This window comes from Ornithorhynchus anatinus, chromosome X1 (assembly GCF_004115215.2).
Source record: "Ornithorhynchus anatinus isolate Pmale09 chromosome X1, mOrnAna1.pri.v4, whole genome shotgun sequence".
NCBI classification, from domain to species: domain Eukaryota; kingdom Metazoa; phylum Chordata; class Mammalia; order Monotremata; family Ornithorhynchidae; genus Ornithorhynchus; species Ornithorhynchus anatinus.
Genome location: NC_041749.1, coordinates 11,820,845 through 11,892,933, shown reverse-complemented (window position 1 = coordinate 11,892,933; position 72,089 = coordinate 11,820,845). Strand labels below are relative to the sequence as shown.

Genomic DNA, 72,089 nt, shown 5'->3' with positions numbered 1-72,089 from the left:
TCACTCCATTAACCTCCAACAAAATAGTAATTATCTGAGAAGTCTTAATTAGATAAAATGAATAGGCAAAACTGAAGCACAAGATTCATACCGTATTTTTTTAATGGTATTCGTTAAGCACTTACTAGATGCCAGGCACTGTTCTAAGCACTGGAGTAGATACATGGTAATCAGATTGAACACAGTCCCCATCCCACATGGAGCACACTGTCTCAGTCCTGTATTACAGATGAGATAACTGAGGCACAGAGATGTTAAGTGATTCACCCAAGGTTACCCAGCAGACAGATAGCAGAGCTGAGACTAGAACCCAGGTCCTTCTGACTCCCAGGCCTATCTACTGGCTGAGAAGCAGCGTGGCTCACTGGAAAGAGCACGGGCTTTGGAGTCAGAGGTCATGGGTTCGTACCCCGGCTCTGCCACTTGCCAGCTGTGTGACTTTGGGCAAGTCACTTAACTTCTCGGTGCCTCAGTTCCCTCATCTGTAAAATGGGGATTAAGACTGTGAGCCCCACGTGGGACAACCTGATTCCCCTATGTCTACCCCAGCGCTTAGAACAGTGCTCGGCACATAGTAAGCGCTTAACAAATACCAACATTATTACTAGGCTACGTTCTCTCAACCTAAACATTAATAGTACGTAATTCTGAGAACAACCTAGAGATCAAAAGAAGCAAGGATAAGACCGGAACTATGTCTCCAGGAGAGACCTTTCCTGCTTAGAACATACCTATTAGGTAACACAGTTATTAGTACGGATCAAATCATTAAGCAACCAAGGAATAATCAGACTAATCAGCTCCAAATTCACATAAACTAAGGTGATAATAAAAGCAGAGAAACAAGAGCCCACAGGCATAATTAGACTTTAGAATGCAAAATGTAACTAAGGAATAAACAGATTGTCATGGTAAAGGAACAAAAGACTTCCAGAAGGTTTTGAAAATGGTCATCGCATATTAGAAAAAGAAAGCAGTGTTCTTGCTGGAGTATTTTAATTTGGGGTGGGGCGGCAATTGTATTCAAAAGTGGGTAGATCTTTTACTGTCTCTTGTACTTATTGTAGCTGCCATCAGTTGAAGATCTATTATAAGATAACATTTGCTAATTTCATAGCCTGAGAATCTCAAAATGTTAGGAAATCAATTCATTCACTCAAATGTCCCTAGGGTAGAAGGGATGGGCAGGACAATGGAGAGCTGGAAGAAGCTGGTATGTCTGCTAGATAAACTCTTACTTCCTTGATGTCTGGGCACAAAGTACAACCCCTTACTCTCCCCTCCTTGCCTGGGGTTGGGGTTATCTCAATAATAAGCTCACAGTGGGCAGGGAATATATATGTTTATTGTTATATTGTACTCTCTCAAGTGCAAGTGCTTAGTACAGTACTTTGCACATAGTAAATGCTCAATAAATACGAATGAATGAATGGATGGATGAAAATATTGATTTATAGGGGAGGGAAAGACAGTGGAGGAAGGAACTGAGTTTGAGTTATAAAGGAGGAGAAAAACCCTAGGAAGAAGGAAAAGGGGGAATAAAATGAGGTCATGAGGGAAGCATCAGGAAAGAATTTACAGTCTACCTGTAGGGTCCAGTCATTATGCCCAGGTTGTTTCTGGAACGGAATCCTACAAATCCCATGCAAATATAAGGGAAAGCATACCCTGGGAAAGCATGCAGTCATTCATGATACAATCACATTTCCAGAAGACCCTGTTGTATCGTGAGTTTTGCCTCTACGGTTACTTTGTCCTGGGTTGCTTCTCAGTGCTGGGCAGATAGGATTCTTGAACAATAGCAAGAGAAAAATGTCTTTACCAGAAACTCTGCTTGAACACAAAACTGAGCCCTGAGCCCGTCTGACCATTTGTGTTCCCAGGCATGGGGAAAACATGAGAAAACCAGAGTATAGGAGTAAGACATTTGGCAAAATTAAATGCTTACATCAGCCTACTACACTATGTTTGGAAATCTTCAATCTTCTAACTAAATTATGGTCTCTAGCCAAGCTAAGAAGGAAAGGATATCTGCATTTCCTTTGAAATCCTTCCATCTTCAGCTAACCAGGTTCAAGATTTTCTAATCTCTGAGCGAGGAAACAAAATTGGCTCTGAATTTAGGATGTGCGGCTAAAGAAGCTCTGTGCAGAATATCTTTCACTTCTTACAAAGATCTATTAAATGTTCTATGGTGTATTGATTCCTACCCCCAAGCACTGCTATTGTAGAAAATGTGAGAATGACATCAACCTGGTAATGCAATATATTTCTAAAAATGTTGTGCGGGTCTGGCCGTTTGTAGTTTGATTTAATAACAGTGTAGTGATGGCAATAGCGGATTGATCTGTGGCTTTACTCTTCTAAGCCAAGTCGTAGTCATTCTCCCCAATGAAATGAGAAACATTTTCAAAAGAAACAGTCTGACTAGTTTCCTGTCCAGTTTTTACAAAGATACGAAGGATACCAGCTCACCTCCTCTTCCTCTTCCTCCTCCTCCTCTTCCTTCTTCTCCTTCTCCTCCTCCTCCCAGTTTCACCTCTCCTCCCCCACTCCTTCATTCTTCCACCCCTACCCTCTCCTCCTCATCCTCCTCATCCTCCACTTCCTCCTCCCCTTCCTTCTCCCCCTCATCACCCTCCAGTTCCTCCTCCTCCTCTTCTTTCTTTTTCCTCCTCCCCCTACTCTCACATCCCCTTCCCTTCACCTCCTTCCTCCCTTCCCTCTCTCCATCCTCCTCCTTATTGTCCTCCACTTCCTCCTCCTCCTCTTTCTTCTTCTCTTCCCTCTCCCATCTTCCCTCTCTGCTCTCTCCTCCCCCTCTCTGCACTCTAGCCCTTCCCTCTCCTCCTCTTCATCCCTTCTTCCTCCTCCCTTCTCTTACTCCTTCACTCCTCTTTACTTCTCCTTCCTCTCTTTCTCCTCTTGTCCCTTAGGAGTAACACCTTTGTTTTTCCTAGGATTTTATTCCCAAAGTGTTCTACTTTGGACTCATAAGGCCACTGCTGTAAGCTTAGAGCCTTGGGTTTATGGTTGGGCATCCTAGGTCAGAACCTAGGGGCCATGGGGAAGAGGAGTTAGCAAGGAAAAGGAAGGGAAATAGGAAGAAGAGAAAGAGGATGCAGAGGTAAATTGAGAAAAGGATATAAACAGAGAAGCAAAAGCAGGCGTAAATGAAAGAAAAGAGGGATGAAAATGATTTCAAGAGAGGCTGGTTTGGGCGTCTTCTAGATTGTTACCAACTCTGTTATATCGTACTCTCCGAAGTGCTTAGTACAGTGCCCTGCACACAATAAGCACTAAATAAATATGATTGATTGATCACGAGTCCTGGTACCCACATGATGTAGGAGCCAGAGAAACACCCCTACTATGGGAGACTGAGTTTTCCTTGGGTTCTACTTGCTCGTTAGGATCGGGCAGGTATCCCCTCTTAATAATAATAATAATGTTGGTATTTGTTAAGCGCTTACTATGTGCCGAGCACTGTTCTAAGCACTGGGGTAGACATAGGGGAATCAGGTTGTCCCACGTGGGGCTCACAGTTTTCATCCCCATTTTACAGATGAGGGAACTGAGGCACAGAGAAGTTAAGTGACTTGCCCACAGTCACACAGCCGACAAGTGGCAGAGCTGGGATTCGAACTCATGAGCCCTGACTCCAAAGCCCGTGCTCTTTCCACTGAGCCACGCTGCTTCTCCAAGAGCAGCCTGGGTAGAGACCGACCCCCTTTATATTGATCAGGAAGGTTACTTTGTACTTTGAACAGTGGGCAAGGCAAACCTTTTGTCCTCCTTTCCTGAACTTTGAAATGAACCGAACAGCCATTTCTGTGTTGTTTATTATTTCAAGTGGACTTGGCCACGTTGTGACTGAAATGAAATATGTGATCCTACTGCACAATGGGTGGCCCCCATACAAAGGTTACAGAGACCTCTAAGAGTTAATGGGCTTTGGCTGACTGACTTTGACCAGGCATTCACTGAATCATACCAGCCCAAGGCAGGGCCTATCTTTCAAATAGCAACTGTAGATAATCACGGGGACCTGGTAAAAAAGACCCACAATGGCTATTTTTAAGACATGGCTGTATTTTATAAAACTTCCATTACGTTAGATGATCTGGAGATCATCCTCAGGCAGAAATTTATTGAAGTTACATGATAAATCAGTTGCTCTGACCTCAAATAGTAATACCACCTCTGACAGACACATCACTCTTTTGCCTTCCTAATTCCTTATATCTTCTGTACTAAACCAAGGCTCTTGCTTTCTATCCTTTAATTACTTGGGCTCAATTCTATTTCCCTTCACTGTGCCTAGAAGGAGAAGCGGCATGACCCAGTGGATAGAGCACGGGCCTGGGAGTTAGAATGACCTGAGTTCTAATTCTGGCTTCGCCACTTGTCTGCTGTGTGGCCTTGGGCAAATCGTTTCACTTTTCCATGCCTCAGTTCCCTCATCTGAACAATGAGGGTTTAGAAACTGAGCCCTGTGTGGGACACGGACTGTGTACAACCTGATTTGCTTGTAGCTACCAAATGCTTAGAACAGTGCCTGGCACATAGTAAGTGCTTAACAAATTCTACAATTTAATCTGTATTTTTCAGATGAGGAAATGAAATCCCAAGAAGTTAAAGTGTTTCGCCCAAGGTCACACAACCGGGAAGTGGGAGAACGAGGATTAGAACCCCTATTACCCTGTCAGCCAATTTTAGCGTTTTTGAATTTATTTATACTCTCCTTAGAGTATATGTATATTTGTGTACTCAATCAATGATTTTTGACCAGTTGTAAATGTTCGTCTCTACCGTTGTTGTTTAGGCTCTGTGGGCAGGGAACATGTCTCTTCTTTATTCTGAATTTCCCAAGAGCCCAGTACATTGAACTGCACCAAGTGATCACTCAAAATATTTTACTTTTTCTCCTAACATTATCACCACTATTGCTACTATTAACAATAATAAAAATAATTTTAAAAATACTAATAATTGTGATATTTGTCAAGTGCTTACTAAGTGCAAAGCACTGTACTAAGTGCTGGGGTGGTTACAGGCAAATCAGGTTGGACATAGTCCTTGTCCCAGATGGGACTCACTGTCTTACTTGGAGAAGCAGCGTGGCTCGATGGAAAGAGCCCGGGCTTGGGAGTCATGGGTTCTAATCCTGGCTCCGTGTCTATCAGCCGTGGGACTTTGGGCAAGTCACTTCACTTCTCTGGGCCTCAGTTCCCTCATCTGTACAATGAGGATTAAGACAGTGAGCCCATCATTTGGCAGGGATTTTCTCAATCTGTTGCCGAATTGTACGTTCCAAGCACTTAATACAGTGCTCTGCACATAGCAAGTGCTCATTAAATACTACTGAATGACTGTGAGCCCCATGTGGGACAACCTGATCACCTTCTATCCCCCCCACAGCTCTTAGAACAGTGCTTTGCACATAATAAGCGCTTAACAAATACCATTATTATTATTAGTAGTAGTAATAATCCCTATTTTATAGATGAGGTAACTGCTATTACTACTTCTAGTATTATTCTTGTTGCCCTATGCTGTCGAGTCATCTCCGACCCACAGCAACGCCATGGACACATCTCTCCCAGAATGCCCAGCTCTCCATCTGCAATCGTTCTGGTAATGGATCCGTAGAGTTTTCTTGGTAAAAATACAGAAGCCATTTACCACTGCCTCCTTCCGCGCAGTAAACCTGAGTCTCCGCACTCGACTCTCCCCCGTGCCGCTGCTGCCCAGCAAAGGGGAGTTCTGACCTGTAGGAGATGGCCTGCCACTCACTAGCCACTGCCCAAGCTAGGAATGGAATGGATTTGTCTCTGCTTGACTCTCCCTTCCATAGTCAAGACTGGTAGAGGACTGGAAACTCTCCAGGTGCGACCCTGAGAGGTGAACTTCTACTATTATTTTTACTAATATTGTTACTTTGCTCACACAAAGAGTGTCCCTAGCTTTGTTCTCGTATTTGTTGTTTGCAATGTTCGGAACCTCACTTATGACACTTTTTATGGTTTTTGTTAAACTATGTACCAGCCATTCTACTTAGTGTGGGGTAGATACAAGCTAATCAGGTTGGAGACAGTCTATGTACCGCATGAGGCATACAGGCTTAATTCCCATTTTACAGATGAGGTACCTGAGGCACAGAGAAGTTAAATGACTTGCCCAAGGTCACGCAGCAAACTAGTGGAGCTGGGATTAGAGGCCAGGTTTTTCTGACTCGCAAGCCTGGGCTCTATCCATTAAGCCAGGCTGCTTCTCTTGAGTGATGATGTCCATTATGCTTTTTATGATCTAATCCAATCAAACCTGAAGGAAATATCACTGATTCATAACATTATCAACCTTTTAAAATCATAAGTTGATTTCCAAACAGGAGTTATAGCTGAACCAACTAGACTAAGGATCTTGGATATGATCCGTTAAGGCAATTTTGCATTTTTCATTTCTGCTCACTTTGATCTCTCCCACAGCTCCTTTTGGGGCCAGGGACTAATTCTCCCCCATATCTATTTCTAATTTTCTCCCTTGTATTTTTTCCCAGGGCTTTGTATAGTGTTTGGCAAACCGTAGATGTTTAAGGAATACTGTAGCTTCTGCCAGTCACAGAACCATCATTCAGAGGCTCAAGGTCAGGATATGCCCAATTCATCTTGGCTGTGCTCTTTTAAGCCATCCTGAAACATGGCCAATGGCTTCAAATGTTGTCTCTTCATTTTCCCATTATATAGGGTCATATTGTTTTTCTCAGCTGTTTTTAGAATTTTTGTAATTTAAAGTGAAAGTTGACATTTGGTGTTCGGTATTTTTATCCAAGTAATTCGAGTCCAGTTCCTTCATTTTTCCCAAATGATAAAAATCTGACATTTGGCCCACTGAAAAGCACCATTCTTGCTTTGAGCAGAACAAAGCTTTAAATTGGAAACATTTCTACATGTTTACATCCGAGATTTCCACTAGCAGGAAATGGCCAATTGTTTTCCCTTTAGAATTTTTCAAATTGAACAGCTGGACACGGTTTTTCATTGGGCAGCTTATTCCATGATCCAACAGGCATCTCACCCTCCTCAGGCTGTAGATTTGGTCTTCCCATATGTCTCCCAGTAAGATCAGTGACTCATTAGTCATGTTTTGTGGCCTGTTTGCTTCCCATCCATCCAATGTTTTATGCTTGAACATTTTCATTAACATTTCATTCATTCATTCATTCAATCATATTTATTGAGCGCTTACTGTGTGCAGAGCACTGTACTAAACGCTTGGAAAGTACAATTCAACATTTTTGACGAAACATTTTAATTAGGTTTTGTTAACACATTTTTCAAAATACTAAATATCTAAGCACTTCATTTTCACCTACTTTGGTGATTTCCTAAGAATTAATTATTATTATGGCATTTATTAAGCGCTGGCTATATACTAAGCGTGGGTTAGATTCAAGATAATCAGACTACAAACAAGAGGTTCACAGTGAAAGAGAGAGAGAGAGAGAAAGCAGGTATTTTCTACACATTTTGCAAATGATTCAACTGAAACCCAGAGATTGTGACTTGCCCAAGATCACACAGCAAACCAGTGACAAAATTGGCCTCGAACCTAGGTCTCCTTATGCCCAGCCCCATGTTCTTTCCCCTTGGCTTCACTGCCTTTGACCTAGTAGAATTGTCACTTTGGCACAACGATCAATCCATCAACTGGATGTATTTATTAAGCACTTAACGTGTGAAGAGAACTGTACTGAGCTTTTCGGAGAATTCAATACATCAGAGTTGGTGGGTACTTTCCATGCCCGGAAGGAGCTTACAATATAAATGTTAACTGCAAGCACAATGGGACCTAACTTGTAAACCAACCCAAACTGAAATTTATAAATTAGCTAGATAATGCCAGGCCATTCTTTTCAGGTAAGAGGAATTTAGTCTTTGAAGATATGGATGTACAATTTAACCTCCCTACCTCTTCCCTACATTATTTCAATGTGGACCTCTCCTTCATGAATTCATCGAAGGTTTCATAACTACTTATATTTTCTGTCTGCCTAACCGGTGCCATATAGTTACCTCAAACTGTGTGAAGACAATTCCATTTGTTTATTTTAAACCCACCCCTTTCAAGTTTCAGTGCCATCTTGGAGTTGTAGGCAGGGAACATGCCTACCAATTCTGCTATATTGTACTCTCCCCAGCACTTAGTCTAGAGTGCTCTGTAAACAGTAACCACTCAATAAATCCAGTTGATTGATTGATTGATGGGTTCACCTAACCTTATCCCCCATTCTGTACATACTGCTGGCAGTCTCCACCTATATCTCCCAGGGTTTTCTGTGCTTTTTTAAATGGTTATTTGTTAAGTCCTTACTATATCCCAGCTCTGCCACTTGTCAGCTGTGTGACTGTGGGCAAGTCACTTAACTTCTCTGTGCCTCAGTTCCCTCATCTATAAAATGGGGATTAAGACTGTGAGCCCCACGTGGGACAACCTGATTCCCTTGTGTCTACCCCAGCGCTTAGAACAGTGCTCTGCACATAGTAAGCGCTTAACAAATACCAACATTATTATTATTATTATTATTGTTATGTTCCAGGATCTGTACTAAGTGCTGGGGTAGATACTCAGATTGGACGCAGTCCAAGTCCATCGTGAGGTTCACAGTCTTAATTCCCATTTGATAGATGAGGTCAATGATACCCAGAGAACTTAAATGACTTGCCCAAGGTCACACAGCAGACAAGCGGAGGAGTAGGGATTAGAACATAGGTCCTTCGGTGCTTTATCCATCAGACCACACAGCTTTGCTGCTTCTCAAAGCTTCTGTTTTGTACGAGGCTGGAAAAAGACTGTTCTAAATTGATCAGTAAATGTTATTCCCTGAAATGCAGCTCCAAACATTTACATTTCAAAAGCATCTTTAAAATGGCAGCTGTTAAATACATTTACACATTCTTGTGGTGTAAAGACTATTTGTTTTCATAAAACCCCTTCAATTTGCTTTCAACTGAATACTGTTAAACACACTTTAAGATGATTGTCAGATTAGTTTGATAAGTAAAAGTAAGCTTCCATGCTTCATTACAGTTTGGATGTGTTTTTATCATTATGTGGGTAATTCTATACATACACTCATTTCATTATTTGTTATAAAAGTATAGTGACTTCAATGGACATTTTTCTTGCCAGCAGCATTCTGTTTTACGTTTTAGGCTATTCATATTTTTAAGTGATTTTCAGGAAAATGTCTTTGTTATTTAAATTCTTCTAGCCTAGTAACCACTTCCCCGGTCTGTCAGCCATTTTATGTTAGTTTCTCTATGAGAGGCTGTCTTGCCTGTAGATCCAAGGCAAAACAAACTAGAAAGAGAAATGCATTTATCTTGTGGAGACCTGTTCTGTTAGAGGACTCAGGGACCTCCTATACAGGTCACCCTCGATTTTCCCATCCTCAGGTGAAAAAGAGGGTTTGAGGATGCTACAGAAGGAATTCCTCCTTGGCTTTCCAAGGACAAAGACTATCCACTCACCCTCACGTCGGAGATTCGGTTCAGTCTTCAGTGCTCTGCCTTCAGCAGCTACTTCTACGTTTTTAGCCATCTAGAGAAGTTATTTACTTGAAAGACCTAAGTTGAAATTTGACAATTTTTCAATTGTCAATTCATTCTGCTTATTAAAGTGATTTCCAAATAGTAAGTGCTTAACAATAATAATAATAGTAGCATTTGTTAAGCGCTTACTATGTGCCAGGCACTTTTCTAAACACTGACTTAGATACAAGCTAATCAGTTTGGATACATTCCGTGTGCCACCTGGATCTCACCATCTTATTCCCCATTTTACAGATGTGGTCACTGAGGCACAGGGAAGTTAAAAGACTGGCCTAAGGTCATACAGCAAAGTGGTAGAGCTGAGACTAGAACCCAGAACTTTCTGTCTTCCAGGTCCGTGATCTATCCACTAGGCCATGCTGCTTCTCCACTAGATCTGTAATTTATTTTACCTCCCGTCTTCCCCATTTGTTTGCTCCTTAAGAGCAGGAATTGTATTGCAAAACTCTATTGTGTTCTACCAAACGCTTAGCACAGTGATATGCCCACAGTAAGCCGCAAAGTATGCCCCATCGATGAGACATTCTTTCAGGTTGGGCTTCTGTATATTACTGAAACAGTTCCTCCTAACTCACATGTGGCTATCTTCCTTTAGCTCCCTAATAATAACTGCGCCATCTTTTAAGTGCTTACTATGTGTCAAACACTCTCCTAAGCATTGGGTAGACACAAGATCATCAGGTCAGAAATAACCCTTGTCCCTCACAAGCCTCACAAATCTAAATAGGAGGGAGAACAAGTATTGAATCCTCATTTTCTAGCTGAAGAAACTGAAGCAAAGAGAAGTTAAGTAACTTGACCACAATCTCCCTATGGGCAAGTGGTAAAGCTAGGATTAGAATCCAGGTCTCCTTATTCATGTGCTTTTTCCTTGAGGCCATGTTCTTCTGAGGAAAAATTTAGATGTTCTACAGTCATTCGTTATCCACAAATGACCTGCTCCGTGGAAATGATTTTCAATGAAGATGGTGTCAAGATCTGAAGATTGACTTTAGGTAAGGACCTTGTAGTGGGAAAAGTTTTGCCATTTATCCTGACACGCTGGATGTAAGTGGTGCTGATAGACATAATCCAGTCAGGTACAGATTCAGGTCTCTTATCCATTAAGAAGATTGGATGGCCCCATTGTTTGATAATCTGTCATCTTGGTCTAGAGCTTAATGGGTCACCGATTACTAAAGAATGCATCAGGCTGCTAATATGGTTTATCTCCTTGTCAGGCTTTCATTATTAGGAAGCATGCTACTGAAATGGAAAACTCAGATGGGGTTCTTGGCTTTGTAGGGTTTGAATTGCAAATATTACTGGGACAGGTTGGGTCGCAACGCTTGCATGATTCGGGCTTGTTGGTGCAAAGCTCTACGCCAGATTAGTAAATCGATTCCTACCTAGTTTCTTGTTCTTCACAAATGTACCTCCGAGGCATGTAAAATCTGGGCGATTATTTTTTAAGACCTCTGTAGAGATTTCAAGTCTTCAAAAGCCCAGGAACTTTCCAGAAGAGCAGGAGTGAAAGCTGACACCAGTCTGGAAGAGCAGGGAATAAGTTAAACAAGACAGGTACCGTTAAAACCTCTGGTTTATCCACATTTGTGGTCCCAGTACAACTCTGTGAGAGTGAATAATTACTGTGGAATTTGTTGAGTGCTTATTACGTGCCAGGTACTGTTCTAAGCAGCAGGGCACGGATGGACACGGTCCCTCTCCCACATGGGACTCACAGTCTTATTCCCCATTTTATAGATGAGGTACCAGAAGCCCAGAATAGTAAAGTGTCTTGCCCAAGGTCACACAGCAGACATGTGGTAGAGCTGGGATTAAAACCCATGTCCTCTGACTCCCAGTGCTCTTTCCGCTAAGCCATGCTGCTTCTCACTAACAACCTAGCCTGCAGTTGGCACTTGATGTCTCTAAAGTGAGGGCCATAAACGTGCAAAGTGTCGGAGGCATTAGATAGTGGTCAAGGCCTGTTCAATATAGTTTGTAATGACTTGCTTGAGGAAAACCTGAAGCTAATGTCAGAATAACCTTCTGATCTACTGGGAAATTCTTCTCATTCGTTCATTCATTCAATTGTATTCACTGAGCATTTCACCGTAAAGTGCTGTGTAAAGCACACAGTAAAGTGGAGAGCACAGACCTTCTCATTCTTAGATTGTCAGCTACCCATTGGGGGCTACCCATTACCTCCACATCTCATCAATCAATGAACGTGTTTACTGAGCACATAGTGTGTGCAGTGCAGTGTACTAAGAACTTGGGAGAGTACAATATAATACAGTTGGTAGGCATGTTCCCTGCCCACAAAGAATAACATCTAGAAGGTGAGGTGGGCATTAAAGTAAATTGTCGATATGTACATAGTACTGCGAGGCTGAGGGTGAAGTAAATAAAGGATACAAATTCAAGTATGACGGTGAAATAATAATAATAATAATGTTGGTATTTGTTAAGCACTATTCTAAGCTCTGGGGTAGACACAGGGTAATCAGTTTGTCCCACGTGAGGCTCACAGTCTTCATCCCCATTTTACAGATGAGGTAACTGAGGCACAGAGAAGTTAAGTGACTTGCCCACAGTCACACAGCTGACAAGTGGCAGAGCCGGGAATCGAACCCATGACCTCTGACTCCCAAGCCCGGGTTCTTTCCACTGAGCCAAGCTGCTGCCCCAATAGAGAGGGGGTAAGGGAAATGATGATGTAGTTGGGAAAGAATTCCACATAGTAAGGGCTAATAGATCTGTAATTGGTGTTAATGTCTGTCTTCCCAATTTGACCGTAAGCTCCTTGAGGCAGGGATCATATCTCACAACTCTACTGTGCCCTCCCAAACAGTTAGTTCAGTGACCTATCCACAATAAGTGCGCTGATAAATATGACCGATTGATTTTAAATACTATAACTGTGACTACAGAATCCAGTTACCGCTCCTTGCTGTTGAGTGGGCTCCAGAAATATATATGGTAGAAGATCCTACTGCAAAATTGTAGTAATATGAGTCTGGGCACTTCTCCCTCACTCCAGCAGGAAGGGTCTCTGTTTTACCGTCTTAGCCACCAATTCCCCACAACGGGGCCAAATAATTTTCTTTTTTTTAATGATATTTGTTAAGTGCTTACTACGTGTCAGACACTGTAATATACACTGGGGTAGCCTGTAAGATGGTTATGGGCAGGAATGTGTCTGCTAATTCTGTTGTATTATAATATCCCAAATCTTAGTACAGCGCTCTGCACAGAATAATTGCTCAATAAATAAGATTGATTGTTATAAGCTAATCAGACTGGACACGATTCCTGACCCGCATGAGGCTCACAGTTCTTAATCCCCATTTTACAGATGAGGGAACGGAGGCTCAGAGAAGATAAGTGATTTGCCCAAGGTCACACATAAGTGACTGAGTCAGCATGAGAACCCAGGTTCTCTTACTCCAAGACATACATGCTCTTTCCACTAGGCCATGCTGCTTCTCTTCTATTTGGTGTTTTTACTGCCAAAGCACATTTCATTAGCCATTTGAATTTTCTCCCTGCTACACCTCTGTGAGGTAGGCTTTAGGTATTCTTGTCCTCATTTTATAGATGGGGAACCTGAGCTATGGGTAGCCTAAGTGATTTGTCCGAGGCCATACAGTAGAGATGTGGAAGAGCAGAGACTAGAACCCAGGACATCTGACTTCCAGGACCACAGCTCTCTAGCTGTGTCACACTGCCTTAGCAGAAATGAGTCCAAAGACACTTCTTTTCCCAGCCCAGAATTCAGTCATTTGTTCATTCAGTCATATTTATTCAGTGCTTACTGTGTGCAGAGCACTGTATGTATTAAGCTTTAATTGAGTGCTTAATCTATGCAGAGCACTGTACTCATGGGAAAGTACAATATAGCAATAGAGACAATCCCTGCCCACAACAAGCTCACAGACTAGAGCAGGGGAGACAGACATCAGTACAAATAGACATCAATATAACTAAATAAAATTCCAGATATATACATGAGTGCTGCTGGAGGGGAAGGGGAGGGAAGACTCAAACTAGAACAATTCTGCCCAGCTTCAGGGCAGAAAGTGAGGTCGGTCCCAGCTCAAGACAACTTGTGAATGGTGGTGGCTTTCAAAACAGCATGGCAGAGTGGATAGAGCCCAGGCCTGGGAGTCAGAAGGTCGTGGCTACTAATCCCAGCTCCGCCACTTGTCTGCTGTGCAGTCTTGGGCAAGTCACTTCATTTCTCTAGGCTTCAGTTCTCTCATCTGTAAAATGGGGATTGAGACTGTGAGCCCCATGTGGGAGAGGGACGGAGTGCAAACCAATTTGCTTGTATCTACCCCGGGGCTTATTACAGTGCCTGACACATACTAAGCAACTAACAAAATCCACAAGTATTATTATTATTACTAATTGAGTTTTTTGTTGTATTTTGATTCATTCAACTGCAAAACGACATAGGCCCCTTGCCTTTCTATACTGCTAGTTTTCTTCTACAGTTCTACTCTACACAAATGTCCCATTATCCTTCTGAAACTTTGTTTTGATTTCTGGTCTAAACAATGGGAGAAATAAAACAGGCTTCTTGAATTAATGAGAAGTTTGGGAAGCTGTGAGATTGAAGAAGAAGAGGAAGATTATGTTCTTAAAATTAGGGTTCTTGATTTGCCTAAAGAGAACTTGACCATCTGCATACCAAGAACAGCTTTCTCTTTGGGAAACTTAAGAAGATGGACAGAAGAGAATGTGTTACCATCCTAATAAAGAATGAGGACAAATTCTCATCCTTATTCTTCACTGCTTTCTCTAATCAAAGATAATCTTCCTCTTCTTACCAGTTGTTTCATTTCCAGAGAAGAAAATTTTATCAAAAGCCCTGAAAATCAGAAAAGGTTGAGGTTTCTTCCTACCACTGCCCCTGACAAGCCTACTGCTAAAACTAGATTTTCAAAATTGGGTGGAACTTGTTATTATTGAATTAACCTAAAGCTATTTTGGAGTAAGGCCAACAAGACAGTGTTGAGTTCTGAACAAATCGATAAATGTTCCACTGGTCTCATGACAAAAACTTCAACAATGAACTTTTAAGTAATCAGGCACGTCTTTGAAAGCTGTGCACCTATTAAATTATATGCTTGGAAGGATGTTCTACAATTGTGATCCAACTATTGCTTCCAGCTCACCATATTTAAAATCCTGAATGGAACTAGAAATTAGCTGAAAATACCTTCCTTTATCATTATTTCCCACTACATGAAAAACAGAGTTGCGTTTAGGGGATGATCTGAAGCCAATTTAAGCCCCACTGAATCAGGCTTCAAACCTTCAGATGAAATCCACAGTTATTTTGGTTCAGTCATATTGCCAGATTTGCCAGTATGATGATTAAACCTGAAAGCCCAATTTAATTCAGTGTTCTATCAGAGAAACAGTGTGGCAGAGTGGATAGAACTCAGTTTTCAGAGTCAGAAGGACTTGGGTTCTACTCCCTGTTCCTCCACCTGTCTGCTGGGTGATCTTGGGCAAGCCACTTCACTTTTCTGGGCCTCAGTTACCTCATCTGTAAAATGGGGATTAAGAGTACGTGGCCCATGTGGGACAGAAACTGTCTAACCTGACTGACTTGTTTCTAACCCAGCACTTAGAACAGCAGATGTTTGCATCCCTTCCAGGGCCAAAGAGAAGAAAAGCCAGACAGATTTTGGAAGTGAGAAATTCAGCATCTGGGTGGAATCGGAACAGCGATGAGGAGATGGCAGAGTTGGAGAATAATAATAATAATCATGGCATTTGTTAAGTACTTACTATATGCAAAGCACTGTTCTAAGCACTGAGGAGGATACAATGTGATCAGGTTGTCACACATGGGGCTCACAGTCTTAATCCCCATTTTACAGATGAGGTAACTGAGGCCCAGAGAAATTAAGTGACTTTCCCAAAGTTACACAGCTGACAAGCGGCAGAGCCGGGGTTTGAACCCATGAATCTCTGATTCCTCAGCCCGGGCTCTTTCCACTGAACCACGCTGCTTCTCTTGAGAAAGTGTCATAAGCCTGAAAACTTACCCCCAGTGGTATTTATTGAGTGCTTACTGTTCACAGAGCATCGAACTAAGTGCTTGGGAGAGTACAATTGAACAGAGTTGGTAAAAAAAACAATACCCTGCCTGCAAAGAGCTTACAGACTACAGGGAGAGCCAGAACTGAAAATAAATTACATTAAGTGCTGTGGGACTGAGGAAGAGGTGAATGTCAAGTGCTTAAAGGATACAGATCCTAGTCAATGCAGAAGGAAAAAGGAATAGGGGAAAAGAGGGATTAATTGGTGAAGGCCTCTTGCATTCACTCTTTTGTCCACTTAAGGAAGGAGAAGAGGTCCCAAGAAATCCTGGGAATCACATGTAGGTAGCAAAACGACCCAGAAAAGTGCAGCAAAAACTGCAGAGCCAATCAGAAATCACTTTTTTATGGTATTTGTTCAGCACTTACTATGTGCCAAGTACTGTACTGAGTGCTGGAGTAGATACAAGCTAATTAGGTTGGACACAGTCCATGTCCCACTTGGGGCTGATGGTCTTAATCCCCATTTCACAGAAGAGGGAAATGAGGCACAAAGGCATACAGCAGACAAATGGCAGAATCAGGATTAAAATCTAAGTCCTGCTGACTTCCAGGCCTGGATTTTAGCCACTGGGCCAAACTGCTTCTCAGAGAATCCAAGGTCTGTACATCCTCCAGATCCTCATTCATCCTAATCCCTGTTATCCTTGCTCTACTCAGACTGTAGAAATAGTTTATACCCACAAACTGCCGGTACGCTCCACACCACAAATTGAGAGGCCAGGTGGAAGGGCTATTGTCCCCTGAATGCATGGATCAATTTAGGCTTTTCCCAAGCCCGGGTTTCCCACCCCAATCCCATCCCCAGCTTCCCCTTTGAATTGGAGAAATAGTCTCAATGATTATGAATAATTATAAGTCAAGAACTCTTTAGGTGATTACGAGATGACAGCTTCACTCTCCAAAATGCTTGCTTCACTCTCCAAAATGCTTCCACAAACACTTCCCTTTTTTGGTTCTGCTGTTTAATGTCAAAATCAGTTATTAATACTATACAAAATGTAATGTGACCTACCACTAATATCTAGCCCAAATCCTTTTGATTGCTTTCTTCAAAAACACTCTGAAGTGCAGTAATACTTCCATTAAATATGTCAGATCAACATTTAGTGATATAATGAGCCACATCCTATACGTTCATTCAATTTCAATCAGTTCTCAAATGCCACTTTCATTAATTGAGTGGAAGCGGGCCATGTGGTAAATGTTTGAAATGTCAATTTGGTAGTACCTGGCAGACTTAGCATCATACCACATCCTTTTCAGGCAGCAAACGGTAGGACCCTGCCTTCCAGGGAAAAAAATTCCTCAGCGAATATTTCCAAAAGTCCATCTTCAGGCAGTGGGAGTCAGAAGTTCGTGGGTTCTATTCCCAGCTCTGCCACTTCTCTGCTTGCTTGACCTTGGGTAAGTCACTTAACTTCTCTGTACCTCAGTTCTTTCATCTGTAAAATGGGGATTAAGTCTGTGAGCCCTATGTGGTACAGGGACTGTGTCCAACCCTATTAGCTTGTATCTACCCCAGCACTTAGAACACTGCCTGAAACACCGTTAGCACTTAATAAATACCATCATTATCACTATTAATCCGCCTGTGGGACAGAGATTCTATCTGATCTGATTGTTTTGTTCTACCCCAGTATTTAGCACAGTGCTTGTCACATGGTAAGTGGTTAACAAACCCCATATTACTACTACTCTACTACTAATAATATCATTATAAGATGGGCTGGAGAGCTGGGCGTTCTGGGAGAGATGTGTCCGTGGTGTCGCTCTGGGTCGGAAACGACTCGACAGCATAAGACAAGACAAGACAAGATGGGCTGGGCCAAACTAATGTTGGTATTTGTTAAGCGCTTACTATGTGCAGAGCACTGTTCTAAGCACTGGGGTAGATACAGGGTAATCAGGTTGTCCCATGTGAGGCTCACAGTCTTAATCCCCATTTTACAGTTGAGGGAACTGAGGCCCAGAGAAGTTAAGTGACTTGCCCACAGTCATATAGCTGACAAGTGGCAGAGCCAGGATTCGAACCCATGACCTCTGACTCCCAAGTCCGGGCTCTTTCCACTGAACCACGCTGCTTCCCTTAAAAGGGCCTAAAGGGATGAAAGAACAAGCAGAAAGTGAAGGAATAATGACAACAATAGGGAAAAAGAGGAAAGAAAAAAATAGAAAAGGGGAAAGCAAAGAGGGAGGTAGTCACTGCTGCAATCTTCTGTTGCCTGCCCTCTGTCAATAACCTCAATGCAGTGTTTCAGGGAACGAAGACTCCCCCATCACAATCCAGTCCTCCAGCTCCGTAGTGGACGACAACAACTCCCCCTCTATCTACACTGTAAGCTTCCCCCTCTAGACCGTTAAGCTCATTGGGCATAGGAAAAGTATCCACTAATTCTGTTGTATTATACTCTCCCAAGTTCTTAGTACACATAGTGAAAACACAATGAATACCATTGATTAATTGATTGAAACTCTGTCATTATAGCATGTGAATATTTTTGTGTTGAGTCCAGTGCCGAAGGCTGCTGCCCAATTACCAGGACTTAGTCAGGGAAGGACCATCATGAAAGCCAAGCCTACAGGATCCAGGGATCAAGTAGTCATCTTTCTCCCCTCTCCTGTCTCATGTTTCTTAGGCTCACTTTGCTCCCTGAAAGATCATTGTGAGCAGGGAACGTGTCTATTTACTGTTCTATTGTACTCTCCCAAGTGCTTCATACAATGTTCTGCATACAGAAAGCACTCAGTAAGTACAAATGACTGACTCAACCGATTAACTGAAATGTGCTCACTTCTCAGTTGAACATTTTGTATTTCAGGCCACCAACAAAGTAGAACACTATTCTCTGCACAACAACTTTTCACATAATGGCAGATCGCTACTAAATCTCCCCCCGAACTTTTCTTTTTCAGGGTAAATAATCTGACTCCATTTCTCTCGAGTTTTATTTTCCAGTGTCCTTTTGACTCTCCTTTGCATTCCCTCACATTTATCTTGTGGCAGAGTCTGTAACCAGACCTGTCATATTTGTAAGAGTTTGATCAGTGCTAAGTAACATCCAAGTTGTCTTCATGCAGAATAAATGGGCTCTGCTAGCATCCACCATAGTGATAACACCTTAAATTAAAGATTTCTTTCCTCAGTTTTGTCAGATACGAAGAGAGAGAAAGAGAGTTCCAGGCAGGAGGTGGGGCGTGACCATGGAATCAACAGAGAGAGAAGAAAGGGCATAGCAGAGCAAGTAGCCTGGCACTAGAGGAGCAAAAGTCTGTGAGGTGTTTTGTAGTGGCCTGCCCTGACTAAGCTCTCTTTTCTTCTCCCACTCCCTTCTTCATCACCCTGACTTGCTCCCTTTATTCATCCCCCCTCCCAACCCCACAGCACTTATATACATATCTGCAATTTATTTGTTTGTATTAATGTTTGTCTCCCCCTCTAGACTCTAAGCCCATTGTGGTCGGGAATAATAATAATAATGATAATGATGGCGTTTGTTAAGCACTTACTATGTGCCAAGAACTGTTCTACGCGCTGGGGTGGATGTAACATAATCAGATTATCCCATATGGGACTACCAGTCTTACCCCCCATTTTACAGATGAGGTAACTGAGGGACAGAGAAGTTAAGCGACTTGCCTGAAGTCACACAGCTGATAAGTGGCGGGGCTGGGATTAGAACACACAACCTCTGACTCCCAAGCCCGAGCTCTTGCCGCTAAGCCACGCTGCTTCTCCATGCGTCTGGTTATTGTTATATTGTACCCTCCAAGTGATTAATACATTGCTTTGCGCACAGTAAGCGCTCATTAAATACGATTGAATGAATGAATAGTGGGAGAGTAGAGAGGCTGGATAGGAAGAGGGGAACTGATTGACTCTTCTTAAATCCAATCATGATGCTGTTCAGTTTGATGAGAAGGTGGGTGGGCGCCATTGGAGGTTTTTGAATAGTAAGGAGTTGTGAGCAGTATGAAGTTTTAGAAAAATGATCTGGGTAGTGGAGTGAAATGTGGATCGGAGAGAGGGAAAGGCTGGAGGCAAGTCGATCAGCAAGGAGGCTGTTGCAGTCACTGAGACAGAGTATGACAAGTCCTTGGATCTGAATCCAGTGGATCTGAAAAGAGAAGAAATGGGTCAGCCAGATTGCCCCATATATAAAAAAGCCATCAGCTCCCCCTACAGCTAGCTGTCTCTCTACTGCCGTTTCCAGTCACCAATCCAGTTCCATGTATATTATCCAAATCTGCTCTGCCCCCTAATGCACATCAGAGTAATAATAATTATAGTGTTGCAAGGTTATGTGATTAATATGAGCGGGGAGCCTAATGGAAAGAGCATGGGTCTCGGAGTCGGAGGTTCTGGGTTCTAATCTCCTTTCCATCACTCGTCTGCTGGGTGATCATGGGCTTAACTCCTCTATGCTTCAGTCTACTCACCTTTAAAATGGATATTAAATCCTACTCCCTCCTATTTAGACTGTGAGCCCCTTGTAGAACAGGGAATGTGTCCAACCTGATAATCCTGTATCTACTTCAGTGCTTAGTAGAAGCAGCGTGGCTCAGTGGAAAGAGCCTGGGCTTTGGAGTCAGAGGTCATGGGTTCGAATCCCAGCTCTGCCACTTGTCAGCTGTGTGACCGTGGGAAAGTCACTTAACTTCTCTGTGCCTCAGTTCCCTCATCTGTAAAATGGGGATTAGCTGTGAGCCTCACGTGGGACAACCTGATTACCCTGTATCTACCCCAGCGCTTAGAACAGTGCTCTGCACATAGTAAGCGCTTAACAAATACCAACATTATTATTATTATCACTGTGGCTCAGTGGAAAGAGCCCGGGCTTGGGAGTCAGAGGTCATGGGTTTGAATCCCCGCTCTGCCACTTGTCAGCTGTGTGACTGTGGGCAATCACTTCACTTCTCTGGGCCTCAGTTCCCTCATCTGTAAAATGGGGATTAACTGTGAGTCTCATTGATTACCCTTGTATCTCCCCCAGCGCTTAGAACAGTGCTCTGCACATAGTAAGTGCTTAACAATACGAACATTATTATTATCATTATTATAACGATCAGCACTAGTAAGCGCTTAATAAATACTGTAATTATTATCATTATCATTGGAGCAAGTAGTCATGTCTTCTACCTCTACTATTTTATTCCTAACATTTACTAAGGGCTCTGTATGTGGACTGTGCTCAGTAAGGGCTATTGATTGATTTCGTCTTCAAATGCCGTAGAGTCGATTCCGACCCATAGCATCTCCACAGACATACCTCTTCAGAACACCCCATACTGATTGATTAGAAAATGTTTAAGAGGAATTCATACATTTTATTTTCTCGCTGCTTGACCAGTATTGTGAATAAAATCCTGTAGCTCCCCAGTTAGTGGAGAAATCAGGACCTAGCCATTTTGACAGTAGTACTTCAATATTAAAACACCAAATCAGAGGTTAAGGGCTTAATGTGTTTTGAATGAGAGTGAGGTCTGAGGGAAAGGAAACAAGATTCCAAGGAAGAGGACCCGCTCTAATGACTTTAGATGAGGATTGAGGGGGGCTGGGTTATGGGGAGTGTACAGCTAATGTAGCAGGATACTTGCACGTTGTTGAAAATAAAAAAATATATGGATATGACCAAAAAAAGCAGTGATAAATCCTGGAAATCTGTTCAGATGCCCAATTTTGACTGTCTATGGAATGTTCCTTTTGGGGATTTGTGTGCAGCTCCAAAACCCAATTACCTTTACAAAAAGGCCAAAGGGGGAAAGGGTGGTGTTTATGTTCAGGTTTTTATTAAAATCCCGTTAAGTTTCCAGCACTTTTTCTTGCAATAACTGTGCTTAGAATGAATCACTACCATTTCGGTTTTTCCTTTTTGGGATACTAATACTGTGGTTCCTAACTACTCAACCCAGTAGTTTCACACGTAAATCCTCTTCGGCAGTTTGACGGTTTAATATATTTTAGTAATGGTTTCAAATGCGAGCTATCCTTCCAAAGGAAAATTTCAATAGTTTTTTTGGCTTCAGTCTCAGATGGAAAATGATCACATCATGGGTCTCAAGAATATCTCTCAACTTTATAGCACACCTGTCCATGTTGAGGCCAGGGATCATGCCTACCAAATCTACTTTATTATTGAAAGTGCTTAGTACGGTGTTCTGCACACAGTAAGCATTCAGTGAATAAAATGGATTGATTGAGATCTTGGAAGGATGGCACACAAAATCATTTCTAGTCCGATGATTAGTAAATCTAAAATTGAAAAAGCTGGAATGAGTGGAGACATCATGAAATAAACTCACTTCCAAATCAGTATCTACCAACTTTGTTATAGTATACTCTCCCAAGTGCTTACTTAGTACTTTTCTCTGTTCAATAAATACAGTTGATTTAAGCATCTACTTTTTGAACAGGGATTGCCTAGCATTGTGATGAACTAATATATATGTTTATTTAAATCTGAAATTTTTCTGCCATATGTAGGGGAAGCAGGATGTGCTAAAGAGGTTTACCGCCCGCCCCCAAGGGGAGGTGAGATAACCAGTCAATCTCCCCCCCAGTTCCCCCTCTGCCCCCTTGCTTTCACTGGCTTGAAGGAAGCCAAATGGGTCACTTGTGAAGGGTTCGGTCATCCAGGCAGGTTTCTGGTTCCCAGTCCTGGGGGGACTTTAGTACAGTGTTCTGCACACAGTAAGCACTCAAATATGATTAACTGACTGACTGGTAGAGATACAACTATCTGTAGGACCTCTAATGCACAAAAATAACAATGATAATAATAATAATGGTATTTATTAAGCAGTTATTATGTGCCAGGTACTGTACTAAGCACATAGGGGTGGATACAGCATGGTGTAGTGGATAGAGCTCTGACCTGGGAGTCAGAAAGACCAGGGTTCTAATTCCGGTTCTACCACTTTGCTGCATGACCTTGAGTAAGGCACTCAACTTCTCTGTCCCTCAGTTATGTCATCTATAAAATGGGGATTTAACTGAGCCCCATGTGGAACAAGGACTGTATCCAACCTGATTAGCTTGTATCTACCCCAGTGCTTAGTACAGTGTCTGACATGTAATAAGCGCTTAAATATATATATATACAAAATACTTCAAATCACATACTTTAAAAAATCCCTGATTATCAAGAAATTCTTCTTCATAAGTGGAGACCAACATTGTTAATGTCCCTCTGGTTAATGTCCCTCTTGTTTCATCTTGTAGCAGAGATAGAGAGCAGCAGGTAGTACTTTGTCAAATTATAGGAGATGATTATGCTGCTGGCCAACAAATTATGTCCACCAGTTGCCTCTACAAAGTCTTTCTGTTCAAGATCGCACCCTGAAGGATACATTCCTGATGTCATGATGCCAAGGAGGCCAAAAACACAATGTAGGGGGTGTAGAGCTAGATAATGTCACTAGCATGGTATAAGACAAGGCTTGTCTTATGCTGTCAAATCATCTCCAACCCATAGCACCTCCATGGAAACATTTCTCCTCACAAAATGCTCCACCTCCATCTGCAATTGTTTTGGTAATTTATACATAGAGTTTTATTGGTGAAAATATGGAAGTGGTTTCCACACAGTAAACCTGAGTCTCCACCTTCAACTTTCTCCCATGCCGCTGAGTTTTGACTTGAGGCAGATTGCCTTCCACTTGCTAACCACTGCCCAAACTAGGGATGGGATGGATAAGCCTCTGCTTGACTCTCCCTCCCATGGCCGAGACTGATAGAGTACTGGGAGCTCTCCAGAAGGAATCCTGAGAATGGGAATGTAAGACTAGAGGAAGATTAATGATATAATGATCCCAGGTAAAATAAAATGTCCTTTAGAGATTTAAGCAATTATTGCTATTACTACTGTTGATGTTGGGAAGTTATCAAGCATCCAAAGTGACTTTATTTTGTTATCAATCCTTGGGAAAATGATGTAACAGGGTTGGTAGGCATGTTCTCTGCCACCAAGAGCTTAACAGTCTAGATGGGGTGTTAATTCTACATGTGGATGGGAGGGAAGAGGGAAAAGAGAGAAAGAAGGAGAAAGGGAAGAAATGGGAAATAGTGCTTAAGGCTACAGGGAATGTGTCCTGCCCTCCAGAAGAACAAAGAAAAAACCCAACTAAAAGCAGACATCCAATGTAATCCACCCCTATGTATGCATGTACCTATGTTTGATCAGATCTGGTAATTAGTTTGCAAAGATCAGATCTGGTAATTAGTTTGCAAATATCAATAGATAAAATTCCAATTTATAATTTAGAAAACAAAATGCTGGAGTATGTTGGTAAGAACTTACTGATCCAAACCTTAGTGATCTTATTCACTTTTAAAGTATACTTTATTATTTAAGTGTGGTTTCTCAAAATTCAGTTATTGTCCTTCATAGTCTTTCTTTTTTTTTTGATAAAGGAATCTGAATTCTCTCATCCATGCAGCTAAATTATGCCTTTTGGGGTAATATAAATAAGTTAAAGGTTCTCCTTTCCCCCACTTTGAGGTAACTATTGAAAGATACTTCTTTAATAAAATGTCCCAGTGCTAATGTAAGCATCTTTATGACTCAGGAAGGAGTTCAACAAAGTACTATAAGCATTAAGATGCAATCAGCAGAAGCACTTTGTGAATATGTGTCAGACTGATCAAATTGTCAGTGGCATTGGAAAAATGAAAGGAAGCACATCATTTCAGATTTCAGTCCTATTATAAATTTCAGAATATGTTTGGAGCTTCCCCTCTAAACTGTATGTTTGTTGTAGGCAGGGAATGTATCAGTTACACTGTTGTGTTGTACTCTCCCAAGTGCTTAGCACAGTGCCCTGCACACAGTAAGCTCTCAATAAATATGATTGATTAATTGATTACATTCACAGACAAGACAGGAGAAAGCGATAGCCAGCTTCTCTAGTTCAGTGGCATGGATTTGTACAATACATTCCTTACTTATTATGAATATCTAAAAATATTTTCTCAAAAATACCTGAATTAACATGGTCCCAGCTATATTGAATTGCCAAATGAGTGTTTATTTAGAGCACAACACTTTCATTTATCACTTTCCCAACCGAGAAGGTCTATGTTTTTCACTTAAGTCTCTTAGGGCAAGCTTAACCTTATCTTTTCTGTCACAAATAAAAAAAAATGCAAGATAGCTCAAGGAGAAATTTACTTGAGGAAAGATTACGTATGAGGCTGTGTACAGTAGCAGCGAAAAGATTATGGCATTAAAGAAAAATGTGAAATTATCATTCCATTAGTTGAAAGACTCAAACAGACAGATGTTGTTATTTTCATCTGAAGTTCCAGGAGCAATTTCCATTTTAACCCTAATTGTAAATGTGAAAAGCCTGATTTATTCCTCTTCCCTAATGCCAGCAGTATTGGCTTCTGTATTCTCCAGTCTATCATAGTGAAACACACTTAGGGTATTGTGTAAAACCAAATGCCTTGAGTTCCAATTAAATCCATAAAAGCATATCAACCAATGACCTCCTCAGGATAGATTTGGATTAGAGCTAAGACTCGGATTAGGGTTAGAGCTATGATTAGAGTTAGAGTTGGAGCTTCAGTTCGAATGTGCTTATATAAAGGTTTTCTGATGATGAACTTTGTCAAAAATTAGCCTTTTGGTGATTGGCATGGAATAATTTGATTTGTTGATGTTTAGATGTAGTATAAGGCTGGTGGGCACCACTAGTCCAGCATCTGAACTTCCATGACTTTCCAATATCACATTGCATGACAGAAGCTATTTCCACATATGTAATTACTCAATCAATGATATTTATGGAAGGCTTGGAAGGAAACAATAGAGTAAGTAAACACAATCCCTGAACTCAAGAAGTTTCCAATCTAGTTAGGGAGACAGATGGTAAAATGAATTACAGGTAGAGGAAGCAAATGAGTGTAAAAATAAGTGCTGTGGAGGTGGGGGTGAGGACCTGAATCCTTAGCGGGTATCAACTCCAGGGCATAGGTGATGCACTAGGTGGGGGAACTAGGGTGAGAAAGAGGTTGGGAAATACGGTGTAAATATTTATCTCCATTTCTCCACCTAAGGGATGATTTCCAGTGACTTGACAGGCAGGTTGACGGTGGGTGAGACAGGAGAAAAAGACCATCATCTCCCCTGTACATCAACTGTCAATCAAGTGGTCACCTAGGCCAATCAGGTGCTGTTTGCAAGAAATCTCTCCCCACATTCCTACTCCTGTCTCTCCCCTTCATGTCCTGCCTGCCTTATCAAGTGACATTTGTGAAAAAAAAATATTAGTTAAAGATTTCCCCCCCCTTCACTGGATGGAAATAATACTTGCAGTGCAATGACTATTAAGCAGCAGGTGGTATCTAAGCGGATAACTTTTCTAGACAGGACACAAACTAAAGTAATAGTAAAGCTGGCTTTGATTTCCTGTGTATGACTGGAGCTCTTTTTAAAAGGGCATTTTTTGTATGTGGATGAAAGATTATAAAAATCAATGATGAAAGTGTAATTTTTATTAAAAACATGAGACATGAAGATGAAAATGAGTAAGATGATTAGAAAACTTCACAGCAAGGAAAGTTTCTCCCACCTCCAGACCTTCTATGCTAATCTGCCCTTACCCTAATGTTTAGTTCATGACCTTTAAAGATCCAGAGAAAGCTATGTTTGGTGGAGAAATTGAAAATGAATAGCTAAATCATTTCTCCTCAGTTTCCTTCACCAACTACTCCTCTGCCTATCATCCTCTTACTATGGGCTTACTTCAAGACTCTGTTCTGAGTCTTCTATTTGTCTTGTTCTACTCTTTCTCATTCACTAGAGAAGCAGCATGGCCTAGTGGAAAGAGCAAGGGCCTGGGAGTCAAAGGACCTTCACTCTAATTCCGGCTCTGCCACTTGCCTGCCGTGTGACTTTGGGCAAGTCTCCGTGTCTCAGATTCCATATCTCTAAAATGAAGATTAAAGTCTACTTTCTCCTACTTGGACTGAGAGCCCCATATGGCACAAGGACAAATACAATCTAATAATCTTCTATGGTCTCTAGTTCTTAGAACAGTGCTTGGCACGTAGTAAGCACTAAAGAGGTGCTATTATTATTATTGTTATTATTCTCATTATCATCACACGGCTTTGACTACTATCTCAATGGAAGCAAATCCCTGATACATCTTTCTCTAGACCTATACTCTCATGTGGCCACAACCTCACATCTTCTCTCACCTCCTGTACATCCAAGACAAAACCTCCTCCTTCTTCTTCCTTCATTCCTTATCCCTTACTCCTTATTCCTCCTCCTTCTTTCTTTCATCGACAAAACCACGTATTTCCTGTCTCAGAGGCGCACAGCGTTGACTCCTCCTGTCTGTCAAGAATCACATTCACTCTACTGCCCAATGCTGTCAGTTCTTTCTGCACAGTATAATAATTAATAATAATTGCGGTATTTGTTAAGCACTTACTATGTACCAAGCCCCGTACTAAGCGCTGAGGTGGATACAAGCAAATCGGGTTGGACACTGTCCCTGTCCCACGTGGAGCTCACAGTCTCCATCCCCATTTTACAGATGAGGTAACTGAGGCTCAGAGAAGGTCACACAGCAAAGAAGAGGCAGAGCCGGGATTAGAACCAATGCTCTTCTGACTCTCAAGCCCATGCTATCTGGATCAATCCTTCTTCTCTAATCAAACCACTCTCACCCTGATCAAGCACTTGTCATATTGGGGCTAAACTATTGCATCAGTCTTCTTGGTCTCCCTGACACAGCCTCTCCCTGCTTCTGTATAAACTCCATACTGCTGCATGGATAATTTTCTTGAAACATTGCTTGGCCCACATCTCTTCTCTCCTCAAAATTCTTCAGTTAGTTTCCTGTATCTCCACACCAAGCAAAGGTTCAACACAATTAGCTTTAAAGTTCTCCACCTATTTGCCAACCTGACCTGTTGGTTCTCTTCAGTTATTCAATTAATCAATGGTATTTATTGAGTGCTTACTATGTGTAGAACAATGTACTAAGCACTTGGGAGAATACAATATAATAGAGTTGGTAGACAAAATGAATTTGTAGTTTAGAGGGGTAGACAGACATTACTACTAATAATAATAATGTTGGTATTTGTTAAGCACTTACTATGTGCAGAGCACTGTTCTAAGTGCTGGGGTAGATACAGGGTAATCAGGTTGCCCCATGTGAGGCTCACAGTTAATCCCCATTTTACAGATGAGGTGACTGAGGCACAGAGAAGTTAAGTGACTTGCCCACAGTCACACAGCTGACAAGTGGCAGAGCCGGGACTCAAACTCATGACCTCTGACTCCAAAGCCCAGGCTCTTTCCACTGAGCCACGCTGCTTATTTATACTATATAATTTACACATATGTATGTAAGTGCTATGGGGTTGAGGTTGAGGTGAATATCAAATGCCCAAAGGTCATAGATTCAAGAGCACAGATGAGGCTGTTTATTTTTATATTTTACTCTCCCAAATGCTTAGTATAGTGCCCACAGTAAGCAATCAATGAATATGATTGACTGATTGACTGAGAGCAAAAGGGGGGGAAAAAGGACATAATTAGGGAAGAACTCTTGCATAATCCCCAATGCACTTTTATGCCAACCTTACGGCATACCTGGAAACTGGTTCCACAAACAATTAGCTCTATTTTGACCTATTTCCCATGTTTCAGGTGAAATCACAAGACTAGTAGCTGATGCACATTAATCAGATCCCATCTGCAAGTACCAATCAGCGAAAACGGCTCATTAGTGGTTTATAAATCAACACCGTCAACTGGACGGAGGACAATCGAATAGGGGCACATAACCACATCCCTAATTCCAACCTAAAGCACTCTCCATCTTTTCTCTCAATGTGGCTTAGAAGTCCCTTTCTCCCCAAGTCAATCAGTCATACGTATTGAGCACTTACCATGTGCCCTGTACTATTATTACTAGAATGCTGATTCTCATAACAAAAGTGTAGGGAAATTGAAAAACATAAAAAAAACCTTAGAAAATTCATACCTCTGCTCATCCAGACCAGATCAGAAACAAGCTTTAGACATTTGTTTCTTTCCATTTATTGAAAACATGTTATCAAAATATTATTTTCTACAGCCAATGTGAAGAAGAGATGAGGTGCAAATCCAATTCGGGGAAGCACTTCTTTCATCCTTGAAAACTTAATTGCCTAAATATGCCATATTTGCTATTCTTTTTCCCTTTCTGTCTTAACACTCCATAAGATTGGAAGAAATCTGAATATGCTCAAATAGCAATCTGAAACATTGACACAGATAGCTGATGCAAAGCCAGGGAGTAAATACAGGTGAGGCAGATATGTGACCTGTTCGAGTCTTGTGAAGTTGGCAAAATTTCCTGGTTCCAAAGCTTCCTCTTCTCTCTCTTCTTTTTTTCATAGCAAGGGCAAATTTATCATTTCAGTCATCGAACAATCAATAATATTTATTAAGCACTTAGTATATGCAAGAGCACTCCATCCTTTGCTATTCACGATTCCTTAAAGACAGAATCCCAGAAAACTAAAAGACAGCTAATCCTCAACATTCCTAATATTTTATGAGGTAGCTGGGCTACAGTGAAATGCTTATTCTTTAGTGAGGGTCAATTGCTTGTGAAATATTTCTACATCAATAATAATAGTATTATAATAACTATGGTATTTGTTAAGCGCTTACTGTGTGCCAAGCACTGCGCTAGGCACTGGGGTAGATACAGTACAATGAGATCAAATTTAGATACAGTACAATGAGATCAAACTCAGTTTCTAACCCACATGGACCTCAGAGTCTAAGAAGGAGGGAGAATGGCTATTATTTAATCCCTATTTTACAGTTACCAGTTGCAAATTTCTCCATATCTGTACTCCATAACCAGAAAAGGATTTTTACTATTTCCAAGAGAGGACCAGTTCCAGACAGGTAAAAGAAATGCTGGCCAAACTCATTCATAAACTTCAATCTTGTCCCTTCAGCCTTTATCTTTCCAGGTCGAAGAGTTCTAATCTTTTCTGGGCATCCTCATTAACCTAGAATATCCTCAGGCATATAGTTTAGCGTAAAATAGGGTGAAAATGATTAAATGACAATTGGCATAAGCAAAGTATTCAGAAGCAGACCCCTATTTGACATCATTTCGCTAACAAATCACACTTCTGTCAATGAGAGCTTGTCGAGGGATTCATTATTTTGGAGAAAAAGCTAGAATTTCAACAAATTTGGACATGAAACAAGTGAGGGAGAAGGCATTTTTACAAGAGGCAGGATGACAAGAGAGTGAAAAGAAAAGCTATAGAATGACAGGGTTTTAACACAAATTGCTTAAAAAGATGCTATTTACATATATCAAGTCAGAAGATAGCCTTGAAGTCTAATTCAAAACACTTTTTAAATGGTATTTTTTAGTTCTTCCCATGTGCCAGATACTGTATTAAGTTCTGGGGAAGATACAAGATAATTAGGTTGGACATTGTCCCTGCAGCTCCAGTTTAAATAGGAGAAGTATTTGTTACTTCGACATGAATGCTTGTTATGCAGAATAATGTAAGGACAGGTTAAGTGACAAAGGTTCAGAAAACTAAGAGCTGAGAGAGCCAGCAGAGCCCAACAAACTTAAAATAAACTAGATATTGGTTGTTTGATAAAGTGATTATACAGCTCAGAAGTGAAAATGTCCCAGGCCTACTTGTACGGGGTGACACTTCTCAGAAAGCTTAAACCGACTTATGCCTGAATTCATACACTAAATGTTAAGGCAGAATGTAGGTTTAAACAAGCAAATTAACCAGATGTTTCATAGCTGATGATTATTCAAACTTTTTTTATTTTACCATCCATTTTCATTGACTGGGCAAGACGAAGCTGTAAACCTTTTCAATCTCAACAACCGGATGATTTAGGCCAAGTGTATTAAGGAAAGCTCGATGGGAACAATGGAAAAAATCATCACAACCGCCTAAGCGAAGTTTCTGCCTTCCTTATCTCAGGTGTCTAACAAAGACTGAATGTTTCTAATCAGTCTAGGAAGACCCTAAAAGGTGACTTTCCAGTCTGTTAGGTGTTTAATCAGTCAATGGTGTTAATTGAGTGCTTACTGTGTGCAGAGCACTGTCTCCAGTCTCCAGTCTCCATCTTGCCTCACCCTGCCTCCTTTTCCACACAAAATGAAAAGTTGGCATTTAGACCCTGAGTTATCCCAATTATTTGCTAATATAGCACTTACATACAGATCTATACATTATATATTATAACTTATTACTTATATTAATATCTGTCTCCCCCTCTAGACTGTAAGCTTATTGTGGGCAGCGATAGGGTCTAACAACCCTCCTGTACTGTGTGTTCTGCCCCCAGTATATACTCAGTAAATACCATTGGTTGATTAACTGATTGATGAATAAAGATTTTGGTGGACAAAAATGCCCTTACACATGATGCCAGGGAAGGGACAGAAGGAAACAAGGATTATGAGAAAAGTTAGCAAGTCTGAAGAAAGAGATCCTGTGAGGAGAAACTCTGGAATTTGAACAGGATGTCCATTATTGATTAGATATTTAATTGAAAGAAAGATATCCTATGAGAAGAAACTCTGGAATTTGAACGGGATGTCTGTTATTGATTCCATATTAAATTGATCAATCAGAAGTATATCTATTGAGCACTTCACTATGTGCAGAGCACAGCATTAAGTGCTTGGGAGAGTAAAATAGGACAGAGCTGGTAGAGAGTGCTCCCTCTCCTCAGGAACTTACAGTCTAGAGAAACAATCAATATAGGAATATATTGGGAACAGAGCAGATATGACCTTCACTTAGCTATCAAGAAAAGATAGATTTTGTGCCCTTAGAGGACTTAGGACTGTGTCTAATTTTTACCTTTTTTGCATGACTACTAAAAACATTGGTGTTTCATTGATTTTAAATATAATGCAGGCAGGAAGGACCTTGTTTATTTCTGTTTATGTATAATAATAATGTTGGTATTTGGTAAGTGTTTACTATGTGCAGAGCACTGTTCTAAGCGCTGGGGTAGATACAGGGTATTCAGGTTGTCCCACGTGGGGCTCATAGTCTTAATCCCCATTTTACAGATGAGGTAAATGAGGCACAGAGAAGTTGTGACTTGCTCACAGTCACACAGCTGACAAGGGGCAGAGTGGGAATTCGAACCCATTACCTCTGACTCCCAAGCCCATGCTCTTTCCACTGAGCCATGCTGCTTCTCTGCCTCCACCATTTTTGTGGACCTACAAACTTCTGGCAGAGGACCCTTTTCCAGCTAGAGAAGTCAATTAGCATTAGGTTCAATCATTAATCTGGGCCTCACCTGATTTTGCAAGAAAGAGCCAATCAGAGATGAGAGTTGGGGAAAAGAGGCATGTGCCAACAGACAGGAAGAAGAAGTGGTAGACTTTATTTTTAAGGGGGTTTGGGAAGGTATTTTGAGAAGGAAAGCAGTGGGTTTAGAGGAAAAATGAGATTAGAGTCTCTCAGGGACTTTGGGTATGGGTGAGCAGAGGACTACCTTGGATTTCTAGCCCGAGAGACCTGAGAGCCTGTGATTTTCTATGAGGTTGCAGTGGGAGCTGCCCAGAAAGAAAGAACTCTCCGGATTACTTCAAAAGTAAGCAAGGAAGACATAAGGGGCCCTGGGGTGAAAGAAATGGTTAATCAATAAGTGGTGTTTATTGAAAGATTAAAGTGTGAAGAGCACAAGAGACTACGTAGACATGATCCGTGCCAACTTGGACTCTAAGGGGTGTGAGAGATACTAAAATCACTGCTAATATGAAGATATGTACATAAATACTGTGGAGACAGAGGGGGCTACCCAAAACTACTCATTCAACTGTATTTGAATGCATACTGGGTGCAAAGTACTCTACTAAGCACTTGGGAGAGTACAATATAACAATAAACAGATACACTTCCTACCCACAAGGAGCTTAGCTACCCAATCCATTCCTGACACAAATGCTCCATTCAGCCTGCACAAAACTGATAGATTATGCAGCCTTCCTCTTTGCTTTATTTCTCCAGGCAGAGGAAGATGTAGAACACTGAAGAGAATATATTTCAAGAAGTTTTTGCATTACAGCTCCAATCACTTGCTCGCTTTTGATCTGCCTCAGTTTCCTCATTTTTAAAATGGAGGTTAAATACCTGTTCTCCTCACCATAAACTGGGATCCCCTTGTGGACAGGGAGTGTGTCCAACCTGTTTATTTTGAATCTACCCTAGTGCTTAGCATAGTGGTTGGCCCATTTGTTTGCTTAATGAATACCATTGTATTTGGAAAGCTAACTGTCTTGTATTTGGAAATACCGTACTCATAAAGATTTGATAAAGCTGTTGCTTGTATTCCAATCATGAAAGACTTGAGAGTTCTGTACAGTATGTTCTCAGCCTCCCATAGAAAGGAATCCTGTAGATTGTAAATTCATTGTGGGTAGGGGGAACTTATTTCCCAACTCTGTTGTACTCTCCCAAATGCTTAGTACAGTGCTCTGCACACACTAAGGTTCAATAAATACCATTGGCTGATTGTTAGTATTAAATATCACTTTCTTTTCAAGACTACCTCCCTCTAACTAAAAGATAAGCTTATCATAACAATGTTTAAAGTAACTTCAGAGCATTTGAGTACTGTACTAAGCACGCGAGTGAATACAACAGCCACTAGATTGAATCTAGTGTGGAAGATAAACCCTAAAATAAACACTGAAGGCAAATACCCCAAACACTCATCTTGAGCCTGAAGAGAGCAAGATAATGTTCTAGTGCCTTTCAGTGCAAGTTCTAAATGGAAACACCAAGATTCACTGAAATATGGAGTAAGTGAATTGATGAATTACTATGATGTGCCCTGCCTGCTATTCTCTTGCACTTAGATAAACTTAGTCATTCTTCCTTGTTTATGTGATCTGTGGCATAAACCCTCTCAAGGCACTTTTCAAAATACAACTGGTCATTTTCTGCATCTTTAAGGAAGCTCAAATAGATGTTATAGAATATTGGGTTTGGTATTGCAGTGCTCTCTGGCATTCAATCATCCCTCACTGATTCTCTGCTACTTCCCTGGGTGTAATTTCACTGTTTTGTTGTCCCTACGCAGGGAAGTAAAACATCATTAGGGTTGATCATTCTATTCAATTGAATTTTATAGCTGTTTCTAATTTATTTCCTTGTCACTCATACAAATCAAAATCTGTACCTCTGGCAATTTTGTACCTCACTTTGTATTCCAGTTGCTTCTTCAACGAGGCCAAGTGCTTACTTCCTGGTATTTCAATTTTAAAATAATGCTGCCCTATAGGAGCCTTTGGAGAATGTCAAAACTTGACAAACGTTCATTAAGTCATAGAAATATTAAATGTGGGGGAGAGGGGAGGGAGAGGGAGAGAATCTGAATCACACATTTTTGCATTGGTATCACTTAGCTACTCTTGTCTTATGCTGTCGAGGCGTGTCTGAACCACAGCGATGCCATAAACACAGCTCTCTCAGAATGCCCCACTTCCATCTGCAATCGTTCTGGTAGTGTATCCAGAGAGTTTTCTTGGTAAAAATACGGAAGTGGTTTACCACTACCTCCTTCCGCACAGTAAATGAATCTCTGCCCTCGACTCTCTCCCTTGCAGCTGCTGCCCAGCACAGGTGAGTTTTGACTTGTAGCAGATTACCTTCCACTCACTAGCCACTGCCCAAGCTAGGAATTGGAATGGCTATGACTCTGCTTGCTCACCCTCCCGTAGTCGTGACTGGTAGAGTACTGGAAACTCTCCAGGTGCAACCCTGAGAGGGGCATTTAGCTACTAGATACTCCCAACTTCATTCTACTGATTACTGAGATTCTAAACTTGCTTTGAAGTTTCATTTCTCTTTTATCCATCTTGGACCTTGTTAAGCCCCAATTGGATCAGTTAAGAATGGAGGGGTGGGGGAGAGGGTTTCATAACTCAGCTTCACTGATGGAATAAACCACGATATTCAGTATCACAGAGAGAAAATATTTATTAACATACTGAAAAACATTAATAGTAAAGGATCCTGCTTCTATTAAGCTCTCAATCCAGGGGAGATGAGATCTCTGACACTAATAAAAATGTTGGTATTTGTTAAGCGCTAACTATGTGCAGAGCACTGTTCTAAGTGGTGGGGGAGATACAGGGTAATCAGGTTGTCCCATGTGAGGTTCACAGTTAATCCCCATTTTACAGATGAGGGAACTGAGGCACAGAGAAGTTAAGTGATTTGCCCACAGTCACACAGCTGACAAGTGACAGAGCTGCGATTTGAACCCATGACCTGTGACTCCCAAGCCCGGTCTCTTTCCACTGAGCCACGCTGCTTCTCTATTTAAGTCTTAAACCCAGGAGCATTGAGAATTTCTTACCACAGAATGATCAGTACCGTTCGGGTTTCAGGTCCATAAGGGGCTGGACAGACATGGGCCTCCCCGGTCAAGAGGTCACTCTGCCTGTCTGTCCCCTTTCCTTCCTTCCCTTTGGAGGACAATCAGCAGCCAAGTACAGGCTGAGACCAGTGTGAGGGCATCCCCTTGGAAAGTCTCCTCTGCCTGGGCTGTCTCATTTGTCCTTTTGGATAACAGCGAGCAGCAGCGACAGATATTTCCCTCCAATCTTTATACTATGCTTGTTGACCATTACATCAAGCCTCTTCTACGTAAATGGCCCTTATCTAACAATTACCACTCCACAGTCCTCTGCTCTTAGAAGACACCTTGCCTGGATCCCTGTGGGTGTGTCAACTTTTAGTTCTTTGCTTGGAACCTATCTGTCTTACCTGCGATCACAGGAAGCAATATGCCAAAGGGAATTAAATAAATGCAAACTGCATGCTTCAAACCTACCACAGGAGACGTATCTAGGGCTCGAAAAGGTTACCCACAATGAAATCCTGAGGAGATGTGCCTTCAATAAGACTTTGAAGGGGGGAGAAAAATTGTCAGATTTGAGGCCTGAGGGAGGATTTGGGCAAGGAGTCTTAAGAGGAGATTGATGAGACTGAGGTGAAGTGAGAAGGTTAGCATTAGAAGAGTGAAGTGTGTGGGCTGCATTGTAGTAGGAGAGTAGTGAGGTGAGGTAGGATGGAGCAAGGTGATTGACTGCTTTGAAGCCAGTGATGAGGAGTTTTTGTTTGGTGCAAGGTGGATAACAGAATACCTAGGGAAGCAGGAGGTTCTAGTGGAAAGAACATGGGCCTGGGAGACTGAAGACCTGAGTTAATAATAATAATAATAATGTTGGTATTTAAGTGCTTACTATGTGCAGAGCACTGCTCTAAGCGCTGGGGTAGATACAGGGTAAGTAGGTTGTCCCATGTGAGGCTCACAGTTAATCCCCATTTTACAGATGAGGGAACTGAGGCACAGAGAAGTTAAGTGATTTGCCCACAGTCACTCAGCTGACAAGTGGCAGAGGGGGATTTGAACCCATGACCTCTGATTCCCAAGCCCGGGCTCTTTCCACTGAGCCACACTGCTTCTCTACTCCCAGTTCTGTCATTTGCTTACTGTATGACCTTGGCAAATGAGTTAGCTTCTTTGTGTCTTTTACCTCATCTGTAAAATGGGGATTAAATCTTCCTCCCTTCGATTTAGAACTTGAGCCCCATGTGAGACGGGGCTGTGTCCAAACTGATCGTCTTGTATCTACCCTGATGCTTAGTACAAGGCTGTGCACATAAGTGCTTAATAAGTACTATTTTTTTAAAGGCTATTGTATAGAGAACACCTATAGGGCAGGAGGTGAGAACTATATCAAGACCTAGTGAAATGTAGTCCCCAATAATGCAGTAAAACACTCTATTTCTGGCAGCCACAATATCCTGGGAATTGTGACCTTGTTTATTTCAGAAACCCTCCTTAATGATGCTCCCTATTCATTCTGGAGTTGGACTCAACTTCTCATGCTTCTGTGCCCAGTTCTTAACCACAGCAGGTGCACAGTTGGAGAAAACCAGAGTAGCTACCCAGCCTGCAGGTTAGCATAGTTTATACAATTATTTCCTACTCGATGGCCTCCAAGTTCTCTAAGGATATAAAACCTACTTCTCCTTGCACAGTTGGCATGTTTGTCCACCAATCCCATCATAATCATGATGGGATTTGTTAAGCACTTACTATGTGTCAAGCACTGTTCTAAGCACTGTGAACTCCTGTTGGGTCTGGCCACTCCCTAACAGTGGCTTTAGAGCCTCAGCAATTTCACCTTCATCTCCAACTTCCCAAACTGGAAATTAATCCACTTACTGAGGCTCCTTAGGAAACCTTAATCATTTGCACATCCCTGATGAATACATTATTGTAGATGAGGAAAAACAGATACAATCACATAATGCAATCATTCTGTCCCTTCAAATCAAATGTCCCAGTACAAATTTGATACTTTTCTTCAAGCTGTTTCAGGCCATTAATATTCCAAAATGGCTAACACATTGGAAAACACGAACCTGAGGTAGATAATCCTGGGTTTGGGTTTGACTGCTTCTGAATTCTCCATTGAGAGTCCTGTAGCTTTCACATCTCTCCATGGTACATAATGGAGGATTCTAATGATTGATGCAGCTCTTCTCCTTCCTCCTGAGCCCTAGGGAAGAAGTCCACCCCCTTTAAGAAGTAGAGGGCAGGCAGATGCAACAAAATGGAGAATATTGGGAAACTCCACAAATGGCCCTGCCTCAATTAGGGAAGAGTCAAATAGCCAGTAGCAGTGTATCGTTATTTTTTCCCTCTTGTTTACTTTTTTACTGTTAAATTTATTCTATTATTTAGTAATAATTGTATTTATTGAGCACTTACTGTATGCAGAGCACTGAACTAAGTGCTTGAATCTGAACGATTTTCTTCTCAATTATCTTGAAATATTGTTGGTGACTCAGCTTCTGTTTGGTTGGAAAATGGTGAAACTCAATTGCCTTTTTACACTCAATTGCAATGAAGTGCTCCGTCATAGAAGGATCTTTTAAAATTGGAGGGAGAACTGATCACAGAGAAAGGAACGACAAAATGGTGGGGCAAAGAGAGAGTGTAACCGTTCATGTTTACTACATTATGACAAAAATGCATTAATCAATAGTATATATTGAGTGCTTACTATGTACAGAACACTGGTCTAAGCACTTAGGCAAAGATTCCAAGAAATTTAAATTGAATGAGGTCATAGAAATTTTAAACATATTTTATTTCAGAAATACACATTTTATTTTTAATTTTGTCTCCCAAACATATTGTCTTTATAATGTAGGTTTATACAGTCCAGTTGCATGACAAATTAGGTATCCTAGTCAAACATAAAAAAATCTCCATGCGGAGAATGAAAGCAACAATCCCATATAGGTCTGAGTTTGTCACCCTGAAATACAATTATTTTTCAAAAAGATAACAATTTCCCCAACCATTTTTTGTACAACTTTTTTATGACTGTAACTTCTGAAGTATCTGCTAATTGATATTAATATTCATTTGAAAATGTTTTACTACAATTCATGAAAGGGCTGTCTGATCCTGTTTGTGTCTCCAGAGAGGATTAGGCTAGCTTCAAAACAGCATTCTTTATAATGAACATTTCCTCCCTTCCTTTCCCATTTCCCAATTCACCTATGAACAAGAGCTTAGAACACTGTGATATAATGTGTCATAATTGAAGGATTCAAGTCCAACAAAAATATACATAAAATGTCACTTGGAACACTGTTCCTTCTGTAAAATCAAAGAACAGATTGGTACTTCCCTCAGGAGGAAGAAAAAAAATAAAGATTAACACAGGGGAGGGAATGAATTTCATTAACCTCCCCAAACCTGGCAACACTGAACCTTTTTGTCCATTTAGAAATATAATCTGATGTTCTCAAGAGAAGCACTTTCTACACTCAGCAGATATTTCAGCCAAGACCCAACTTTCCTTCAAACTCAAAACCTACATCACTCTCTTATCCCAACATTTAAAGTGATACATTTTTTTTGGTTTCCATAATTAATCTCTCCTCTCTCTAGCCTATTTCTCCCCTATTGCAATTCTAGCATTCTACCTCTCCTAAACACTTAAATCCTCACTCCCCCACCCTCAACCCCGGGCACTTATGAGCATTCTTTCTTTCCTATCCCTATAATTCATTTTAATTTCTGTCTACACAACTAACTTGCCAGCTCTTTGAGAGCAGAGATCATGTCTTCTAGAGTCTACTAGAGTTAGTGCAGTCCATGCGCTATATAGAATAAGACCTCAAACAATATCATTGATTACTGATTTTTTTTTTGCCACTTGGATATTAATGAAAGACTTGTATAGCAAGATCATTTTCACCTGGGCAGATCCCTTAGAAAAGGGAAGTGGAGAGCACAGTTCCCAGAATCTTCAGCACCCTAGGTTGCAAACAGACCAGAGGTCTCCTCATCCTTCAAAGTTTTCTTAGGGCAAAGACTTGTAGTGTTCCATGATCTGGGGTAGCAAGGTGGCTGTCCAGATAAGAGAACTTGCTGACAATAGAGATCCTAGTTTTAACTGAATTTCTATAGCTTCAGTTCAATCCAGAAACTTCTGTAATAAGGTCCCATCCCTCGGGGAAACACGAATGAAGAGTTTAACAGCAAGTAATTGGCAGAGCTGAATTAAGAACTGCCTTTTGCCGACTCTCATAATTTTTAGCTGAGGTGTTTATAGATAGATTGATTGTATTTTATTGAACAGTGTTACCAAATAATTAAAATGCCCATTTTTCCTATCTTTTCAAGTGTGTCTTCAACACTGACCTTTAAGATATCTGATCTACAGAGCACAGGAAGATTCTCTGTCTTTATTACAACATATTTTAACTGGAAAAAGTTGCAGATTCCTTTAATGGAAATCTTTCAGCTTGAAAGCCATGCATCCTATCACTATCGTGAATCGTTCCATCGGCAGTAAATCTTAACTAACTGATAAAACATTCTTGGTACTAGTTCAGAATTGAAAAATGAATTCCTTGGAGTCACAACAAATCTTCTAAAATTCCACATGGCAATCATTAGAATTCATGTTCTACCTAGAGCATGTAGAAGAGAATTCATTCCTAAACTGTTTTCTATGAAAGTGTGGGTTTTGAACATTGCCGTTTGGACAGCTGACTGTGATGGATTAGATTTTCAGGGTAAAGACAAAGTCAGTCACTGTCATTCATTGGCTTCCTAAGAGTATTTTCCTGGAAAAATGATGCAACAAGCTTCAGTTTGAGAAGCAGCATGGCCTAGTGGATAGAGCGTGGGTCTGGGAGTCAGAAGGACCTGGGTTCTAAACCCAGATCTGCCACCTGTCAGCTGTGTGACCTTGGACAAGCAACTGAACTACTCTGTGCCTCAGTTCTCTCATCTGTAAAATGGGGACTAAGATTGTAAGCCCTATGGGGGATAGGGACTCTATCCCAACCAGATTAACTCATATCCACCCCAGCACTTAATACAGTACCTGGCACATAGTAAACTTCATCACTTCTCTCAGGAAAAATATTTGGTTAATGTGTCTGTGGGACAGTCTACTTCTCATCTTGATTAACAACTTTTACAGTGAAAAAGGAGCAACCAATGTGAAGTGGAAATCCAGTGTACTGTCCCATTCGTTCATTCAATAGTATTTATTGAGCACTTACTGTGTGCAGAGCACTATACGAAGCACTCGGAAAGTACTCGGCAGCAATCTGAGACAATCCCTTCCCAACAACGGGCTTACAGTCTAGAAGAGATGGTATTTAAGCGCTTACTTTGTGCCAAGCTCTGTTCTAAACACTAGGGTAGATACAAGGTTATCAGGTTGTCCCACGTGGGGTTCACTGTCTTAATCCCCATTTTACAGATGAGTTAACTGAGGCGCAGAGAAGTTAAGTGACTTGCCCAAAGTCACACAGCTGACAAGTGGCAGAGCAAGGATTCAAACCCACGACCTCTGACTTTCAAGTCCATGCTCTTTCCACTAAGCCACACTGCTTCTCATGCTTGCTTGCTTGCACCCACCCAAATCATTCTTTTTTTTCCAGCACAATTTTAGAACTTGTTAACATTACACTCCCTATCCCCAGAAAATAGCAAAATACAGTCCAAAAAATCTGTTAGGGATTAATGTTGTTTTTCAAATGCACCCCATGGTGTCCTACAATATTATCTCAATCTCTTCCCTAAAGGCCGTGAAAACAATAAAAAGTTCTGGAGTCCCCAAAATATAGAATCCCATTATTCTTTAATCCCTTATGTGTACCTAACTTTCTACTTCATTCTACTTCTACATTCCTTGCCCACAGTAAGCTTACAGTCTAGAGAGGATGGCACCAATGTGAAACACTTATGTACATATTTGTAATTTATTTGTATTAATGTCTGACTCCCCCTCTGGACTGTAAGATAATTATGGGCAGGGAATGTGTCTGTTATATTGTTATATTGTACCCTTCCAAGCACTAAGTACAGTGCTCTGCACACAGTGAGCACTCAGTAAATACAGTTGACTGACTGACAGGGGTATCTTCTGGGTAAATAGATCTTGTCCATTTGACAAGTGAATTTGTCCACATGGAAAATTAGACTTAGGTGTCAGATGATGGTGGATTCACCTGTCAAGCCTGCATTTTTGGTTTCTTGGGAGAAGTGTTCAATTTTTTCTTGGGCATGAGATTCTTAATACGCACCATGGTCACCATGGTTAGAGTGGTCTACAGAAGAGCTTTTGGGTAGGTTTCAGTGTAAGCCATTGACTAACTAGATGGTTCACTATAGTATGGATAATTATATTTCTGCCTGAAAAAAACTGAACTGATTTTTAAAATAAGCTGTTGTCACTTTGGTCAACAGGAAATTTTTCAGAGTAAAGAAATATCATTTTAAGAGGCTTCCCACAAACTTCTTGAGAATTAAGGATTAGGAATGAACGCGGCTATTGTGATGCAAACAGTGATGTCGCTTTAGCCAAATTAGACTATAACTTTCCTTATGCTACTCAGTTGTTATGTAGCAATGTGCCACAAAATATTAGTGCTGTACTCATTCCTTGGCCAGTAGGCACTTAATTTTTATTACTGCCACTTCGAGACTTATGTTCCTCTTATGTTCCAGAGCCTTTGAGATAATGAGGAAGGTTCGCATTTTTAACCATTGTTAAATGGATCGAACACTACTATACTCCTTTTTGCTTCTAAGTGTTTGAAATGCTGGGCATTTTAGCTCTCCACTTGTGTCTAGGTTGGTTCCAGAGTAAAAACCATGATGGGTCCAGGTGAAGTCAGGATTGATTTAGAGTCACTCCAACAGGTCAATACCTCAGTTTGCTCCAAGGGTTTGGAAGGGATTGGAAGGTTGTGCTGCTTCTGAGATCGCCCAGAAGTTTGGATCTGCTTCAGGAAACTGAGATGGGCGGTGGGGGCTCTTTCCCAAACTAGATTACATTATTTAATTTCTGCTTAGTAAGATTGCAGTCTTCACACAGGCAAAACATTCCTCACAAATAGGTGCCAGACGACCAGCTCTTGCTCTGTTTTGAAGAAGCTAGACTAACACTGATTTATATTAATGCCCTATCTCCCCCTCTAGACTGTTAGCCCACTGTGGGCAGGGAATGAGACTGTCAACTGTTGTATCGTACTCTTCTAAGCATTTAGTTTGGTACTCTTTCCGTCGTATTTATTGAGCGTTTACTGTTAATTCATTCAATCGTATTTAATGAGTGTCTACTGTATGCAGAGCACTGTACTAAGCACTTGGGAGAAAGCAATTTAACAATAAACAGACACATTCGCAGCCCGCAATGAGCTTACATTTTAGAGATGAGACACACATACAAAAAAGTAAATAACAGTGCTGTGGGGCTGGGCCGGGGGCAGTGAAGAAAGGGAGCAAATCAGGGTGATGCAGAAGGGAGTGGGAGAAAAGGAGGCTTAGGGAAGTCTTCTTGGAGGAGATATGCCTTCAATAAGGCTTTGAACATGGGGAGAGTAATTGTCAGTACTCTGCACATAGTAAGCAATCAATAATACCACTGATTTATTGATCTTCCAATCCATAAATCAGTAATGGGGATGGTTTTACAGTAAGTGGAAGGTTTCCTTCTTCCCCTCGGGAAATTCAGCCAATGAAAGAGCCCGTTGGGTCTTGCCTACCCCTCCCCAGGCCTAGAAGAGCCCTCATTCTCCAAGATTGAAACATCATCCATCTAGGTTTTATTATTCTTTCATCTTAGAAAAATTCTATTTTTTCTAGCCTAATCTCCACATCAGAACACCTGCACTTAGACCTCCTTCATGCCCAAGATGAGTGATCTTTCCAGAGCAGAAAACCTGCAGCTCTCACTTGAATAGAGATGCTGCTTTTCCATCTAGTATTTTTCTCTGGTTTCAAGCCTTTTTAGATCGAGTTTAAGCTGAGGCTAAAGACATTCACTCAAGCTTCAGAATTGCTACCACTGACTCTTGCCAAAAAGTAATGGACTGAAACAAAGCATCTCACGGTCAAATGGTGCAAATCCACCTCCTCCAGTAAATCAACTTAATAGTCAGATTTCAGATCAAATGGTCGTATCACTTGCTTTGTTTAGGATATGGATGCCATTTTAGGAAGTGGTGATATCTCTCATTTTTAAGGTGCCATCTGTTCAAGCTGCTAGTGTAATTTCACTTTGCTAAGGATATCTTGACACTCATCATGCCCTCGATGTGGGCCTTCAGAAGCTTCATTAGGTTCTTATTCAACTTTGGACAAATCCATTATATTTCTTTTAATTCTAATATTCCTGGCCAGTAGTAATTTTTTCTGAACTTAGAATGTTCAATCCTGGCTCTGCCACTTGCCTACTGGGTGACCTAGGGCAAATCCACATAATTTTTCTGTGCCTCAATTTCCTCCGGTGTAAAATGGGGATGAAATGCATGTTCTCCCTCCTACTTAGACTTGAGCCACTTGAGGGACAGGTACTGTGCCTGACCTAGTTAAAGTGTATTTACCTCGGTGTTAGACACAGAGTAAGTGTTTAACAAATACCACTATTATGGAAATTAAAAGGCCTAAGCCAAATAAGCATTAGTGGCCTATTGAAATTGAAATGATTGCGATATTTTATAAAGCACATACTGTGTGCCAAGCACTGTGTTTACAATATAATCCTGTCACCTAGTCTCTTTCCCACATTGAGCTGGAAACTAAGTCATGCATCTAGTTTGAATTTAGTGGAAAGGAAGACCAGCTGGTGCCTATCGTTATGGGCAGAGAATGTGACTGTTTATTGTTATATTGTACTGCCCCAAGCTCTTAGGATAGTGCTGTGCACACAGTAAGCACTCAATAAATACAATGGAATGAGTGAATGACTATCTTCCATGAAAGAAAATCTCAGGATGTTGTGTGAACACAGGTAACAAATTTTTCACATGTTGTCCAAAGAGGCTTTAAAATGCTGACTCTGTAGACCGCTGAGTTGGGCTCTTACAGATAATGCTTCATTCAATTGTATTTTTTGAGCACTTACTGTGTGCAGAGCACTGTACTAATCTAGGTTCAACTATTAAAACTGTAGCATTTGAGCTGGAAGAGTCATAAAGTGGTCATCTGGTCCAGCTTTTTGCTCCCAAGCTAAATCAACTAGGGCTGATGACTGCTGGGTTTTTTTAATGATCTAGGTACTTTTCCAAGTGCTTAGTACAATGCTCTGCATATAAGTGCTCAATAAATAAAATTGAATGGTTAACTGACTGAACAAATTAATGAAGATTTCACCATCTTCCCATACGGCCCATTCCAGGGTTTGATCACCTAAGTAATAATAATAATAATGTTGGTATTTGTTAAGCGCTTACTATGTGCCGAGTACTGTTCTAAGCGCTGGGGTAGACATAGGGGAATCAGGTTGTCCCACGTGGGGCTCACAGTCTTAATCCCCATTTTACAGATGAGGGAACTGAGGCACAGAGAAGTTAAGTGACTTGCTCACAGTCACACAGCCGACAAGTGGCAGAGCTGGGATTCGAACTCATGAGCCCTGACTCCAAAGCCCGTGCTCTTTCCACTGAGCCACGCTGCCTCTCCAGGCTGCAACTTCAAGCCTGTTTTGATGCAACTGGGAAAAATATTAGCCCAGTAAAAATGAAAAGTGACCACAGCATTTATCTCCCACAACATGTTAAACCAGAGAAGTAAAGTGATTGTACCACAATCCTGGGAAGTTAATCCAGGATAAGAGCCATATCACTCAGTGTCTCTCACTTTTCTTACTATACTTTTATGTGCATAATGTGCAAATAACCTTTAATTGTACAAATAACTTTTGCAAAAGACATTCCTATACCCATTAATGAGCCTGAGGGTCTCTGTAGGATGAAGTCGGTTCCAGGAACCTGGCAACAAAGCAACCCTAGAATACATTTCCTTCCAACTGCACTTCACTATTATCTAATAGGAAAGTAGGTATGGATGAGAACAATGCTTCTCAGCAAATCAGAAGCTGCAATTCATTAAGAAAGTGAACAGTCAAGACAGCTTGGAGTAGTTATATGTGTTACTTCAATATTGGTTAAACAAGGTGAGAGACTTCTATATGAAAAATAAGTTGATGCCAGGGTTTTGGCCTTCATTGATTTAGCTGCACATAATCTCATCATTTCATTAGGAATTAAGCCATCCTATTCATTCCATTTAATAACTGGAGCAAACATTAATCAAAGTAATGGCAAGAATATACACTGCTAAAGTTAATGAAAATCATTAGCTGGTCCCGGGCTACCAATTATCCAAACATTTGCATTTACAAATGACTTTGTGTTGGAAAGTGACATTTGTGTTCATTTTGTTAGACTCTCTCTCCCAGGAGTTATTTTTTAGTCAGGGGTGATTTTTTTCTTCTTTCTGTCTCTGAGGAAAGATCTCCATCATTCTGTATCCTAAATTGCTCATATCAATATTTTAGGGAGATTGGGAAGTTAAATTCTAGACTGTAAGCCCAGCATGGACAGGGATTGTCTCTCTCTTTATTTCTGAATTGTACTTTCCAAGTGCTTAGTACAGTGCTCTGCACATAGTGAGCACTCAATAAATATGAATGAATGAAATTTATCTATGGACTCATTTGAAGAAAATGTATTTTTCAAGTTTTGATATCATTGTTGTGATAACCATCAGTTATGTCCTACTAAATTAGTTGAAGTAGTGATTGTGTTCTACCAGTTGTACCTAATATGAGAGGAGAACTGAGTTCTGCCCAAATTCTTCCTTCTTTGGAATCAAGAAAATTGTACTATGGCTAAATCTGAGCTATTTTCCTTCTACTCCCCTCTATCCTCTCCCATCATAAACCTTGGACTCCTCTCTCACTCTGTGTCCCTCATCCCATCCCTAAATTCTCTCTCTCCCCCCACCTTGACTCTCCCCTTCCTATAGGCACAGGCCACTCTGTACTTGGATGAAACTTCGACTCATCTCTCACTTAATACACACAGTCACCAAATCCTTTCTGCTCAACCTTCACAAGATCGCTAAAATGCACCCTTTCCTCTCCATCCAAACTCTTACCATATTTATCCAAGCCCTTATCCTGTCCTGCCTTGACCATGGCATGAGCCTCCTTGCTGACCTCCCTGTTTTCTGTCTCTCCCCAGTCCAGTCCATACTTTGCTCTGCTGCCCAGATCATTTTTCTACAAAACTATTCGGTCCATATTTCCCCATTCCTCAAAGAACCTCCAGAGGTTGCCCATCCATCTCAGCATCAAACAGAACCTTCTTGACATAGGCTTTAAAGCACTCTATTCAATTGTATTTAGTGAGCTCTTACTGTTTGCAGAGTGCCATACTAAGTGCTTCAATCTTGCCCCCTTCAACTCACCTCACTGTTCTCCTACCACAACCTCGTCCACACACTTCGCTCCTCTATTCCAACCTACTCACTGTCCCTCGATCTTGTCTACCTTGCTGCCGATCTCTCGCCAACATCCTGTTTCTGGTCTGAAATGCCCTCCTTTTTCATATCCAGCAGACAATCACTCCCCCCACCTTTAAAAACTTATTAAAAGCACACCTTCAAGAGGCTTTCCCCAACCAAGCCTTCATTTCCGCTTCTCCCACTCCTTTCTGCGATGCCCTGACACTTGGATTTCCCCCTTTATTGTCCCCTCCTTCAACCCACAGCACTTAGGTATGTATCCATAATATTTTTTTTCATAAATTCCCATCTCCCCCTCTAGACTGTAAGCTTAGTTGGGCAAGGAATGTGTCTGCCAACTCTGGAGTTTTGAACTCTCCCAAGCACCGATACACTGCTCTATACATAATGCTCAATAAATACCACTGATGATGATGGTCTTCCACCTCTCACATCCCACTAACCTCTATTCTTTTGACTAATAATCAAGCAATTCCTCTCTGGGGAAGTAGCCAGTTGGCCCTCTGAGACAGTTCTCCATTGGAACTTCCGCTGTTCAGCAAACACACATTCATTATTTCAAACTCATTACCCAAGGTCTGCCCATACTGGCAAGTGAATCTGATAGTTTCCAGCCCACTTAGTCACGCTGCCAGTATAGAAAACATTCAGTGTCATTTAGGGAATCCCATCTGTGTCTCAACAGTGCTAAAGATAACTGATTCATTAGCCAAGGTAATTGTTACAAGGAATTGTTGTAATTCTGCTCTATAGGACAGAAAATGGTTAAGATGAAACTAGAATATTTATGCCATGAAATGGCATCCTCATATATACCCATTTAACAGCTGCTACCTAGAGTTTCTGATTACCCTTCTCTCCCTGCCATCCTCCCCCTGTAGACTGTAATCTTATTATGGGCAATGAACGTGTCTGCTAATTCTGTTATTTTGTACTCTCCCAAGTGCTTAGTACAGTGCTCTGCACATAGTAAGCTCTCAGTAAATATCATTCATTGGTTGATCCTGCCTCCTGTTTGCCTAGACTTTGTAGGCTTTAAGGCCACCAAAGGTGATCGTGACATAGAGGGATTAGAACTCAGGAAGTGGAAAACCCTGAATTCTTTGACATTCTGGAGTATTTGCTACTGTCAGAGAACCTAACCTCTACCTTATGGGGCTCATGGGTTGAGGGAGGGAGAACAGACATTTTATCCCCATTTCATTGATGAGAAAAGTGAGGCATAGAGAAGTTACTTGTCCAAGATCTCAGAGCAGGCAAGTGGTGGAGCCAGAATTAGAACCCTAGTTTCATAACTCCCAATCCCTTGCTCTTGCTGTTACAATTTGAATATAAAAGAATGTTGGCAAATTCCACCGACATATTTGCCAGTGAAGATTTCACATTCCACTTGTAACAGTGACATTATCACTGAAAATCTAGGTATTTGTTTCGCCTCACCATACCATATTGCCTTTGTAGAATCAGTGGAAGGATCTGAAGGGGTTAACCATAACAATTTTTCTCAGTGGTTCTGATTAATTTATTTTGAAATAGAGCTAATATTATGTCCTATGGAGTTTAAGCAATTATTTTATTTTATGCTGACAGACACATCTTTGCAAAATGTCCTTGATATTTTTAATGGGAAATGCATTCAGTGGTGGAAGCAGTTGAACACCATTTGCATTCTAACAAATGCTCTGAAAATATTTTAGGAATCAGAATGTGCTTGCAGTTAAGTTCTTGTTAAAGAACAATTGTATTTACATTAGTTTGTTTTTGAATGAAGAAAGAATTGATCCAAATTTATATATGCGTGTGTGTGTGTGTAAACTTGTATATACATATATATATATACATGTGTGTGTGACATGATTTGAAAATACAATTAAATCTGCTTTCCTACTTCATATTCTATAAACTTTGTGTCATTGGGAAGTTAATATAAGGTACTTATTTAAAATGTATCACGTTTGGATTTCATATGAGGCATTTGGTTCATCCTACCAAAGGGTTAACCTACATCTTGATCCAGATGGGTAACTTTCTATTAATGTTTATGAGACAAAATCCCATAAGATGTAATTGAATTATTAGTGATGCATTAATCTTCTTTTAGATTAGCAGAAGGTGCTGATTCAACGAGAGAGAGAGAGAGAGGGAGAGAGAGAGATTTTTCTTAGGCTGGATCAGAGTTGGAAGAACAACATAATTAGTTTTTCAGTGTCCTGAATACTGTCCTCTGTCTTTACCATCTTCAGCTCAAGTCCAAACCCAGAGGCCTAAAGCTGTGGAGTGCGTTTTGAAAATTCAATTCACATTCCTGGCCAGAATATCAAAAACTGCTGCCTAACATGTCCACAGGTGAAGTTCCAACTTTTCAAAACCCAATGAATTCAAGAATGTTACTTTTTTTCCATTTAGTGTGCATCTCTTTTTAGGAAACAGATAAGAGGAATATTGCGATATTGCGTGCTACCATAAAAACATTCTGCATGATGGGCTTGTTGGAGTAATAAAGAATAGCAAGATTGGTTTTATGGCATAATGTTCAAGCTGCAATAAGGCCAGAGAGATGTTCAAAGAGCATGAAAGCTCTGTCTGCCATTGTGGAGAAAGTAGAATCTAGCCGGTCGTCTGAAGGGTAGATACATAGAGGAATAATTGGACATCAACTAAACAGAGAGTAGTGCTTCGAGGCTCTGTCAGTGACAGCCATTACAGGGGTTTCTAGGATAATGAAGTCAAGAGAAATGCACATTCACCTTGTTCAGCTCATGTCACCCAAGTTATAATAGGCCTTTTCAGGAGCCGTTTGTCAAAAAAACGGTATTTATTTTTCACTCCTCCCGCACCCAAAAACTATAAATTGAAATACATTAGGTGATTCATTGAGGTGGTTAAGGGAATGAAAGCAACCGATATGTAGTGAGCTGTAAACAGACACATGAAGCCATAAATAATCCGTTTGCATCATAGTCAAATGCCAGAGGGGACCGTTGTTTTCCATGAGTCATCTTCAGGGTATTTGGACATCCCAGCAAGCACCATCCAGTCTGATTTAATTCATTTAGAACTATACACTGGGGACTCTGACTATTAAATGCTTTAAGCAGCCAGTTCAGAAACACTACTAGAAGATCATTTTCTTGTGCAAGCTCCAGTGTGATGTCATAAGCACATTTCACTGGATCTTTACTAAATTCACCTTCTATGGGGTGCCGTCGAAACAGCCGAGGCAATAGAGAGAATCAAATAATCAAATAGAATTTTTATTTGGTCTGAATAGGCATTTGAGATCTTCTATCCAATGCCCTGCCCTAAGGCAACATTAGTTGAAAGCTATCAGGTTAAATACCTGCCACAGGAAAGCAGAGAGGATGTTGGTTGGTTTCTTCCAACTCCTTCCCTTGTGTCAGAAATTTCTGGCCGATCATTACCTGCTCTGTATCTCCCTCTGAAGGGTGGTAGCCTGCTAAAGAACAAGTTGGTTCAGGAGATCTCCAAGGACATAAGAAGCAGCTTGGACTATTGGAAAGAGCAAAGAACTGAAAGTCAGAGACCTGAGTGCTAATAATCTTGTGTGACCTCAGACTAGTCACTTAATTTCTTTGTGCCTCAGTCTCCTTCTTTGAAAATAAAGATTAAATTCCTTTTCCCTTTCCCCCTTAGACTGAGAGACCAAGTGGTATAGGGAATGTGTATCATCCGATTGTATTTTATCTATCCCTGTGCTTAAGCATGATGCTTGGCAAATAAGAAATGCTTCACAAATACCATAATTAGTATTAGGACACAAATGGGGGGAACGATTAGTCTTTCACCCATCTTCCTGCCTCTTTCTGCCCAAGTATCCATGAGCTTGCTCTAGCCAAACATCTCTTTCCAGCTTCCATCGCTCCATAGGGTCCATCAGCTAGATCCATTTAAAAAAAATTTTTTTTTAGATTTGCAACGCATATTCTATAACCTCCCTCGGCAACCTTTACACTCAGGTCGTTCTTTTTGTGTATAACCTGCGTGTCTTCCTCTACTGTATTTTTAGTGACTTTCTTCTATTCTGACACTGGTGGAGATGAAGCACAGGTAGTTTCCACCCATAAAATACACTTTTCTGAATTTGTAGAGAAGATTGATGCGGTGAGAGAGATGTATGTTTATGTGGTAACCTCCACAAGAAGGGTCATCTTTGAGCAGGCAAGATGCAACCCGTGAGCTATAGGTACCTGTCAGGACTATGTGAACTTGGGGTTTGAACAGTTAGAATCTGGGAAATATTTCCTTGCGGAAAGAGCCCGGGCTTGGGAGTCAGAAGTCATGGGTTCGATTTCCGGCTCTGCCACTTGGCTGTATGACTGTGGGCAAGTCACTTCTCTGTGCCTCAGTTACCTCATCTGTAAATTGGAGATTAAGACTGTGAGGCTCATGTGGGACAACCTGATTACCCTGTATACCCCAGTGCTTAGAACAGTGCTCTGCGCATAGTTAGCGCTTAACAAATACCAACATTATTATTATTAGTCCCGAAAGTTACAGAAGGCAACACAAAAAGCCTAAGGAATCTACTTAGGAAAGTGTCCTATGATTGGGTCTGCCAACTCTGTTGTATTATACTTTCCCGAGCACTTAGTAGAGCGCTCTGTACACAGTAAGCACTCAATTGACTTATCAAGGGCTGTCCAGAGGAAGCCCTACTCTCAGGTTGTTTCTACGCTGGTGAAGGGAAATATACCTCGGCACTGATGATTGAGTGTTGGATTCATCCAGAGAGTGGTTTTCTGCCAAATTCCAGGGTGGTGATCTAGTACAAATCAAATGGCACCTCCCTCAGGGAGGGGGACTGCTGATTCTCCCATTTGAGGCCTGCAACAATCAACCAATCAATCAGTGGTAATTACCAGCACTTAATGTGTGCAGAGCACTGTACTATAATCTTGTAAATTTGGTCTGTCACATGTTGCAGATTCCACCGCCTTCTGTCGACAATGTATCCGGGTCTCTGGAAGAGAAGCACTCAACAAGAGAAAGGACCCACCTGTTCTCCTGGTACAATTACCAATCCAAGAATGAGGGGGGACAAGAGGTCCAAAGCAATGTACAGCCCACACTCTGTCCCACAGAGTAAAGATCACTGACCTCTGAACTCTAAATCCCTTTTATCCCCTCTAAAAAAAAGTCCTGTTGTTTGTTTTTTGGCTTTGTTTTTTTTCCATGTTTTTTGCTAAGTACTTACTATGTGCCAGGCACTGTACTAAGCCCTGGAGTAGATACAAGCTAATCAGGTTGGACCCAGTCCATTAGTAAGGAGCTTTGTACACAGTAAGCACTAAGTAAATATGACTGAATGAAGGAATGTCCCATGTGGGGTTCCCCTCCTTAATCCCCATTTTACAGGTAAGGTAAATGAGACACAGAGAAGTGAAGTGATTTATCCAAGATCGCATAGCTGACAAATGGAGGAGCTGGGATTAGAACCCTGGTTCTACTGACTCCCAGGCCTGTGCTCTAAACACTCCATGATTCTTCTGCCCCAGAGGTGGGTTTCTTCCACTGCAAAGTCACTTTGGAGTGGTCTGAGGGCATTCCTGAAGGGCTTTCCTCTGGGGAGTTGGGGGGTTGTCATTTTATCACTCTCTCCCAGCACTTTCTGTGTGTGATTCTGTGCCAGGAACTGTTCTGATCCCATCATCCTGTCTTTTGTGTTCTCCTTTCCTCTTTCACCACTGTCCATAAATTTTTCACCCTGTCTCCTGCTCCCTTTCTCCTCACACATGCAGTTTGAGTATTCTGTATTTTCTTTTGTTGTCTTTCTCCTCCCTTTTAGACTGTTAGCCCGTTGTTGGGTTAGTTTAGTACAGTGCTCTGCACACAGTAAGACTCAATAACTGTGACTGAATGAATGAATATATATATATATATATCTCAACCTCAGTGTCACCCACCCTAACAATCACAACCCCAAAATTCCTATTTTCCCGTGGAGTCTGTCACCCTAACTCTCTGGAGCACTGCTACTCTGATTCCAGCATTGCACAGGCAGGTCCGTGGCCTTTTCCAATAAAATCTACTCATCTCTTTCCTCTGTCCCCACATAATTCCTCTTGCTTGCTTTGACTGCTAGCAAAACTCAGAAGGGTTGAGAAATGAAATGGTAGAAAGGGCTAAACTTCCCTAAGACATTCATAAATCAATCAATCAATCAATTGTATTTATTGAATAAATAAATACAATTGATTGAACCCTTACTGTGTGTGAAGCACTCCATTAAGCTCTTGGGAGAGTACAGTACAACAGGGTTGGTAGACATGTTCTCCACCCACAATGAACCTACAGTCAGAATAATTTCATTGATTGAATTTTAGAGACAAAATCCCTATTTTAAGTTCACTTTCTGGTAGTGTGTTCAGCCCTACTTTGGGTAAGCAAAGACCACGCTCTTTTGCAATTGATTTCAGGATATCACATCTAGTGTTCTAGCCCTATAAATAATAATTCTCCCATTGGAGTGTAAACTCCTGGAAGTCAGAAACTCCTTTGTTTTGTACTTCCATGCATATCCTATAGATCATTATATCCAGCAGTTGCTCAATGGTATTTCTACTGCTTCTAAAACAATTTAACAGGCTCCTTATAATTTTCCAATGATCTAAAGTGAATGTGAATATACTCACATTGCACAATCTATTTCATGCCCAGCTTTACAATGATGACATATAGTGATGAGTGCCTTCCTCTAGGGATAAGTGCAGACACGTAAAATTAAGTTGGAAATTATTGGTGAGATCTGCCAGTATCCTGGATTGGACATGCCACCCAGAAGAACTTGGCAAAATAGTCTGCTCAAATTTTCATCTATTTCCAAACTGTGTTTAAGATCTGCCTTTATTTAAAAAAAAAATCTATGGCAGCACCTCTGAGCAATTGTATAAGAACAAACAGAAAGGAAGGATGGGAAACAATTTAATGGTTGAGTGTTTCAGATTATGTCTATTGAGTGTTATCTTCCCACTTGCCAAAAATGAGATGGAAAGGCAAATTTCCAGACCTGAAATCTGTCAATTACATATTTAGATCTCATGAACAGAGATCTAGAATAGCAGGTAGGTGAACAATGAGAGTATAAAGATGCAGAAATAAAGATCCATATCAAATCCCACTTTCCAGGATGTAGTTTCAGAATTATTTTGGATTCTTCCCTTTCCTTACTCACCCTCATACCTTTGCTTCCTTTAAAATATATATTATATTTTACCTAACCTAAGCTTTATTATTAATTAAGCACTTATTATGTGCCAAACACTGTACTAAGCTCTGGGGTAGATACAATATAATCAGGTCCCACATGGACCTCACAGTCAGAGTGAGAAGAGGTATTGAGTCTCCATTTTTCAGGAGAGGGATGTGAGGCACAGAGAAGTTAAGTGACTTGCCTGAGGTTACGAAGCAGGTAAATAGCAGATCTGGAATTAGAACCCAGGGCCTCTGACTTTCAAGCCCATGCTCTTTCCAGTATGCCATGTTCCTCTTGGGCCTTGGCCTCCTTTTTACTGGCATTCCTGCCCTTGAATCATCTCCATTTAAGTTAAAGGGACATTCCTCTTCTTTGAGAATGAGTTCAGTTCTCCTGCCTGCGTTGCAGGGAAGCCAGTGATAAATTGGTGCTAAGGGAGTTGACAAGGTGCTGAAAACCAATGCCTCTCCCGTTGCAGCCTCACCAAAGAAATCCTCCTCTCCTCCTCACATTCCCCTTGCCCCTCACTCCTCAACCTGAGTACATTTAACAGTGTCAGAGCCAGATGTAGACCTTACCTCCCTTCTCTCCTTCTCCATCGCAGCCCGCACACTCCGCTCCTCTGCCACCGCTAACTTCCTCACTGGGCCTCGTTCTCGCTTGTCCCGCCGTCGACCCCTGGGCCACGTCCTACCGCTGTCCTGGAATGCCCTCCCTCCTCACCTCCGCTAAACAAACTCACTTCCCCCCTTCAAAGCCCTACTTAATGCTCACCTCCTCCAGGAGGCCTTCCCAGACTGAGCCCCCCATTTCCCTCTTCTCCTCCTCACCTCCCCATCACCCCTACTCCCTCCCTCTGCTCTACCCCCTTCCCTGCACCACAACACTTGTGCATATTTGTACATATTTATTATTCTGTTTATTTTATTAATGATGCGTAAATTATACATATATAATTTATCTATTTTGATGCTATTGATAATAATAATGTTGGTATTTGTTAAGTGCTTACTATGTGCAGAGCACTGTTCTAAGATACAGGGTAATCAGGTTGTCCCTGATGAGGCTCACAGTCTTAATCCCCATTTTACAGATGAGGGAACTGAGGCACCGAGAAGTCAAGTGACTTGCCCACAGTCACACAGCTGACAAGTGGCAGAGCCGGAATTTGAACCCATGACCTCTGACTCCCAAGCCCATGCTCTTTCTGCTGAGCCACGCTGCTTCCTATATTGATGCCTGTCTACTTGTTTTGTTTTGTTGTCTGTCTCCCACCTTCTAGACTGTAAGCCCATTTTGGGCTAGGTATTGTCTCTATCTGTTGCCGAATTGTACTTTCCGAGCGCTTAATACAGTGCTCTGCACACAGTAAGCACTCAATAAATATGATTGAATGAATGAAATCAGTCTTGGGCCCCAAGTTTCTGCTTCAGCTCTATGGCTGTATTGTACTCTCCCAAGCACTTAGTAAAGTGCTCTGTACACAGTAAGCACTCAACGAATACAATTGATTCAGCGTTGGTTTTACATTCATACATCTAATTCCCCTTTCGGGCATATTCAGTTGCTGCAAATATCACTTCATCCGGTAAGAGAAACACCCTGGCAGGTGGAGCTATTCTTCTTCCAAAACCGACAGGGAGAAAATTCACTGCCAAGTAAAGAGAGGTTGGATGGGAGGTTCTGCTTCCAGACATTTTATTATGCACTCATTTCTATTTAAAAATAAGATTAAGTGATCAGCATCATTTCCCCAAGTACAGACCGCTTAGTGTCAACCTGGGCGTGATTCTGTTGAGTTTCTCATCCAGAACTGATATTTTTGAATAAAACTTAAATTAAATTCTGTAGACAAAAGTTTTCGTTGGAGGCATTCAGCCAACCAATTTGTCTACAGGATTTTGCTTCTTAAATTTTATTCCAAAGCATTTTTATTTTTCCTTTGGACTCTACAGAGGACGTCTCAGAGGCATAAGTACCAGACAGTCCCCATTTGGCAATGCATTTTCCATTACACTTGGAATTCACAGAATTCCTATGGGTGAGAGAGGTATGTAAATGCCTGGCACCCACAGAGAAACATCTTGTTGAAGATTTGGGGATTGTGTGGCTAAGAGAGAGCTCATTGGTTGAAACAAGATGGAATTAGTACTCACCCTCTTGGAAAGCCGCTAAAAGAAGACTAAAGACAACAGCGATCATTTTCACACTCTCCTAAGCGCTTAGTACAGTGCTCTGGACACAGTAAGCACCCATTAAATACCATTGACTGATTGCTTCACTTCTTTGATTTCTTTGTTGAACTCAGTTACTAGGGTATTACGTTTTACTACTACTGGTGGGTCATACAAATTTTGAAGCTGCCCGTTATTTAACAAGGTGTTTCCTGTGTTTCTGTCTCTGTGTCTCTGCCTGTGTCCCTTTTTCCAACGCTCCCTCCTCCCTTCCTTAAGAAAGTAGAACTGAAGCATATTTCTGTGGGTAGAACACTCTTGCTGCATTTTTTATTTCTACTTGTGAAAGAGAAAATGACTCATTCTTGAAGAAATATCAAGTTGCATGGTTTGGCTGTACTCTTAAGGTATTTCTCCGAAGTAGGGAGCAGGGGTACTAAATAAGCATCATTTCTAGCAGGCACAAGTAGTGTTTATCAAGGGTCCATTAAAAAAGAATGGTTGTTACTCCATGGTACCTTTTTCTTATGGTAACTTTGGATAACAGCAGCGTGGCTCAGTGGAAAGAGCCCGGGCTCGGGAGTCAGAGGTCATGGGTTCGAATCCTGGCTCTGCCCCTTGTCAGCTGGGTGTCTGTGGGCAAGTCACTTCACTTCTCTGTGCCTCAGTTCCCTCATCTGTAAAATGGTGGTGAAGATTGTGAGCCTCACGTGGGACAACCTCATTCCCCTGTATTTAGCCCAGCGCTTACAACAGTGCTCTGCACATAGTAAGCGCTTAACAAATGCCAACATTATTATTATTATAACAATGCTGAGTTAGAAGCACTTTTTCTCCCTTGGGTTCATTCCCCCATCACACTCCCTCTACCTCCTCTTTTCTTTCCTCTCGCAGAACATGATTCAGTGCTTTTAGAGATGGTGCATTAGCAAGGAACAAGACAAAAGTGCATCATTAATGCCGACATTATGTTTAAGCTTTGCTTTGGTATATGAGTTGTTTGAATGACCTAGGTGGTAGTGAAACACACCGAGTGGCATAAGTATATCATTGTTGGAGCATCTTTATTGACTCCAAAGGACAAGTTGGTGGTAGGAGGGTTGAAGGGGGGCGGGGGGTGTGTGGAGAGAGAGAGAATGTGTTAGAGGAAGGTATCAGTAAGTTCAAGAGGGAATTGCTTCAGTTCATGAAGGCCATAAGGCCATTAGAGGGAAAGGTAGGGATGTAGAGGAAATATAAAAGGGTATTCAGTGGTATGCAGTTTAGGATGCATATCATGGAGGGCAAGCGAAATAGAATTCCTCCAAGATTTCTGTTGCCGCTGTTAGAAATAATGTATTGGGCTGAATAGACTGTTGGTCAGGCCCAGTAATGACAAGTCCTATGTTCTTATGCTGTAAAATGCAATTTTCATCTCATTTATGCTTAATTAATGAAAGTTTTGTGGGAGAGGTCAGATTTCAAAGGCTTTCCAAGTGGAAAGACATCTTTTTTTTTTCCTCCTTTTCATCTTCCTAGTAGTGTTGCCTAGCATGGCACCAGGGGTCAGGGAATCTGGGTTCTAATCATAAGCTCTTCCCCTTGCCTGCTGCGTAATCTTGGGCAATTCATTCTCTCTGCCTCAGTTTCTTCATCTGTGAAAAGAGGATTCAATATTGTTTTCCTGCCTACTTAGTCTGTGAGTCCTGTGTGGGACTTGTATCATATCTGGCCCAGTGCCTAGCCAGTAGTAAGCATTTACCAGAGAAGCAGCATGGCATAGGGGATAGAGCACGGGCCTGGGAGTCAGAAGGTCATGGGTTCTAATCCCAGCTCTGCCCTTGTCTGCTGTGTGACCTTGGGCAAATCATTTCACTTCACTGGGCCTTATGGTGCGCCCACAGTAAGCTGCCTTATTAGTGACTGTCTTGTGATCCTGTGAACAACAGTAAGGAAAAGACTTGGTGAAGGCCCTGATGGGCTTTACTTGAGGCAGGTGATTGTTGGCCTGTGGTGGTGAAGCATGGAGGGAGGTGGGGCTTTCGCTCCCTGTTCTACCCAGTGATGGGCCTGGGCTGATCAATGACTGCTGCATAGAGCCACAGCTGTGACACCCAAGGTAGAGAAAAGGCGGTTGGTTTGAATCAGGAGGTGGCATGCGAAGGCAGGATGGGGGCATACAGAGAAGCAAGAAGGAAGGACTCTGAGACCAGCAGAATAGGCAGAAGAGCAGCAGTAGGAAGCAGAAGGCAGCAGAAAGAAGAAGCATTGGCAGGAATGGGCTCCTTTGACCACAGACTGGTATTAGACTCTTGGTGGAGTGAGTGTGTGTATGTGTCGCTCCCCTGCACACTGGTGAAACTAAGTAAAAACTTCCCACAGTAACCTCGGTGATCAGAGGTATGATTTGAACTCTACTATGTGTCACTGAGGCCCCCTCGGTCCAGGAAGGTCCTGGTTGGTATGAACCCGGGGCTCACATTCCCTCATCTGTAAAGTGGGAATTAAGAGTGTGAGCCCCTTGTGGGACAGGGACAGTGTCCAACATAATTAACTAGTATCTACTCCAGTGCTTAGAACAGTGCTTGGCACAAGTATAATCATAATAATAATAGATAGTCCCTGATATTAGAAACTCTCCCCATGTGTGAACAGTGCTGTCCCAGCGAATGTTGGATTTGGGCCCCAAGTTGGATTTACCCCTTGCAGCTTCTGGTCCTGAGAAATCTTACATTAAAAAATTCTGCACAAACATTGAGTAATTTTGCGGAGACAGGTCATTGAGTAATTTTGCGGAGCATTAGTACATCTCACCCTAGTAGGGTATTATTATTATTATTATTGTTATCTATTATCCATTATTATCAGATATTAGATTCATTTTGCCTGACTCTGACTAATTTGAGGCTAGTAACTTCTGGCTTAGCTTCTTCTTCAGATGCCAAGGAGTCATTTTCCACCCGTAGCAGCTCCATGGACACAACCTCTTCAGAACATCCCATCTTCTATCATAAAGTTGTATGTGTACCCATAGATTTTTCTTGACGAAGATCTGAAAATGGCTTACCCTTGTCTTCTTCCATGCAGTAAAAACTCGACTCACTGCCCTTGTCTATCTTCTTGTTTGGTTTTGTTGTCTATCTCCCCCGTCAAGACTGTGAGCCTGTTGTTGGGTAGGGATTGTCTCTATCTGTTGCTGAATTGTACTTTCCAAGTGCTTAGTACAGGGCTCTGCACACAGTAAGTGCTCAATAAGTACAATTGAATGAATGAATGATCAACATTTAGATGACTTGATCATCTGCCTTCAACTCTTTCCCATGCCACTGCTGCCCAATATGGGTGAATCAACTTGCTCCGACGTTTCAGCTTTGGCCTTTCCATTATGGGTAGCCATATATGGCATAGTTCTAAGTTTCATCAGGGTACACAAATTCTCCTGCTATAACAAGGTGTTGATTCATAGGCGAGCCTGGCTTAGCTATTGGAGCGATAATTAGCCAGTTGATTCAGAAGAGAGTGATTAGCCGCAATTTGAGCATTAAACCGGAAGATTGCCTAAAGAGAGTTACTGTTCAGCCGTGATGCAATTCACACTAAACAGATTTGACTGGAAGTTTGGCTCAAGTGGCTGGTTCAAAACCTGACAGCTGAGTAGATATTTCACTCATGCTGATGAGCACTTGTGACAGTTATTATGCAAATCTGTGAACTAGCCATTTCTTCAGAATTCAGCCATTCAGTTTTAGCCTTTGGGGAATTACATTTTTGGTTTGTATCTGATTTCTGCTTGTTCATATCAGTCTCTCTCTAAACATAAAAATCATATTGACCTTCAGGAGTAAGGATGGTGTAAAGACCATTAAGCAGAGAAGCGATCAAGGCCTAAAACTTGGCTCCTTCGTGGCCTGGGTGACCTTGAACAAGTCACATAACTTTCCTCTGCCTCAATTATCCCATCTGCAAATGGGCACAATAATAACAGTTCTCCTTACCTACCACACCTATTTTCAGAAAACCCATAAGTGAGTATTTTTCACAGATACAAAACAAGAAAGGGGAGAAAGTATAAAAAAAGCCTGAAGGAAGGGGATTACAACCTGTGTGCACTAGGAAAAATTAAATGACAAGACAGGGATCACAAAAATAGAGTCACAAGATGGTCAAACTACCAACACTGAAGTAGTGCTTATTATATCACGTTTGACTGGGTAGGTAAGCCAGCTGTGAGGTATATGCCATCTGATTGTTTAGATGGCAAGATGAAGTGCTCAGAATGAGACACATTCAGGTACCTAGCCATAAGGTTCATCTTAAAACTCTATCTTCAGCAGTTAATGAAACTGTGACCTAAAAAATTACAGTGAAGTAGCCCTTTTTGTTTGGAACTCCATTAAAGAAAGCATGCTGAAGAAGCAAAAAAAAACCCATATATTTTTGAGTTGGATGTGTGTTAGCAAATCTCCTTTTGGATGTGATTTTTCTGGAGGGTTTTAAATGGGAAATGAATATTCTCCCAGTTTAGAAGTGACCTCTTCTCAATCAAGAGCTCAGTTTTCCTTAAAGACAAGCAGCAAGATTATCTTAATCTTCCTTGTTTGGAGAGGAAAACTCTTACTTAGGCAGGAAACAGCACTCTCTGATGAAATTTTCCTCAGAACTTATTGATTTAAATTAAGGATTGTGTTGTTAACAGAAAGTTAAGGCTAAAACAAAACTGGTGTGAAAAATGGCTCAGAGGGTTGGTAAAAGTGAGAGCACCATGGAATTCTCACATGCCAATTGCTTATTTGTCTATAAAAGTTACCACAGTGTCTTTTTATCCATCCACTTAACTGTAAATGAAAGTTTAAGTAGAAAGGAATTACTCTGACATTTTATATGTACCTTTAGGTTTTTTTTATAGACTAGAAAGTCACAAATTGCATCAGATCTCATTTCATTTTAAATGTTTGTTTACAGTAGTTTCATAAGCCTCTTAAATCAACATTGACAACTACAAGATGGCACTGACGGTAATGACAGTATATGTTTCGGGTCATCTTGCTTTATACACAAAAGCAATTTTATAGGAGATGAAACACAGTATCCTCATTAGAGTTGGATGGATCCAATAAAGAGTAAATGGTAAAAATATTATCCCTTTAGCTATTTTCTCTCCACTGCAGCCCTCTCTTCTTGCTCAACCTAATATCTCAACAACTAAAAGGGAAGCTAGAAAACATTTTCTTGCCCACTGCTTCTTAGAATTCTAGGAATATTGTGTCCAGTCATCTCATTTTTTATCTCTTCAGTGGTAAAACTCATCAACAAGCAAATAGGGTGGTCTAGAAAAAGACACTGTGGAAAAACAAAACAAGAGAAAGTTTCAATAAGAGGATTTATTAATCACTCACTTGGCAAACTGTAATAATAATAATAATGTTGGTATTTGTTAAGTGCTTACTATGTGCAGACCACTGTTCTAAGCACTGGGATAGATACAGGGTAATCATGTTGACCCACATGAGGCTCACAGTCTCTATCCTCATTTTACAGATGAGGTAACTGAGGCACAGAGAAGTTAAGTGACTTGCCCACAGTCACATAGCTGAAAGGCTGCAGAGCCGGGATTCAAACCCATGACCTCTGACTCCCAAGCCCGTGCTCTTTCCACTGAGCCACGCTGCTTCCCAATAAAACTGTACTAAGCACTTGGGAAGTACAGAATAAAAAAGGGACATGTCCCCTAACAACAAGAAACTTATTCTCTTATTGGGGAGGTAAGCAAAAAACGAAAATATTTTCAAAGAATTAGAAACTTTGCATTCTATGAATCACTGACTCTTTATTTGGGAACTTTTAGAGCAGAGAGAATTATCTTGCTCTCCTGAGCTGGAGAAGAAATGGTGTCTATGAGGATAAGTAGCACATTTCCAGAAACTTATCATACAACTCCATTATATTATAGTCTCCCAAATGCTTCACGCAGCAGCCTGTACAGAGTAAGAGCTCAGTAATTATGATTACTAGCAGTAATACTGTTTGAATGCCCACTGTACTAAGCACCTGGAAAGGAGGATGAAATTCATTCAATCGTATTTATTGAGTGCTTACTCTCTGCAAAACACTGTTCTCAGTGCTTAATCTGGACAAAGCTAATATTGAGTCGTGTGCCTATTTGGGATTTTTCAAAGGTGAATGAGCCAGAAGGCTGATGCTATTCACTGAGTGACTAGAGGGTGTTCTTAATGCTTCTCTGACCACCAAACTAGAAAATTTTCACGATGCAAAATCAAGAAAGATCAGTGGAGACACAGGAGGAAAAAAAAATAATACGAGTTCAAGGGTCTAGAACTACTTCAGTTAATCTACCAACAATACTCGCTTAGGATTTTTAATATTTTTTTTACCCTTAATCTGAGCCAGAAGGGGAAGGCAGATGTGACCATCAGGAGGTTTGCTGCTGAAACCTGTGGTGAGATAAAATACGATCTCATTAGCTACTTTTCTTCTGGGTTTAGGGTGAAGCAAAAAGCTTCCTAGGTAAAGTTACTCTCTTATTTTGCAAAAAATCTCAAGTCTTCCCCAAACTGCATTTCCCAGTCCCTGGTGATTTACTTACTGAATTGTGTGTACAGAAGGGGGCCTTTTGAAGGGGCACGGAATAGAGGGGTAATTCCCGTAAGAGGTGTTCGGATTATGAGTGTTGACCAGCTCCTAGGTAACAGGCAGTCCTGGGTCCTGTGGGCACTCCTATCATGGCCTCAAAGGAAGTGGTGGCTTCCTCCCTCCCCCAGGTCTCCAAAATCCTGTCAGCTCAGAGGGTTTCTAATCCCAGCTCAACCACTTGTCTGCTGGCCCCTTGTCTGTTGTGTGACTTTGGCAAATCACTTCCCTTTTTCAGTTACCTCATCTGGAAAATGGGAATTAAGACTGTGAACTCCATATAGGGCAGGGACTGTGTCCAGCACGATTTGCTTGTGTCCATCCAGGTTTTACTACAGTGCCTGGAACACAGTGAACACTTACCAAAGTTATCATTTATTATTATTAAAGGAGATATGGCAAAGAGGGAAATTCCCAAACCTTGATCCACCAATGTCTGTACTAAACCCAATCTACCCATTTGTCTTCTCTCTCTGAGCCATGTCAATCCTATTTCACACACCTCTGGACCTCTTCTCTGGCTCTTTTGAAAACTTATTTCATTCTCTCTGTGTTGTGGAAAGCCCAGCATTGGGAGTGAAAAGACCAGATTTTTAAACCTAACTACATCATACATTACTGCTATATGACCTCTGGCAAGTTATTTCACTTCTCTGTGCCTCAATTTCCTCATCTGTAAAATGGGGATTAAACACCTGCTCTCCCTTCCCCCTTAAACAGGGGTACCATGTGGGGTAAACTGTGTCTGATCTGATTATCTTGTACCAATCCAATGCTTTTAGCACAGTGCTTGACATATGGTAATCCACCTTCTCCTTCTCTTCAGAACCACTCCGGGGAAACGAAGGAGCACCTGGAAACCACTTGGCCCCACTGGCCAACTCCATTATCTTTGAGTTCCTTCAGAGCCCAGCACAATCAATCTGTTGTACTGATGCTGGTGGATAGAAGCAAGAGGAGACCAGCAGGATCCTCTTTCTCGGTGACATTTTAGCGCCCACCCCCAAGCTAGCTAAGGGACACCGAAGAGGACACTCCATCCTATTGACAGCTCCACGTTTAGTATGCTAATCTATTCATCTGAAAAGTTATGTTTACAGTGATACATGGGTGGAAAGATAGAGGAAGAGAGATGATAGATTATTGTATGGCAAGGCACCCTATTAAATGCGGGACCTTGAACTGCATCTCTTTCCCTAGCCTTTGAATTCAGGAGTGGTGATATCTGCCTTAGAGTTCTCCCAAACAGTCACATCCCTCTCATAGGGCTACCTCAAGTTGGAGAACCACCAGAAACACAGTTTGAAACCCATCTGCCATGTACTGATGGCATAAATAAAGGAAATTCTATTGTTAAAGATCTTTGTGAATTTTTTAAGATTGTGGTGTCAACCCAGCATTTAGAACAGTGCCTCCAGCAATTAATACAGTGCCTGGCACATAATAAGTGCTTAACAAATACCATAACTATTATTCTGGAGCTGATGCCATTCCTCTGGCCAGGATCGTACCTTACTCTACTTTTTGGGGGATTTTGCTGAGTTTCCCCTGAACCAAACAGTCAATGGTTGGCTTTTATTCAGTGTATCCTAAATATAGAGCACTTGATTATTAAGTGCTGGGGAGAGTACAAGAGAAGTGAAACAACCATTTTCTGCCCTCAGGGAACTTGCAAAATAAATTGGAGAAACAGATTTAAACAAGTGGCAGGTGGGAACAGGAGGAAGAACCAGGATATAATAGATAATATAGCTGTCTTTCATTTTCTCAATCAGTGGTATTTATTGAGCACTTATCATGTGCAGAGCATTGTACAAAGTGATGCTGTGGACACATGGTTCTCCATATATGGAAATATGGCTGAAAAAAAAAATGTGGGACCAACCTATCCTGCCATAGTGTTTGCACTTAGGATAGTACTGGGGATGCATAGAACCTGTCTTTGTTGATAGATCTGCTTCTTGGCCTCCATCCTAGTGAAGCCTTTGCTGAAAGAGAGCCAGCCAGTCTGGTTTGTCATTATATTAGGATGGCATTTATTAATAATCACCTTCTATAAGGCAAACAACTTGATGGGGTAGATACTAGGTAAACTGGTCACAGTCCTTGTCCCATATAGGGTTCACAGTGTAAGAAGGAGACTGAGGTGTTATTTATCCCTACTTTACATATGAGGAAACCCGAGGCCCAGGGAAGTATAAACGACTTACCCAAAGTCACAGGGTAGGTGAGTGGTGGAGCTTGGAATAATAATAATGATAATGCTATTTTTTAAAGCACTTACTATGTACCAAGCACACTATTAAACACTGGGGTGAATAAATATACACAGTCCCTGTCCCACATGGGGCTCACAGTTTAAATAGAAGAGTGAACATGTAGTGAACCCCCTTTTTACAGATGAGGAAACTGAGACGTGAGAAGTTAAGTAACTTGCCCAAGATCACCCAGTAGGTAAGTGGCAGAGCCAGGATTAGAACACAGGTCCTCTCTCAGGTCTGTGCTCCTTCCACTAGGCAACACTGCTTCTGCTCCAGGGAGGCTGGTGGCACTAGCAAGAGAGATGGGTAAGTTGGGAAGAGGAGTGTGTTTAGGAGAGAAGCTACAAAATTAAGTATAAGCCGTGTTGAATTTGAAATCCAATGGGACATCCATATAGAGATGCCCTGGGACCAAGAGAAGATATGAGAGTGAATAGCTGGAAAGAGGTCAGAGGGAAAGAAATGGAGTTAGTAGCCACTAGCATCAAGGTAGGAATTGAAACCATGTAGGTGAACAAGTTGTCCAAAAAGGAGACTGTAAAGTGAAAAGAGCAAGGAAGCAGAATAAAGCCTTGAAAAATAACCAGATAGGGGATGAGAAATAGAAGTGTTCACGGTGAGCAGGGAGCATGTCTACCAACTCTATTATATTTTCCTCTCCCAAGAGCACACAGTAAGTGCTCAATAAATACAACTGATTTAGAAGAGGCACCAAGAAATGAAATTGAGAAAGTCAAAATACCCTCTGGAAATATTAAACTGCTTAGTGCGATTTGCCTTGAGAAAGAAATGTTGACTGTCCTCGGGAAGTTATTTTGTTCAGGTTAATATTCTTTCATTCATTCATCATATTTATTGAGCGATTACTGTGTTCAGAGCACTGTACTAAGCACTTGGAATGTACAATTTGGCAATAGATAGAGACAATCCCTGCCCTACAACGGGCTCACAGCCTAAAAGCGGGAGACAGACCACAAAATAAGCAGTCAGGCATCAGTACCATCAAGATAAATGGAATCATAAATATGTACACATCATTAATAAATAGAGTAACGAATAATATGTACAAATATACACAAGTGCTGTGGGGAGGGGAAGGGGGTAGAGCAGAGGGAGGGAGTAGGGGGAATGGAGAGGGGAGGAGGGAAAGGGAGGGCTCAATGTGGGAAGGGCTCCTGGAGGAGGTGAGCTCTCAGTAGGGCTTTGAAGAGGGGAAGAGAGTTAGTTTGGTGGATGTGAGGAGGGAGGGCACTCCAGGTCAGGGTTGAACAGGGGCCAGGGGTCGATGGTGGGGCAGTGAGAACGAGGGACCGTGAAGAGGTTAGCGGCAGAGTGGAGTGGAGTGGGGTGGGCTGGAGAAGGCGAGAAGGGAGATGAGGTAGGAGGGGGCCAGGTGATGGAGAGCTTTGAAGCCAAGAGTGAGGAGTTTTGGTTTCATGAGAAGGTGGAGAGGCAACCACTGGAGATTTTTGAGGAGGGGAGTGACATGCCCAGAGCGTTTCTATGGAAAGATCATCCAGGCAGTGGAATGAAGTATAGACTGGAACAGGGAGAGACAGGAGGAAAGGAGATCAGAGAGGAGGCTGATGCAATAATCCAATGGGGATATGATGAGAGCTTGTACCATAAAGGTAGCAAGGTAATATCTTTTCATAATAGCCTCACCATTTCAGGCAATTCAGTATACTAACCTTCATAAAAATTTCCCAGCATTTATATGAAAAAAGGAGCTGGAGAGCATCTTTTAGTCTCAACTGAGTATAAATCAAATTTGTGTTGTTATAGTTAATGGTTTCTGAGCAGAAACAAAAACTTCCCCTGTAGCAAAAGTCTTTGAATTTGTGCAGATCTTTGACAATTATAACTTTTCAGGGCTCCCCAGTCTAGAATTCACTATTCTTTAATTACCCTTACATATTTCAATAATTAAATGATTGGTGTCGAACACTGAGTATTCAAAATCTCCAAAGGTGATGAAATATAGACTGAGAAATGTATCATAAAGAATGCAGGTTAGACAAGCACAAGGATTTGGAATGGTGAGGTAAGCTTTTAACTTATTAGGACATTGATTTTCATCACATTTTCCATCACACTAACGATCATCCATTAACTGAACAAAAGTGGATTTCAATGTCAACGTAAATTTAGAGGCAACAGACAACACTGTAGGGTGGATTTACATATTTGACTCATTCTCCTATGCTTCAATTCTTTAAAAGCCAGTTGGAGGGCTAGAAATATAAAATATTCTGCTTGAAATTAATATTTCTGAAATACGTGGAAGCATTTAGGGTATCCCAAAAGCAAGATGCTTCAGGAGTTCAATCTTCTCTTTGCTTCATAGAAGGTTCTGGAAAATGAATTGTGTGACCCCTCCCCGCCCCCTTATAAAATGTGTGAGTGTGGATGTTTGTGAGCCTGACACTTTTCCCTTCAGTCTTTTGACCAAATGATTCTGAATGAAATGTATTTACTCCTCCTTTATCTTATGTATGAATTCATTCCATCATATTTATTGAGCACATACTCTGTGCAGAGCACTATACTAAGCGCTTAGTACAATACAGCAATAAAGACAATCCCTGCCCTCAGCAGGCTCACAGCATTGGGGAGGGAGACAGACATCAATACAAGTAAAGAGGCATCAATATAAATAAACAGATATATACATATGCATAAGTGATGTGGGGTGGGGAGTCAGAGGGGAAGAGCAAAGGGAGCGAGTCGTGGTGATGTGGAAGGGAGGGGAAACTGAAGAAATGTGGATCTTAATCTGGGAAGGCCCCTTGGAGAAGGTGCACCTTCAGTAAGCTTACCTGAGTAGCAGTGGAAAGAGCACAGGCCTGGGAGTCAGAGGACATGGGTTATAATTCTGACCCTGCCAGCTTGCTGATTGACCTTGTGCTTCAGTTTCCTCAACTGTAAAATGAGGATCCAATACCTATTCTCTCTCCTACTCAACTGTGAGCCTCGTGAGAGATGGGGACTGTGTCCAACCTACTTAACTGGCATCTAGCCCATTGCTTAGAACTGTGTTTGCTTAGCATGTAGTAAAAGCTTAATAAATACCATAATAATACTAGTAATAATAATAGCAATAAAAATAATTTATCACACTGATAGCATTGTCTGCATGTGGTTGAAGCTTCAGTTTGCTTGTTCATTTGAAATGGAGTCTGGGAGATGATTCTGCGTGGTGTAAAATGTAGGAAGGAAGAAATAATGACAATTATTATTATGATTATTATATTTGTTAAACACTAAGTGACAAATACTCTGGTAGATACAAGATAAATGGCTTGGGCACAATCCCTAACCCAAAGGATGCTTGCAAACTGAAAGGGAAGAACAGGTTTTTAAACCTCATTTTACAGATTAGAAAACTGAGGCACAAAAAAATTAAGTGACTTGAGCGAAGTCATAAAGCAGGCAAATAGAGACGGGATTAGAATCCATACACTCTCCACTAGGCCACAATGCTTCTAATGAGTGGCAGGGTCTCAAGATGAACAGGATTTCTGTCTGAATCTATTAATCAATTAAGCAATGGTATTTATAATGATATGTATATATCTATAATTCTAGTTATCTATTTTGATGCTAATGATGACTGTCTACTTGTTTTGTTGTCTATCTCCCCCTTTTAGAATGTGAGCCCGTTGTTGGGTAAGGATTGTCTCTATCTGTTGCCGAATTGTACTTTCCAAGCACTTAGTACAGTGCTCCATCCACAGTAAGCGCTCAATAAATGCAGTTGAATGAATGAATGGAGTGCTTATTGTGTGTAAAGTCCTGTGCTAAAAGCTTGGGATGATTACGCCTGGTATCAGACCCATCCTGGGTTAATTCATTCATTCATTCATTAGTATTTATTGAGCGCTTACTATGTGCAGAGCACTGTACTGAGCTCTTGGAATGTACAAATCAGTAACAGAGACAGTTCCTGCCCTTTGACGGGCTTACAGTCAAATCGGGGGAGACGGACAGACAAGAACAATAGCAATAAATAGTATCTAGGGGATGAACATCTCATTAAAACAATAGCAAATAAATAGAATTAAGGTGATATACATTTCATTAACAAAATAAATAGGGTAATGAAAATATATACAGTTGAGCAGACTAGTACAGTGCTGAGGGGATGGGAAGGGAGAGAGGGAGGAGCAGAGGGAAATGGGGGGAAAAGAGGGTTTAGCTGCAGAGAGGTGAAGGGGGGGTGGTAGAGGGAGTAGAGGGAGAATGGGAGTTCAGTCTGGGAAGGCCTCTTGGAGGAGGTGAGCTGTAAGTAGGGTAATCTCCATCCTCTTTTTAAATCAGTCAACTATCTGTTGATGTCATCATTTCCTCTAGATAGGTGGTGATATCTCCTAATTCTCTTTGAGACAAACCTCACTGCAGGCGGATAAAGATAACCATATCGGCCTGCATCTCTGTCTTTAAACAATTAGCTCACCTTGGGGAAAGATTTGATATAGCGTAATCAATCAGTGGTATTTATTGAGTTCTTACTGAGTGCAGAACATAAGGAGGGGATTTGATATTAGTGTTTTCTGTCACAGTTCAGCAACAAAAGGTCTGGAAAGCATCAGATACATGTTTTGGAGGCAGTATTTTTTCCATTTTTGTCCTCAAGATAGCCATTGATCCGAAATGGTCATTGCACTGGATTGCCCAAAGCCAGGTGTTTGACCTCTGGGGATTATCCTGAGGTCTCCTCAGGGAGGGGCAGAGTGAGAAAGCGGAACTGGAAATAGCCGAGGTTGGCATGAGAGAAGCAAAGTGTGCATGCTGGGTGGTGGTAGGAGATCAGAGAGGTAAGGCAGGAGGGGCAAGCTGATTGAGTGCCTTAAAGCCAACAGTAAGGAGTTTCTGTTTATTGTGGAGGTGGGTGGGCAATCATTGAAGGCCTTTGTGGAGGTGGGTGGGCAACCATTGGAGGGTTTTGAGGAGTGGGGAAATATGGATTAATTGGTTTTTCAGAACAACTATCCTAGGAGCAATGTGAGTATAAACTGGAAAGGGAAAAGACAAGAGTCATTCAAGGAGGCTGATGTTATAGTCAAGATGGGTTGTGTTCAAGTATTCAACTGTCACCCATTCTATGACCTACCCAGTTAAACTGCAACAATAAGGTCATTGAAAATTTTGGATTCAGAATGCAAATTTCTTCACAAAATACAACCTTATTCTGCTTTCAGATTTCTATCACTCTGCCTTCAAAAAGAAAATCACCTCTCCTTCCCTTCCTCTCTCTGAATATGGTCTCTTCAGGTCTAAAATATCTCCCAGTTCCTTCTTTTAAAATCATCCCAAGAATTTACTGATGCTCTGAGTGGGATTTGGCAGGGTAAGGGTGGGGGGCGGTGAAAGGAGGTTCCCACAGGAGTGGGATATCTTTTTCCATCAGCAGAGTTGACCACAATCCACCTCCAACCTAAGCTCCTAGATTCTGCCCTCCACTCCCCCCACCACCCCACCTCCCGTGACTTCTAATTTGGTCATGTGCTCCCATGGATAATGGAAGTGATACTAGGGATGGAAAAGCAGCTCTGAAGAATAACAGTGGACTTTTGTCTAGCCAGACAAAGCCATGAAGCTCTGCTTGCTCACACACACGGATACACACACTAACAGACGCACACAAACAGACACACACGGCCTTGTTTGATCTTAAGAATCAGCAGGGCAAATTGGGAAGAATGAAAATAATTTACTTCCTTTTTTTTTGGAACATCAAACCTCTGGATTCCTTTTTATGTTCATTTTTCCATTCAACGTAGTAATTACAACGATCGATCTTGTCAGGAAATGCACCTGAATGCTTCACTAATTGTATGTTGAAATCTTCCTCCTCAGAAAAATAATGGTATAATGAGGCTGTTGAGAGAAACAAGACAAAAAATGCATTGTAAAGTATGGTGCTAACTAATAATAATGTTGTTGAAAAACAACTAATTACTGACAATTTCTCACTCTGCAACTTCAAGTTTCATTGAACAAAAAACAACTGTGACAGTAAGAGCATTTGGAGCTGTCTCGAGTTGGAAGATGAAGATTCTGACCTTGAAATTTAGCAACCGTGAATGTGGCTGACAAGACCGATGTGTGACTGACAACAAGCCAGTCAGTCAAAAGTATTTATTCAGCCTCCTCTGGGAACAAAGCTGAGTACAAGGCATTTTGGGGAACAGCAAGGAAGACAAGCTCCATAGCCCTGAGCTACATTAGTATTTTCTTTTGATGATTAACAGCCGGAAAATGTCCTGGTACATGCTATTTCTGTAAAATACACCTAAATACCGGGTAGGTGTGTAAGTACGTGTATAGAATAATTATGACATTTATTAAGCACTTATTATATGTCATTTGACATATTATATACTATATATATATTATATGCTGTATTATATACTATACTAAGCACTGGGGTAGATATAATCAGTCACACGTGGGGCTCATAGTCTAAGTAGGAGGGAGGAGAGGTATCTATTCCCCATTTAGCAGATTAGTTAACTGAACCCCAGAGAATTAAATAACTTGCCTAAGGACACACATCAGACAAGTGAAGAAGCTGGAATTAGAACCCAGGGCCTCTGACTCTGAAGCCCTTGCTCTTTCCACAAGGCCACACTGCTTCCCATAATGTATGCATATGTACACATTATGTACATGTGATCCATATACACAATACTGATTTTCTCCTAGTGTGTGGATATGTGCTAGAAGAAAAGCCATGTAAAATAATAATAATGTTGGTATTTGTTAAGCGCTTACTATGTGCAGAGCACTGTTCTAAGCGCTGGGGTAGATACAGGGTAATTAGGTTGTCCCACGTGAGGCTCACAGTTAATCACTATTTGACAGATGAGGTAACTGAGGCACAGAGAAGTTAAGTGACTCGCCCACAGTCACACAGCTGACAAGTGGCAGAGCCGGGAGCTAAGGAGCGAGCTAAGGGAAATAAGGAGCAGAAAGGTTTCTGAGATAGAGGAGCTGTGGTAGCTCAGAAGCAGTGGGGTCTAGTGAATAAAGCATGGCCTGGAAGCCAGAAATACCTGGCTCCACCATGTCTCTGCTGTGTTACCTTGGGTAAGTCACTTCTCTCTGCCTCGGTTAACCAATCTGAACAGTGTCCAACTTGATTAGCTTGTATCTACCCCAGTGCTCAGTTCTAGTACTATCACATAG

At 41.3% G+C, this 72,089-nt stretch overlaps 1 long non-coding RNA gene and 1 other non-coding gene across 2 annotated transcripts; one reads left to right on the top strand and one right to left on the bottom strand.

Annotated features, from left to right (window-relative positions):
* The first annotated feature begins 32,177 nt into the window (after nucleotides 1–32,177).
* LOC114806623 lies at nucleotides 32,178–63,995 on the top strand. The gene is made up of 2 exons (XR_003754681.1): nucleotides 32,178–32,343; nucleotides 63,464–63,995. It is a non-coding gene; the product is annotated as an uncharacterized LOC114806623 (long non-coding RNA).
* On the bottom strand, nucleotides 34,387–34,524 carry LOC114807095. Its single transcript, XR_003755148.1, has one exon. It is a non-coding gene; the product is annotated as a small nucleolar RNA SNORA7 (small nucleolar RNA).
* Nucleotides 63,996–72,089: the final 8,094 nt, after the last annotated feature.